This window comes from Trifolium pratense, linkage group LG1 (assembly GCF_020283565.1).
Source record: "Trifolium pratense cultivar HEN17-A07 linkage group LG1, ARS_RC_1.1, whole genome shotgun sequence".
In the NCBI taxonomy this organism is placed as follows: Eukaryota; Viridiplantae; Streptophyta; class Magnoliopsida; order Fabales; family Fabaceae; genus Trifolium; species Trifolium pratense.
In genome coordinates, this window is record NC_060059.1 from 37,917,509 (window position 1) to 37,987,924 (window position 70,416).

The 70,416-nt window shown below is 33.7% G+C and overlaps 9 protein-coding genes and 1 long non-coding RNA gene across 12 annotated transcripts in view; 5 read left to right on the forward strand and 5 right to left on the reverse strand.

Moving 5' to 3' along the window:
- Positions 1-1,222: 1,222 nt before the first annotated feature.
- Positions 1,223-5,902, forward strand: LOC123893767 (probable ADP-ribosylation factor GTPase-activating protein AGD14). The gene is made up of 13 exons (XM_045943569.1): positions 1,223-1,352; positions 1,585-1,646; positions 1,752-1,839; positions 1,931-1,992; positions 2,120-2,216; positions 2,401-2,778; positions 3,324-3,950; positions 4,134-4,289; positions 4,370-4,483; positions 4,569-4,661; positions 4,970-5,102; positions 5,191-5,233; positions 5,764-5,902. The coding sequence occupies exons 1-13, from the start codon at positions 1,254-1,256 to the stop codon at positions 5,900-5,902; spliced, it is 2,091 nt and encodes a 696-aa protein (XP_045799525.1). The 5' UTR covers positions 1,223-1,253.
- Positions 5,903-7,461: 1,559 nt separating this feature from the next.
- On the reverse strand, positions 7,462-9,446 carry LOC123914762 (molybdate transporter 1-like). Its single transcript, XM_045965937.1, has 2 exons — positions 9,141-9,446; positions 7,462-8,969 (listed from the first exon to the last, which is right to left on the reverse strand). Exons 1-2 carry the CDS (start codon positions 9,379-9,381, stop codon positions 7,843-7,845), a joined length of 1,368 nt encoding a protein of 455 aa, XP_045821893.1. The 5' UTR covers positions 9,382-9,446; the 3' UTR covers positions 7,462-7,842.
- A 2,677-nt stretch (positions 9,447-12,123) lies between these two features.
- Positions 12,124-19,637, reverse strand: LOC123914745 (putative wall-associated receptor kinase-like 16). Its single transcript, XM_045965922.1, has 3 exons — positions 18,350-19,637; positions 13,855-14,019; positions 12,124-13,684 (listed from the first exon to the last, which is right to left on the reverse strand). Exons 1-3 carry the CDS (start codon positions 19,203-19,205, stop codon positions 12,468-12,470), a joined length of 2,238 nt encoding a protein of 745 aa, XP_045821878.1. The 5' UTR covers positions 19,206-19,637; the 3' UTR covers positions 12,124-12,467.
- A 1,308-nt stretch (positions 19,638-20,945) lies between these two features.
- On the forward strand, positions 20,946-25,622 carry LOC123914855. 3 transcript variants are annotated; one of them, XR_006811856.1, is made up of 4 exons: positions 21,108-22,373; positions 22,555-24,271; positions 24,538-24,695; positions 25,145-25,622. It is a non-coding gene; the product is annotated as an uncharacterized LOC123914855 (long non-coding RNA). The 3 variants fall into 3 exon arrangements; XR_006811858.1 differs by having other exon boundaries at positions 20,946-22,373; positions 22,555-24,695; XR_006811857.1 differs by lacking the exon at positions 24,538-24,695.
- A 318-nt stretch (positions 25,623-25,940) lies between these two features.
- On the reverse strand, positions 25,941-29,023 carry LOC123914848. Its single transcript, XM_045966017.1, has 12 exons — positions 28,689-29,023; positions 28,491-28,559; positions 28,068-28,370; positions 27,859-27,990; positions 27,683-27,780; positions 27,505-27,589; positions 27,345-27,431; positions 27,113-27,199; positions 26,881-27,018; positions 26,666-26,796; positions 26,456-26,528; positions 25,941-26,368 (listed from the first exon to the last, which is right to left on the reverse strand). The coding sequence occupies exons 1-12, from the start codon at positions 28,755-28,757 to the stop codon at positions 26,243-26,245; spliced, it is 1,398 nt and encodes a 465-aa protein (XP_045821973.1). The 5' UTR covers positions 28,758-29,023; the 3' UTR covers positions 25,941-26,242.
- A 4,443-nt stretch (positions 29,024-33,466) lies between these two features.
- Positions 33,467-41,570, forward strand: LOC123914863 (pentatricopeptide repeat-containing protein At5g11310, mitochondrial-like). Its single transcript, XM_045966027.1, has 3 exons — positions 33,467-34,084; positions 34,951-36,901; positions 40,842-41,570. Exons 1-2 carry the CDS (start codon positions 33,574-33,576, stop codon positions 35,958-35,960), a joined length of 1,521 nt encoding a protein of 506 aa, XP_045821983.1. The 5' UTR covers positions 33,467-33,573; the 3' UTR covers positions 35,961-36,901; positions 40,842-41,570.
- Positions 38,498-40,390, reverse strand: LOC123893785. Its single transcript, XM_045943585.1, has 2 exons — positions 39,851-40,390; positions 38,498-39,718 (listed from the first exon to the last, which is right to left on the reverse strand). Exons 1-2 carry the CDS (start codon positions 40,388-40,390, stop codon positions 38,498-38,500), a joined length of 1,761 nt encoding a protein of 586 aa, XP_045799541.1.
- Positions 41,571-42,175: 605 nt separating the features above from the next.
- LOC123914869 (pentatricopeptide repeat-containing protein At5g11310, mitochondrial) lies at positions 42,176-45,763 on the forward strand. The gene is made up of 2 exons (XM_045966033.1): positions 42,176-42,876; positions 43,805-45,763. Exons 1-2 carry the CDS (start codon positions 42,258-42,260, stop codon positions 45,004-45,006), a joined length of 1,821 nt encoding a protein of 606 aa, XP_045821989.1. The 5' UTR covers positions 42,176-42,257; the 3' UTR covers positions 45,007-45,763.
- Positions 45,764-61,511: 15,748 nt separating this feature from the next.
- LOC123914875 (gibberellin 3-beta-dioxygenase 1-like) lies at positions 61,512-64,193 on the forward strand. Its single transcript, XM_045966041.1, has 2 exons — positions 61,512-62,092; positions 63,553-64,193. The coding sequence occupies exons 1-2, from the start codon at positions 61,590-61,592 to the stop codon at positions 64,118-64,120; spliced, it is 1,071 nt and encodes a 356-aa protein (XP_045821997.1). The 5' UTR covers positions 61,512-61,589; the 3' UTR covers positions 64,121-64,193.
- Positions 64,194-68,778: 4,585 nt separating this feature from the next.
- Positions 68,779-70,416, reverse strand: part of LOC123914885 (probable 2-oxoglutarate-dependent dioxygenase AOP1) — a 3,242-nt gene continuing 1,604 nt past the window's right edge. Inside the window, exons 2-3 of the mRNA XM_045966049.1 lie at positions 69,808-70,138; positions 68,779-69,360 (exon numbers count right to left, since the gene is read on the reverse strand). Of these exons, the coding sequence (XP_045822005.1) occupies positions 69,118-69,360; positions 69,808-70,138 (574 nt within the window). The 3' untranslated portion in view covers positions 68,779-69,117. The remainder of the gene's footprint in view (positions 69,361-69,807; positions 70,139-70,416) is intronic.

The following is a 70,416-nucleotide window of genomic DNA, read 5'->3' on the forward strand; positions in this document are numbered from 1 at the left end:
AGAAGGTAAAAATATCGCTAAAAACAAAAATGGGATGTTTTCGTCCTTGCAAATTTTTCAGTTTAGTTATGCTCACATAGACTACTAGTATTTCTTATTAAGACTTTGGGATATTACAAGATATGAACCACTTGGTTTTTTTTAGGCTAATTTGAAAGGAAATAAAATTAAGTAGTTAGATTGAGAAGTAGAGAAGAAATTGCAGTTTAATAGGATTAATCATAAGGAATATTAAATTAGAATCATGGCATAAGACAACTCAAACAAGGGTTTTAGTCCTCAAAAATATAAAAAATTTAAATGTCTCTCTTAAGTCATAAGTTTCATAGCAAGTAAAAGGCCTCCCAAAAAGAAAAAATAGTATCTTCTACGATATAAAATAATGCGAGACATTGTATTATATGAATAATGAAAATATATTTGTGACTTTGTATTAAAAAAAAGTCTTTTTGTATTGTTTTTGTTCGACACTTTCACTCCTTTTCTGAATAAGCAAAAAAATTCGATTTAAAGTTCATTTTAGGTTCTTTTAGAGTTGGATTGACCGAATGTATGTATGCAATTGATTTTGTATGAATGAAATATAATAAGAATTGTAATAAGAATTTATTTATCTTCTAGACTTTGATTATTATAACAAAAATAACAAAACAGAACTCATGTGACGTGTTAGAGGAGTTGTATAAAGACAATAAAGTAGTTGAATGACCAAAAGAGGTAAAGAAAAGTTTGTGATACCGTTTTTACCGGCAAATTATCCTCTTTGACTCAAAAAACAACTAAATTTTCTTAGTGGACAAATCTTTGTCACAAATTTTGTCAAACCTCTTTGATTCTGTTCTACCATTGCTATCAATTTTCATTTCCATCATTGTCAACAACAATCACATAATGCTTCTCTTTGCACATCATTATCATCATGCATCATCAACATTAACATCATATTAATTATGATTATGATATGATCCATCATATTGAACAAGGTTCTTTAATTTTTCTAATGTTTTTTCTTCTTCAAATTTTATTTAATTTGGTATACTTAAAAAAATATTGGTCATTTTTTTTATTTTCTTCTTGAGATGGTTTTACAAATTGATTAATAATAATAGTAACAAAATATATGTTGTAATGCTAAAGGGTGTTACATGATATGATGATTTTCAATGTTTTGTTTACATTAAAAATGATTAAATTGTAAAATTGGTGATGAAGGTTGCATGTTGATAGAGCAATAAATTTGAGCAAAATTGAAGATGGGACTTTCAAAGAAAGAAGAAGAAAGAGTTGAAAGAATAATTCGAGGTTTATTAAAACTTCCCGAAAATCGAAGATGCATCAATTGCAATGCTTTGGTATTAAATTCATTCCTTAGCAATTCTACTATTCTTATTTTTAAAACTTGTTACATACTTGGAGGTATGTTTTCAATGCCGAACTTAGAACATGTTTAGATTGACAGTGAGATTGACAGAATTATATGATTTTAGAAGAAACTACAACGTGATTTTGTTAAGTTCATTGTCAATCCAAACATTTTCTTATGACATTATATCTGACAAAGCATTGATTGTTTCTATGAATTAGGGACCACAATATGTTTGTACAACTTTCTCAACATTTGTCTGCACAAATTGCAGTGGACTACAGTAAGTACATAAATTCTTTAGGTTTATTTTCTTTTCCATACAATTATGTGATGTTCAAATAAGACTGTTCTTGATTTTTACTTACTAAGTTATATGAAATTACAGTCGAGAGTTCACACATCGAGTAAAATCTGTGTCGATGGCAAAATTTACACCCGAAGAAGTCACAGCTATTCAAGCTGGTGGCAATGAGGTGTGCATGATAATTTATTTTTTAATCTCTCTAAGTTACCAAGCTTCTAGATTTTAATTTGGTAATAAATGTCTAACTTCAATTTATGCAGAGAGCAAAGCAGATTTATTTTAAAGGGTGGGATCCTCTACGACATTCTTATCCCGATTCTAGGTGACTTTTCATCTTTAAATTGCAGTTGCGTCACAATCTTTGCGACACAACCACAATTGTGATTGCGAACCTTTTCAAAAACCTCGGTCCATATAACATATCATCTAATACAAATATTTTCTTCCAGTAATATGCATAGACTCAGAGAATTTATCAAGAATGTCTACGTGGAAAGAAAATATGCCGGCGAAAGAAGTCAAGAAAATCTTCCCAGGATTAAATTGGTAACTTTTATATACTTTTTGAGACATACTATCTTATTTGTTTATTTATTTTAGATTTTTGGGTTACATTAAACCGACTAATTTGAGGATCAAAACTCTTTCGGTGCCTGTTTTCTTCATTCACAAGATTCGGACCTGATACTTTATTTTTAATGAGTTCCCTTTGATATTTCTTTGAATACAGAATGACAAAGAGGAGTCTAATGAGAAGCCGAAGAGTAGTTCATTTCGATTAGAGTTCATAAGTCCGAAGTCAAGTCCTGCTCAAAGAAGTTCCAGTGCAAGAAGCGATGACGCGAGTGTTAGATATCTATATGATGAAAGCAGAAGTCCTAAATATGTACAAAAATGCACAAGGAATGGAGGATACAGCAGAAGTCCTATAAAGTTTGAGGTTGTTGATGACAGGTTTCGAGACGAAGAATATAGAAACCGCAGACAATCAAATCTTGAATCAAAGCTAAGACAACTTTCATTTGATGGTAAGAATGTGGACAGATTGCAAACTCCGGTTCAACCATCTTCGGGTGAAATGACGATGCAGAATGATTTATCTTTACAAGTAAGCGAACCTTGTCAATAAAGAAAAATGAAAAATGGCGCTTCTAGTCTCTGCAATACGAGTGTTTTCTCGTTTTAGTCCTTTGAATTTTTTTATTAGATTATGTACCTATAATATGCACTTCAAGATTCTCACTGTTTTAGTCCCTGAAGTCATCTTCAGACGATGTGGCAAACAAAAAGTCACGTGGCATACTGACACGACATGCCACGTGACACAGAGTTGTCATGTCAGCAGTATCACACCAGCATGCCACATCACTTTCTACTTAGCCCATCATGCTTAACATTGAAACACCCTTAGTTTTGTGATGCATGTCTTTTAGAAACAATGTTGGAATTTGATGAAGTTATTTATAACTATGTTACACTTCATATTGAATAAGTGTCCGGTGTCAGACACGTGTCCGACACATGTGGTTACATTCAATTATTCTATATTATCAAATTATTACTAGTGTTGATGTGTTAGTGTCAGTGTTGTGTCTGATGTCCGTGCTTCATACAGATTTTAACTATATCTTTGATATATTTGAATTGTAAAAGGTTACAACTTCTGGTGGAGAAGGTTCTGTCGAGGAAAAACTATCTGAACAAAAAAGTAATAAATCTCAAGCTTATGATAATGCTATTGTACCAGTAGAAGCAACGCCGAGTATGACACAGGAAAGTGAAAATAATTGGGCCTCATTTGACACTTCTACAAAGGAAAATGTTCCTAAAACTTCAAACACCAACACCATGAAATCTCCTACAACAGAACCAACACCTGAGGCAAAAATTTCAAGTCCTTTAGACCTTTTACTTTTTGAATTGTCAGGCTCTTTTGCTCCAACCAGTGGCGAAAATGTTTTGACAACTTCAACAGTAGAAAAGGCCTCTACATTGGATTTTCCATCTACTTCAACGGAGGAGACAAATTCATCAACTTCTCAGCTGGCACAACCTTCTAATGAAGCTACTCCATCACAATCTGAGTTACTTGAGACACAAGACTCCATTGAAGATTCACATGTACATAAAGCACAAACAGAAGATTCAATTGAAGTTTCACATGCACATAAACCACAAACCGAAGATTCCATTGAATTTTCACATGCACACAAACCACCAACCGTGCAATCAACACAACCAACAGAATCACCAAATAAATATGTACCTTCAAGTAATGAGGTGAGACATATAACATGACAATTTTTTATACGAAGTACTAAAATCTCAATATTACTTAAAATTTATTCGGAAAATTCTTGTGCAAATCTTTGTTCCAACTGTTTATCCAAATAGCCTTAATTTGGTTCCTTCTTATCTTCTTAGATGGTTACTCATATTGTTCTCTAATTTGATTACACGCAGCCGTCATTTTATCCTAATACACACGAATCATCACATACTTTCGATGAACTTCCTTCTCAAACTGCCTCGAATCCTACTCAAGACACCGGACCTGATGTTAGTTCCCAGCCTAGTATAGTAAAAACCAAGTCTAGTGGAAGAATGGAACTTCCAGAGGTAATAGCTGCATCAAATTTTCACAACATTCTTTATTTTGAAGACACAAGAACCTTAATGCCTAAATAAATTCTCTGCAGGATCTTTTTACTACAAAGTACTTTTCTGGTCCTCCACCACATCCAGGTTGGCAGAATCTTCAATCTCATGTCATGGGATATGGCATGCAACAGCAATATTATCCTAATGCAGTGGTATATTATATGCTTTTTTTGTATTTTTTTCTTGGTGCTTTTGATATTAATGCTGATTAAATGGTATATAATGTTTCTTTTACAGCTTCCTCATCCTCACTCAGCACTTCCCATTGCACCAAAATCTATGAACCCTTTTGAAGTAACTGAAGGGAGAGGTCTATCTCATGCATCATCAGTATGTTTCTGTTTCAAACATTTTGTATAGCATCATACATATTAATACTACCTCCGTATCTATTTATAAGTCCCTCTAACACTTTTCGCATACGTTGAGAAAAGTTGGTCGTGCAATTAATGTGTACAGACACAGTTTATGTATTATTAAATTGCCTTTGTCATGTCTTGCATAGCTTGAAGTAAAAGTTTTCATCATAACCTCTCTCTGTAGTATTATCATACTTGTGTTCATTTATTTTACATCTTTAAATGAAGCTGATAAATAGTTTTAACCTTCAAAACTTTGTTGTATTTTTCTATTTATAGGTTCCTAGTTTGGTATCAATGTATGGTGTGGTACCAGCTACATCACAAAGAACAGGATTAATACATACTTCAAGTCTTGGTTCTTTAGATACAATGATGCCTCAGTCCACAAGTTATGCATCCCCAATTCCTGGTATTGTTGTCATTGTTATCTTCCATTTACTATGAAGAGTTTTTCTTTATTTGCTTTTTCAAGGCTATTCATAATTCAATCATTTCAGGTCTGTGCTTTGATCAAGTTAATAATGAAGATCAGTATCATAGGTAAATTCTATTCTTGGCATTATATTGGATTATTTCTAAATAATTACTATATTATAATCTAGGCTAAATTTTACTTTTTGCCCCCTAACTTTCTCAAACTTACGATTTTGCCCCTTAACTTTTCATAATAGCACTTTTGGCCCCCTAACTTTCACAAACTTGTGATTTTGGCCCCATGACCAAGTCAACGCACGCATGGCAAGTGACCCACATGCCATGTTAGCATGTCTTGCCACGTGGACAACGACTCACATGTCATATGCTGGCCATCCTTTTGCAAAAGGGGCTAAAGTTAGGGGGCCAAAACCGTAAGTTTGTGAAAGTTAGATGACCAAAAGTGCTATTATGAAAGTTAAGGGCCCAAAATTGCAAATTTATGAACGTTAGGGGGCCAAAAGTGAAATTTAACCTATAATCTATAAATTAAAACATGTAAATAGCTATCAAATACTATGCATCTGTCTACATATGTTTTGTTGAAAATATTAATCTTATTTTAATTGTATTAATTGCTTTCTAATATTTTGTAGATCAAAAATAGTAAACACCTACAATAGTGACATAACTGGTTTTGGATCTCTAGACACCATTCAACAACCATATGGGACATATGGAACACAAGGAATTCCAAATTCCTTTTCCAATACAAGAAGAAATCCATTTGATTAGGTTAAACAATTTAGCATACTACCATAATCTTCTTTCTTATGTCAACACATGAAAAATGGACAATCACTATGATCCATGCCAAAGTTGAGTTAGTTCCTTGTCTCATGTAAATGTGAAAGCATATGGCATGGACATGTTACATGCAAAAAATGTTAAAATGATTCAACCATAGAAATGCAAGCCTAGTTGGCCCTTCATTGTATTATAATTGTAACTTTGTCTAAATTATTTTACTCTTGGTTGCATAGTAATGTAATTAAAATGTTTTCTCTTATCTCATCATGGTTAAAAATCTACTGTATTGCTTTTTATATAGGCAAAATAATGGTAGTGGTTAGTTTATAGGGATCAAACCTGCATAAATATCTTTCTTAATTCTCCTTTAACTTTTTCAACTTCTTGCCCTTTGGATAACAAATAGAGGGTAAGCTTTTGAATTAAATACATCTAATGTTTGGCCATTAATCTAGCATGAAGATTAATCAGAGGAGAAAACCATGTGATACTCCTATAGTCCTATAAGTGATTGGTAATAGAACATGTATTTCTAAATGCTTCTTTTTTATGGGTTAAACATTTTTTAGGATTCTTCCTTTTTATCCTATTGAAGTGGATGAACAGAATTCTATAGTAATCTAGCTGAGTGGAAGATAATCTATCCGTATAATAATTTTAAAACAATTATTATGATTCTTCCAAACCATATTCCATATATGAATTATCAAATTTTTTTTATGTATATATTCTAATTCTTCTTCATATCACCACCACATGCTCATCTTAGATGATTATATTTATATGGTTCTAAATTGTGGTCAGCAACCATAACTTAAATGATTGTAAATTCCCGATAGCCGCCCACATCACAATCACTATTAAGTCGCAGCCACATTTGTATACATTTTTTCTTCACAATATGAAATATCACTATATAATTTTGATCTGGAGTGGATCTAAGTCGACGACTTGAGAGAGGGTAATGTGGCCAAGGAGGATGGCTGCCTCATGAAGGTGGTGGCGTGCATGCAAACATTTTGACGATCAAGTTAGTAATTTGCTTATATTGGGGGAGCTTTAGGGTCTCTCGAATGAAAACTCAAATTGGGCAGCTGCCCTAAGAGACGGCTGTTGACAAAGTCATGATGTGATCATTATCATATGGTCCTGATTGAGTTCTTGGATTCGACTGGCTGTGCCTCTAAGGCATCTACGTGACATAATCTATAGTGATCCGTTCTCTTAGTGGGCTGGATTTGGCCAAGTGCAATATTTCAATTGAAGTGGTGAAAGCAAAAATAATTTTTTTCTTGATCCAGTGGTTTTGGAGACCGCTGCGCAGTGCAGGGGCCATAGCGAACCCCTACACAATTTAGAGCATAGAAACAATTTATGACAAGAGACAGAACAAGAAAATAACACTATTGATAATGATTATTCTTTTTGGTTTTGTTAGGAACTTTCAAAAGTTGGAATGGCATAACATAATGCCCCCTTTATGTATTAAGTTGCAAACCTTTTGGAAATGCTACAACTATTTGAGAATCCAATTAGTCTTCAAATTTTATTCCAAAAAGGTGATCACATTAGCACATAAATGAACATATAGATTCTGTATATAAAGCAAGTAAGTCACTTCTTTTATACACTTATTACTTATTTAAGCATCACATACACAACAATGTATGCATGGCCCAGGAACAAAAGCCAGGAACATTTGAAGAAATTCCTACTACTTTAGACAGAACTAAGTCCCCATCAAATACTAGCAAAGGGAACAAAATTGATATTCAAAACATTTCAAAAGATATTACGGTTTGAAATTGCAGTAGCGGTCGTAATTGCATTGTGATTCTTAATATTTCAAAAAATCACCGACAAATTAACGCAGCACACCATTTCGGTCGCAATTGCGGCTGCAACAACAATTGTGGACCTATATTTTATGGTTTATCTTTTGTCCAATTCCTTAGCTTAAGTAGCAAATACACAATCATTCCAACCAAAAATCCAAGTGCTGCACTTGATCCTACCAATGAAACAGCAGTACAAAGAAGCATCACAAATGAGTCTTCTTTAGAATTCATATCCCTACAACACATAGCTAATTCAATACCAGCAAACAAAAGCAAGACACCTAAAATCCCAACAGGAAACATCTTCAAAATGTGTGCCAAAGAAGTACCTACCACCAATCCCAATACCAATTTTGCAACACCAAGAAGTGCCACACACCCTCCACTTCTTCCACCAAATTTATACTGTCCTGCTAATCCACCAGCACCATGGCAACATGGCATTGCACCAAACCAACAACCAACCAAATTCATCAAACCAACTGTCACTGAAATTGAAGTGACTGAAATACCCTTTTCAGGAAACAAATCCTTTGACAATTTACAAACAGCTATCACAGAGTTCAAGATTGTTAAAGGTAGTTGAGGAATTGTACCTTTCACAAAACCTTTTTTCCATGCATGTTTAGTAAATTTCATTACTTCTATTGAAGATGGTCCAAATTTCATTTCATGAATCACATTAGGCTTTTTTATGAATGCCAAAATAACACCTAAAACAAAGATTATAAAAGCTGATGGAAGTGAAAAAATAAATTTTTTCACTCTACTAGTCCTCCTTTTTTCACCACTTTCTTCACCATTGCAACACCTATGATTTTCACTCTCACCAGCACCATTCACAATGACAATAAAACATACACAAACAATGGCTAAAACCAACCCATCTAACCCAAACCAAGGCCTTTGACTCAAAGCTTTAGACTTTGGCAAATCTTGCATTTTCCTCACATATTTAACAGCAGTTAAAGCAAATGATAAACCTTGTGCTAGTTGAATTCCCCTCACAACAGATAAAGGAATAAACTTGTACACCATCTGCATCAACCCCGTAGCACCCAATAAAAACATCGCGCCACTGGTCAAGATTCCGGCGGCCATGATCTCTGGCACACCGAAGGTGGTGTCCGATAAGGCCTCAGCGGCGATGGACTTCATGGGCTGGACTGGCATAGGGACCCCATAAATGACACCGGTGAGAATATTGTATACACCTATCAAATCAAACATCCCACATAAAAGTGTCAGTGTCATATTCAGTATCTGTGTTAGTCGGTTAGTTGTAACTAACTCTATATAGTGAAAACAAAATTGTTACTTAGGAGATATACAATTAAATAATTTGTGCAACACATCATATTAATTAATTTCAAAGTCATATGTACCTGTGAAGATTAATGTGGTGCCAAGGTTGAGGTTCCTTGATAGAGTTAAGGAAAGAATTATGGGTATGTAGGTGCCAAGATCACCCATGGCACCATTTAGTTCAGCCCATTTTGAATGTAAAACCAAGTTGGTTTTCAATTTCTGGAAGATCAAATTGGCTGAGAAATTTTTGGTTTGTTTGGTTATGGTGGTTTCAGAGTTTGATATGGGAATTGAATCAGGAAGGTTTTGGTTTGCCATGGAAAATTTGTTTTTGGTTGGTTTAGGACTCACTATGTGAAGTGTGCTAGCTCCAAGATTTTATAGCTATAGCAACGGTATTAGTTTAACCAAAAAAAGCAAAATTACTTTTTATATTCTCCACTTTCCAATGCTTTTATTCCTTCATGATTCTACATTTCTACTTCTCTCTCAACTTCATTGAGTTGTATTAAATAAAGATAGAGGGTGTAGGATTTTGCATTAAAAATTGGTATAAATTCATTTTTTTTATGATGTACACTGCGCATATTCTAAATGAGACACAAAATAGAGGAGTAATGTTTTTCTTTGATTACTGACACTAAGACCAAACTAAAACTTAAATAAAGTTGAAATGAAGAGATTTTTGTTTGACTTTGAAAATATATTTAATTCAGATTTCAGAATGAACTGAATTCCATGCACACAATATAAATTCACTTTACTATTGTAAATGAAATCACCATTTAGACATTATTAGAAGGGTTGAAGTTCGAACCCTGAATTCTCCAATTTTCTTTTTAAACTTAAAAGTATGTGAGTTTAGTCACTAGACTATTTACAAAAAAAAAAGAAAAAAGATGAACTCATCAGTAGGGTAAAGAGTTGATTGATATAGGATGGTTTCCTCTGCAGAGGGTGGATGCAACTAAACACCAATAGACATTTTCAAATATTGTTTCACGAACCACATCATGAGATAGAACAAGTTTGGAAAAGGTTAACCTGTGTAGTAAAAGGGCAAATGTTAACGAAGTAAAGGTGGAAATAATATATTGAAACTTTGCATTCAACTATTTAAACATGAAATATTTTGTATTATTGAATGTAAACTATATTTAGATATTTTAACATGTGTCCTTCATGACACAACAAGTCTTAGCTGATGATATCATGACTCATGAGTATTTATTTTTTTCCCTTGCTTAATTTCATACTTCCTTCGGTCTTATTTATAAGCAAAAATTACTTTTTAGATTTATTAAACAACTTATGTATCTAGCCTATATTTAAGCTAAATACATCAGTTATTCAATAAATTTACAAAATAATTTTTACTTATAAATAAGATTGGAGGAGTAATCTTTTCTCGTCTTAAACTTCAACCGTTGTATTTAAAAAAAAAGAAAATTAATTAAATACTGATCGGGGTTCGAACCCCAACTTTCTCACTTGAGTATGTGAGTTTACAATAGTTTAACATTTTCGTCTATGTAAAAAAAAAAAACTTTTGGGATATTCATAATCTTATAGTAAACCCTACGAAATCAATTATTAATTTGGCGGTTTATTGTGAAATGTATATTATTTGAATTTCCCTTCCACCTTGCAACATATCGATAATTCTTTTCGCACTCTTTTGAGAAACCATTTTCGAGCTTTCCAATGAGAATCGTTTTCTGCGTTCGTATTCCATTTTTTCACTCTTCTTCTAACTTTCACAATATCTTCGGAATTCTGAATGCATACAACAACCCTAAGCTAATGATTTCTTATACTTCATTCTACATTCTCAATTCCGAATTTCATTATCCATCAAATTTTGTACATTGTGATCTACCAATTCATTCAAATTTTTCATTTGAAAATTTCTAGGTTTTGCAATCTCAGGATCTGGACCAGTGCATCCATTCCAAATGCATAGGCTCGGATTTCTAGGTAAATATATGATCGATTTTGCATATATATGAAATTTGTCTTTTTATTTTAATTAGATTATTAGGGTTTGCTTAGGAGATGAAATGATAGGGATTTGTTCTGCATTGTATATTGATGATTGATTGTGTTTGGAAAATTTGGTTCTGTTTTGCTAAGTGATTAATGCATTGAATTTGATATCGCAATTCGCAACATTATAACAGAATTAGAGTTTTTTAATTTCAATATTTTCTTATAAAATGTCATTTAGCTCTGTATTATTCTTAAGGACCTTTAATTACATGCAATTTGTATAGTAGCAATTAGCTTATGGTATCTGAGATTTAACATATGGTTTTTAAATTTTTTTATGTGTCTTAGGATATAAATGATTGGAATTTTTCTTTCTATTCTTATCTGTCGTTATACTGGTTTATCTCACTTTTGTTGTGCTCGTTCCTTTTTCTTCCGTATGCAATTTCAGTAAATTATGAAAGTAATTTCACTGCGATTAGTAGTATACTGTAGTAATTATAACTTATGATTGATGAATTTTTGGGTCCTTTGTCCTTTCTAACAAGATGACATAATTATTACTCTGCAGATTATTGGCTTCTGGGAAGGCCTTGCAGGTGAATATCCTTCTATTATATATGTCCCTCTGAACTTCACTCTTGGTGGAAAGGTACAAATTATGCATTCTCAGTCTCTTATGTTGATTTGTCTTCTTGGTTGCTGCTTAATTAGAAATTTTGAAGCATATTTTAGAGGTTTTATTATGTCTTTCTGTCTGAATTTCACTCCATAGTTTGCTACATGGGATGTATAGTCACTTACCATATTTTTCCACAATTTAGATGATTTTGAGCTTTGAGATGTTTATATGCAAACATGTTTTTCATTTACTCTGGTTGTTCCTTGGTTTCCTCGTAGATAAAAATCATCATGCTGTTTGGTATTTAAAAATCTGTCTGCATTTGCTACTAGTTTAAGTAGAGCATCTCCAATTACAAAATGTTAAGGATCTCATTTTAGTTTAAGTAGAGCAGACTCTCTTTGAATTTCACATAGTATATTCAATGATTCAATGATTCTTGCAAGCAATTAAAACTACAGAATATAAAAGAGTCTAATATACAATACCAATAATTACATTTTTAATACTATTCCATAATTTTGACAATCTTATTATACAACACTTCCATCTCTGTCTCTACTTTATAAAAATCATTAAAAGTTGGATTACATACACACAACACATTATATAAAAGAAAATTACAATAGACGACGACAACAACAACAACAACAACCACTACCACCAAGCCATACCATTAAGTGGGATCAGCTGCATGGATCAAACGACGCCATAATGTTCTTTTATAAAATAAAATATGCATGAAAAAACTTCGAATACAACGAAATGGAACTGCATTTTTTTCATCTAGCAGTCATCTTCCATCATCCAAGACAATCAGTTCCTGATCTTTCAAGCTGTCATATCCAATATCTCCATGTTTGCTGCTATCACCAGTTTCATAAATGCTAGATGACGATTCATGAAGCAAGTACTGATTCTCCTCTACATTTAAGTCATCATTGATCCAAGAGTGCTTATCCATCAATCTCATTCCCTCCAATTCCATAGCCACTTCCTTCATGCTAGGTCTTTCTTCCCCTCTAAGTCTCAAACACTTTGCCGCAAGAACAGCTACCTCCTTGATCTCTTGTTTGTTTTCTTCATTCAACATACCATCTTCAATAATTTCAAACACATTATCCTTTTTCAAGCAGGACAGAAAATGCATAGCAAGACTTCTTCTCTCTTCTGGCCTACCAAAACTAAAAGGTGTCTCCCCTGTTAGCAGCTCCACAAGAACTACCCCAAAGCTATATACATCACTTTTTTCAGTCAATTGGCTTGTTTGCATATACTCTGGGTCTAAGTATCCAATAGTTCCTTGCACCATTGTGGCTACTTCAGTTTGATCAAGTGGAACCAATCTTGAAGCTCCAAAATCAGATACTTTGGCAGTGTTGGTTCCATCTAAGAGAATGTTATCACTCTTGACATCTCTATGGATAATGGGTATTGAGGCAGATGAATGCAGATATGACAGAGCTCCAGCTACCTCTGCTGCTATCTTAAGACGAGTTTTCCATGATTCATTATTCACCTTATTACCTTGTCTGTGTATAAAACCAGAAAGGGTACCATTGGTAACAAATTCGTAAACCAACAAAGGAACTTCTGTCTCTAAACAACAGCCCAAGAGTTTGACCACATTCCTATGATTTATTTGAGAGAGAACAACCACCTCATTGATGAATTGATCGATTTGGCTTCTATCTATTATTTTTGATTTTTTGATAGCCACGATTCTTTTATTATCTAGAAATCCTTTGAAAACAGTACCAAAACCACCTTTGCCAATGATTAAACTCTCGTCGAAGTTTTTGGTGGCCCTGTTTAGCTGATCTTGTGTGAATATTTGAGCACTTTGAGTTGTTTGAGAGGAGGAGTCTTCTCTTGTGGAGAGTTTTTGTTTCAAAATTAAACCACCATTCTGCTCAAAGAATTTCTCTCTCATTTTGATGGATTTCCTATTGTGGTATATGATGTACGAGAATGTCCCCAGAAAAAGAAGAATAAATGTTGCTCCTACTCCTGCATTCAAAATATATCATGCTTGTTATTTTATGAATAGTTCTTGAACTAATTAATTAATATTAATAGCATAGTGAATGAACATGCATGTAAGGATTGTAGTAAGAGTTGAAATATTGAAAAGAAAAATGAATATAAACAAAACCAATAGAGCATGCTTAGTTGCTTACCGAGGACAGTAGGTAATACTATTGAATTTTTGCACCCTCCTGCCATTGTTCCATCTCCGGAATACCACTTTGGACAGAAACATGTGTGATTCCCATCAATGTTCTTACAGTTTGCTTTAGTTTTGCATCTGTGTTTGTTTGTTTCACTTTCACATTCGTTAATGTCTGTAAGCCCATATGATAAGTAAGTAACCATATTTTGTAGCAATAATATTACTACCAAAGTAAATATAGTTTTGATGTTATACCCCCATTATTAACAAATATACCCTCATATATTTATGTTTTCCCTTTACACTATTCATTTTTTTTCTCTTTAACTCACTTCCTTCTTTTGATATTCTTAACAGTAAATACTAAATAGGTCTATTTACATAAAATTGTCAAATCATGCATAATAACTGGTTGTTTACTGTGCACCTTGCTTAATAAATTCACTTAATGCGAGACTTAAGCTTAGAGTCAACAATATACAATTTCTGTCATAAATATTTTCTTCCGTTTCTATTCTATATGTAAGACCCTCTTGGCCTCTGCACTAGAATTAAGAAAAAATTACCATTATCTTATCTTGACGAAGTTATCTTTCAATTATTAAGAGACATGATTGGTTAGTCTTTAAATTCTTCATTTAATTAGAGGTATTTTTGTGAAAACGTCGTTAATGTATCTTGTAATGAAAATGATCTTATAAGATGATTTTTTTTTAACAAAGGGGTCTTACACTCTTACATTTATGAACAGAGATAGTAGTTAATACTCCCACTAGTCCTGTATGTTAAAAAGTCTCTCATCGGATATGAGATGTCCTTGACAAGTGTTTATAAGCAAGTGGCAGTCCTCATCTTACAAGCCGGTTTTGTGAGAATGAGTTAGGCCCATACTTAATTATAGGCCTGAGCATCGGTCAGGTTCGGGCCGAAAATCGTCTAACCGAGAAAAACCGTAACTTCTTAATTTGAACCCAATTCCGACCGTCTACATCATCGTTTTGTTAGAGTGTCGGGTCATACGGGTGACGGGTATAACATGTCGGTTTTAATAGGTTAGATTAAAACTTTGTTGTTATATCCAAAACTTCATTTATAAAAAAATTAATATTGTTCAAATAGTTCAATATTTCATAAACAATATATGCAACAAAGGATACAACAAAAAAAAAGGTACAGATGCAGTTACTTTGTTTCAAATTTGTAGATCCAACGACAATAATAGATAGTAGATGAGAAGTAGCAATTATTATAAATCTAGAATATTATCTTTCACATCTCTTTTATCAACATATTACAAACTTAAGTTTGTAAAATATAACATTGTTCCCCTCTATCAAAGATAGATAAAAGCAACAAAGCATTGAGTATAAGATATTAAGAGAGAAGAGGTGCTCGAAACCGGGGGAAAAAAATTCATTGCATTTTAGTAATTGTTCGGTCGGTTTCGGTTACGAAGAGATGAATTTTTAGAGAACCACACCCGCCCGTATACAACTGTTCATGACCGATTTGTGCACAATTGTTAACCCGAGACCCGACCCGCACCCGACCGAGTGATTCCATATGTTGGCAGTTATATCGATTTCGAATCGTGTTGCGGATCCGTGCTAAGCCCTACTTAATTAGTACCATATCATATCAATTTTTTACAAATACTTATTTCTTGTCCTAGTTACCTTACCACAATACTCAACCATGGAGATTGTTGAACCATTAAATCTTAAACAGAATTTAAATAGAATTTGTTACCAATAATAATGGATTGTTACGAGTGAAACGATATGTATATTTTTTTGTATAACAATAAATTTATTTGAAAGAGTGCAAAAAAAAGAATGTATTGGTGAATTAAGATGAGAGTATAATAGGAAGATAACATGCAAAAATCTACTTTCTTAATTTTGTGTTATCATTTTAACTGGACACTTATAAAAAAACAGAGGGAGTAAGAGTAATATATTAAAATCGATCTTTCAAAAAAAATAATATTAAAATCGAATACCACCAAAATTACTAATTTATCCTTAGTACTTTTAGGCATGTTGCAAGTTTTATATCCTTCATTGTAATTTCACTAAGAAAAATAATAAAAAATATATATAGAAAAAATATAAGATAAATACAAAAAAAAGGAGAAAGAATATAAGATAAATACAAAAAAAAATGATATGCTTAGAAATAGAAACAAAACAGAACAATTTATACTCATAAAAATAGTAACAAAACACATTAATACGATCAACTAAACAATCTCATTAAAAAAATATAAAAAATACTATAGAAAGAATATAAGATAAATACAATGATACACATAAAAATAGCAACAAAAGAGATAAATACGATCAAATGAACAATTTCATTAATTTTTTTTTTTAAAAAAACTATAAAAAAAATATAAGATAAATACAATAAAAAGATTATATGCTTAAAATCTATTCTGTACTATATATAAAGAGAATACATGAGTTTTGGTGTGGACTTTTCATAATACCACCAATACCCTTGATTCTTTTTAGTAGCAACAAAAAATTTTTATTAACAAAATCACAATAACATGAGACACTTGTTTTTTAGCAGCAAAAATCTTTTATTAACAAACTCACCTTATAAAACTTTTTTTTTACATAAGTTAGACACAGGCAGGTGCGGAACGCGCATGCTTGACCCGCTTGTTAAGAATAAAATAGATCATAGAAATAAGAATAAAATAGTCAATTTTATAAAAAAATAAATAAAAAAGAGAGAATAAAATTGTCAATAAAAAAATAAGATGAATATGCATAAAAATAAGAATATAGAAATAGAAACATAAAGAATATTTTTCATAAAAAAAAATAATATACTATTAACTATTAATAATAATAATAATAATAATAATAATAATAAAATAATTATACAATAAAGATAATTACTATCAAACTTACTAAATTATCCTAAATATTCTTAATTAAATTTTTTATTTTTTTATTATAAAATATACACGGACCATTATTTATTTGTGACGGATACATAAAAAATTGGATAACTTATCATTCATAATTATAATCAAATTTATTCGTTTAACAGGTTTTACAAAAATAGCACAATAGTCTCACTTATATTTTAACAATATTATCTAACAAATTTTTAATATTTTATTCTAAATAATTTTCTACCATAATATAATGACAAACTTAAACATCGAATAAATGTCGATGACTCGTGTGAATGCACGGGTCCTTAAACTAGTTTAGGTTTAAATATATTTACTTGGTTATAAATACCAAGATAGTATCATACTATTTTATTAAGTAATTAATTATTTTTAGAATATATTTAAACTATTTATATTTAAACTATTTATGTTTCTTATTGTTTTCTCCTATTCTTTTACCTAAATACCACAAATTCAACTGTGTCAATTAAAAAGTAACCAAAATTTGTGTAAATATGGGTAAAGTTACTTTGATAATAATTGTTTTTTTTTTTTTTTGGCAATCATATTATATAAAAGAGAAATGATATATGGACACGCATATTTTGGACAACATTGGACAACAATAATAAAATATATTATTTTCACATGACAACAGGTCAATTTTGTAATTTTCTTATGTTGGTAAGGGTAACTTGATAATTTCAATCACAAAATCTTCTCTCTCTTTACAACCCATCGTCTTCCTCTTTTTCTTCATAACGCAGAATCGTCTTCTTTTCTTCACCCATGGCTGCCTTTTCCTCTTTCTCTACATAAGCCGCCACTCACCAACTCCCTCTATATGGCCGCCGCTCTCAGCAACCCAGGACAAAAAACAACAGAAGATTGAATAACAGTTAACACCCTTATAGCACAAATTGAATCAATTCCATTTCAACAAATTTCAAAAAATGGATCTAACATCCTTATAGCAAGTGTTTAATTAAAATGCAATTAAAAATTGATTGATAAATGTAATTAAGCTTTATGCAAGTGTATCAATTTAAATGGAGTGAAAAATTCTCTTTGTTTGATTTCAAATCAGTGAGAACGGCGACGAAATGGCGAGGTTCGGTCATCACAGTGAGTTGGTGTGTGGAGAAGATGGAGGAAGGACGTCACCGATGTGACAGACGAGAGCGACAACAAGAGGAAGAGACTGTGAGTTGAAGATGAAATGACAGAGAAACAAGATGAAGAAACGGTGTTTTTCTCCTTATTTCCTTTGTTTAACCTTTTAATCTTAGCCGCTACTTTTCTCCTTGCCACTTGTGACTCATCTGTGCAATGAACAGATATAAATGGAGCGGGTGGAAAAGGAGCATAGCTCCACTCTAACGTTGTCATGTGAAAATAATATATTTTATTATTGTTGTCCAATGTTGTCCAAAATATGTGTGTCCATATATCATTCCTCTATATAAAATAAGTAAGATAAATAAATGATAAGACCTTAAAATGTAAAACTGGCAATTGAAAAGGAGCAAAAAATTTGTTTAAATATGGGTAAAGTAACACTGAATAGAAAGATGAATAAAAAGGTGACCTGTGCAGCCAATGGGATCGTAGGGATTTCCGTCATAACCTGGATTGCAGCTGCATAGGTAACCAAAAGCTGTGTCGTTGTCATGACAATGGCTATTGTTCTTGCATGCATAGTTGACTCCATTATTCCTGGAAGAAGCTGTACTGCAGTTTTCGTCAAAGTCACCAACAGTCCAGTCAAGAACCATAGGTAATTGCTTGAAAGGTAAACCTTCTGATAAATGAGTGGTGGAAAAAGTATAGTTGCCATTCTTGACAATAAATGAATAGCTACAAACATCCGATGTATTTTTGTTGAAATTAGAAGCTTCTATACTTATATTCAACATTCGAGGAGGAATATCAACTTGGCAGCACCCTATACCCGAACATGTTCCGTTATCAATCAATCTCCGATCGCCAAAAGATCTTGTTAAGCACCCTGTTGAATAGGTATTGTTATCTTTGTAACTGTTAAGGTAACCGTAACTGTCATTACCAATAGTTAGGAACTTGTTTTCTTTGCTTGAAATGGTATATGAACGACCACGGAGCCTGGATTTATATTGATTATCGACACTGCAATAGTAAGAGACGTTAAGTAACACGTCCATTTGAGCTGTGGAGGTGCTTATGTTTAACACTGGCACGTTACCAACGTATATTTTGGATTCATTGCAAGAGAGCCGAATGAATCTACGATGCAAGAAACATTCCGATGAAGCGTTGTTGTTGACGTCTATGGCAAATGGATATGGAATTTCTACTTTTCCACAAGTGTGACGGCAGGTATTTGGTTCTGAATCAGCTGCAACTATTCCTACCATCATGGTTAATGCAGTAACCATTAACACATGTTTCACCTTCATCACTTTCATTCACAAACAAGAGAGAGAACTGGGCTTTAGAAAGTGAAAATTAATTAATGGTGATAATACTACTTGCTTGGACTGCCTGGCCTGTGGAATCAGTGTTTCCTTTATTTATAATACTTTAAATCTAATTGATTTTTCTTATGGATCGGGCTAGCATATTAGTAATATACTGTATATTTCAGTGTAATATTGTCTTTCATATTTTGAATGAGTCAAACCACAGTAATATTACAAGTGGACTCTATTTTTCTTATAACTTTGTTTTTTGGTAGATAGACAATGACAAAACCATAATAAACTCATACACACACTAATGGATGAGTCACAGTTCAAACCCAGGTTATGACGTCCGACCTAACAATTTCGGTATTTTTGTCATTTGAGCTAGGACATACGGACGTTTTCCTTATAACTTATGTTGACTAGGCTCATCTTACGCCTAAGTCTTCTTCTAGTTTAAAAATAAATGCATTTTTCAGGGGGCCACAATAAATGCATCAAGGATTACTGGTTGTGGATACAAATCTCATTCGTTTCGTCTCATCATAAAGTTCCATTGTCCACATCTTTACGTGTAGACAGTGTTAAAAGTATAGTCTCCAATGCCAATAGACCTACAAATCAACTCAAGACAATAATTGAGAGACCGAAGTATGACAAAGTCTATCTTGATGAGGTGAACTACAGCCTCATCTTAATATGTTATCAACTCTAAATTATGTTTAATTAGTTAACACGTATTAATAATCAATTGCTATACATTTGATTTAAAATATCCTTATTGTATTTTTTAGTCTTTATTCAAAATTATATTATATTATGGATTTTCTGTCCCAAATTATAAATCAATTTATAAAAAATGTTATAAATAAAACATCAGTGTTTTTTCTTCCCTACCATTTACTATTTATATTTATTTCTTCTACCAATTTTATTAATTTCTCTTTTCCATAAGAAATTAGTTGTATTTTTTAATTTGTTTATAATTGACAAAGTGACTTAAAACCACATTCTTCCCGACTCGCCAGTTTTGATGAAGAAAAACACAACTTATTTTGCCTTCAAATAGGTAAATTCAAATCAAGTGCAGATTCAATGGTAGCGTCGTCAATGTTGCAGATCCAGAGGCATGACTATTTAAAACATTTGAACTTTGTCATATCAATTGTAGACTTAACCATAAGGTCGTTTTTATGCTATTAATTCGGGTGTTGTGAGCTTCTTCGCAAAATTATCATTTTAAATTTTTAGTGAATTTGAATATGTAATAATTTTGATTGATGTACTCTACTAGTTTAAATGAATGAATATCGTTATTTTTATTAGTAAAAAAAAAAAAAGGTAAATTGAAACAAGAAAAGTAGTATTATTTTTCTCGTTCAAATAGTAAATCCAGACATGATCAGCAGTTCTTTAAGAACTTGGCGGATGTAAAAAAGAAGCTCTCAAGAAACTTCATGTGGCTTCAAATGCAAACATTTATTTATTGGTGAATTATGTAAATAGACAAATGTTTGATAAAGATTAGTAAAAAAAAAAAGGTTTGATATAGACATATTAGATAGGTAGCAGACCATCAAGCCCTGTCATACCAAAATTATTGAAGCATTATCTTCAATCTTTACTTAAAAAGGTTATAATGTGGACAACATAGTCTTGTGTAAATGATGTGGTGCTAATCATAATGTTTTATTATGTATGATTCAATGATTTGTATTTAATGGAACCAGGAATAAAAGTTGTAAGTTTAACCACAGTTTATTTTGTAGACTGAGAGTTTATAAAATCAACCCACTCCTTGCTTTAATTTCAAACTATGTATAGGTTTGAAGGAAAACACTGGGTTTGTAAAAATTTCCATATTTTGGATATAAATATAATGGTGGCTTCTAACACGAGGGAGCTATCAAATCCCTCACCGGTGAGGCACTTAAAAAATACCTTTAGATCAAATGGATGGTTATGATCTTTTAAAAAAAAGAAGAGAACACCTATAGATATTTACATTCAATTTTACCCTTAATATTATTCCTGATTTCGTATAACATGTTTCGTATAAGTTTTCTTTCATCACAACAAAAACAATTCTTCATCAAATCACATAAAGCATATGCAATCATAGCCATCTCCCTTAAGAAAACCCTAATTTCAACACTCTGACCCTCTTCTTCATCTTCCACCAATTCGGCAGTAATAATAGTTTTATTTACGGTAAAGCCAGCGATAGATTGTTGCTTCAGAGTTGAGATTATATTTCGAATACTTGATTTCGTGCCGTACACACACAAGCGAAGTGTGGAGTGAAGCGTAGTGTAAGTAATGAATGCCAGCGAACCTTGAATTTCCACCTCTGTTACAAGAAGAAGAAGAGCAGGCAGTACCAATTCAACCAACAGCAGTCAGTCACCGAACGAGAAAGATCTGTCTGTAAAAAGAGCAGAAATCCCAATCCCAAGGAAGGAAGGGAAGAAGAAGAAAGAGAGTAAAAAGGCGCTTTCACGATCTGTGACTGACTGACCCTCAGTAATGATAATGCTTGCTTGCTTATGTTCAAATTAATCTATCAGCGTGGGAGTGGGAAGGGAAGGGAAGGTTCAAAATATATAAAGTAGCCAATATAAATCAAAAACGGATTTGTAAACATGAAAGCTACTGTTACCATATCAGTATTATTATTTCATTTTACATTATCTATTACTAATATATTAAAATCGATTTTTGTTACTTCATGTATGAATATGATGATTTAAATTCCTTGTCAGTTTATAATAATGGATTGTGTGAATATTTTCAGTGATGGTATACGCCTTCTTATGGGTTTGTTAGTAAGGGCATAGATATGAAATTTGTTGATGATGAGGCATAGAATATGGGCGGTGTAGCTATGAGATGATGATGTGTTGGTTGGTTAGGCTTTAATATGGGTGTAGCTATATGAAGTTTATACTATGTTTTATGGTTTATCTAGACTCTCAAGTTCTTCTGAGTAGTCAAGATGCAAGTAGCAATTGTACTTTTCAAAGTTTAGAATTAGCTTCAAGAGCAGATGCAAAGAGCTATAAGTAATATTGGGAATGGAAGTCAGAAAGGGATGAAGAAAAGTTGAAAGACAGAACCAGATTGAGTATATGAGTGGTTTGTATGATCCTTCATTTTTCTGGAATGATCAAGGTAATCCTTTATTTTTATATAGGTTCATACAGTATTTCTTAAGGTCATGCTCACTGACTATAATGGTATTCAGCCGGATTCAACCGAGAAAAAGTGAATACATAATTTTACTTTGGAGCAAGTTCTTGCTCATAAAGATAAGTGTAGCAAATTTACTAATTATTTGTGTCATTACTTGCAGCCTCCAAAATTTCAATTCTATGATTCAAAGACACCTTTCTTCACTTCCCCGAGATTCTTACCACCCACCAGAGTAGAAAAATGCAAGGTATTCCCCGAGATTCTTACCACCCACCAAAGTAGAAAAATGCAAGGTATTGAATCTTTTTCATCTTCTATTTGGTATACGCCTTCTTATGGATTTTGCTATCTAGGATACCATGATGATGGGTGCTGATTAGTGATTACTATCAAACTGAGACTGAAATTGCATCTCTGCTGGCAGAAGCAAATGTCCTAGTTGGTGTTGGATTAGTGCTGCTTTGTTTCAATAGGAGCTAGCTGGGTGTCGATTGTTGAATTCATTAGTGAAGCTGTCTGTGTATTGTTGTGCTTCTGCTATGCTGGTTCTGTTTTGTGTTATAGAGGTCCAGCTTCATGATTTATATTTTGTTAGAGTAGGTGGTTGCATTATGGTTGTATTGATTTAGTACAGGGGCTGTACCAGTATTTTTGTTCCATTGTTGAAAGGGAGGAGTGTATTGTATCATACTGTTGTTTTCTGAACCAGCACTTTTTGTGCTTAGTTCACTTATTAATCTATTTTTGCTTTTCCAAAAAAAAAAAAATCATCCTAAATCCAACTATCCAAGTGACTATTTTTTGTTTTGTTATAAATCATTAAATGTAATGATGATGAAGTTAATTTAGTAGGAGATTTGGGAGCATAATTCAGTACTTCTAACACTGTTTCAGAGGTAGTTTTTGGCTTCATTTCCTTTTTATAATATTTGTTTGGTTTGTATTTCAAATCTGAACCAGCTTGTTTGATACAAAAACTGGATTTCTTATAGTGAATTGGTTTTGAACTGATTTTGATTTGAACCAGTCTCAAATTTGGTTTTTGTTTTGCCACCGTAAACATCAAAATGAGACATTAATATCAGATCTGGAATTCTCTTATCATCCTCTTCCTACGTATCCGAATGAAATCACAAATCGATTGCGATGCTTTAAATGCGACGGCGTCTGGTGGTCACGGTAGCAAATGGGTCTCGGAGAAGAACCTTAGTGGTGAAAGTTTACCGGTGAAGTTATTAAGGTCATATTTTTCTGTTGTTTCTTTCTTTCTCTCCTCTTTTATGTTGTTTCTGATTATTTCGTTCTTTTTTCAAATTGCAATAACTGGAACCCAAATTAAAAGCTTCACTTTCAGGTATCAACATAAGGATATCATATTTTTTGTATTTTCTGTCTACAAAAATTATTCTGATACTTGGATCTGTCATGAATGTTGAAATTTATATTTGTGCATCCTTAGTTTTCATCTATCTATACGAACTGTTGAAAATTGTTAGAATATGATCAATGATTTGTCTCTGTTTGATATGATGTATTATTCTTATACTTGGATCTGTCATGAATCTTTGATATCTAAAGTTAGAAAGAGATATATTGAGTTACTTGTTAAGATAATCTAGAGTAGATGTATAATTTGTCTCTGTTTGATATGATTTTAAATAACTGAAAAGTTATATGGGTGAAAAGAGAAAAGTGGAGATAAAATGTTAGAGATGCCATACTAATACTTTCAGCTCTTCCTGGTTCAAGAATAGATTCAAGTGATTTTTAGAAGATGCTAACAGAACTATGAGATGTGCAAAGGCTACTTCAACAAAGCTTTGATTCAGATGAGGAAGAGAAACAAGTTTAAATGAGACACTTGCATTTTATCATAGGTAAATGTATTTTAGTGACATTATTTATTGATGTATGTTTTAGTGAAGAATGTTGCTTTGAATTGGATTTTCTTGTTGATCCCTTTGTTGCTGTTATATGGTGGTTTTTGGTAAGTTATGCAGGCTAGTTTTGAGCATGCTAGTAGTGTTCTTGAGTATCTTTAAATACTTCAATTAATACATAATATATATTATGGCTTTGTTTAAATATCATGTCTTTACCACTTTCGTCAAGTGCAACTTAGATGCAGCACTCTCCTCGACAGAAAACAAGGCTGGACTGGGAGCGTGCATAAGGGTCGATAAAGGACAGTTTGTAGCAGCTATGACAGCAAGCATCAACGCAAAGTTTTCGGCAGCGGAAGCAGAAGCATGGTGTTTGCAGCAAAGTCTTCAATGGATATCAACACTTGGCTACACTAAGGTGTTGTTTGAAATGGATTGCAAGATGGTTGTTGATGATGTGCACAATAATCCTAATAACTCTATGGTTTACTCATCAATAAGTGTACATGCAGGGTTGAAAGATGATTTATAAACAATGACCAAGTTGGTTTTTGAAAAAATTTAGAGAATTTTATAGAAATTCAACAAGTTGTTAGTTTTGGTTTCTTCTATTGGATTTAATTATGAGACATTTCTGTCAAATTCTTAAGGTATAGCTAAAAACATAATAGAAACTTTCTAACTATTTTGATGATTTGCCAATCAGTTAGCTGAATAAAGAAACATCGACATAGGGAAATTGGATTGAAGAATAACCTCTAAGTTTTGCTCTTGGATTGTTCTAAATTTTTGTATCATGTTTCAGTCTCTCTGTCTGCAAATGATATACAGAGGATCACATTAAATCTGTTTGTTTAAAATTTTCAGGTCTGGAAGAATTATGTATGTGAGGTATCTGAATCGGGTATTTGCACTACAGTTGGTAGGGTGACCCCAGAAATTTACGCGCAATTCGCAGCCGCAGCTAAGGAAAGCTATGCATTGGAACATTATGCTCCACTCTTACTTAGCCTTCAGAATTGCAATTTTGTCAGGGATGCATTCACTGGAATAACTTCAAGTCACTGTCCTCCATTAAAGCATTAGTGAAGTGTCTGTGAAGCTATCCTTAAAAGAAAAAATAAAGAGCAGATTTAACAAGAACCAGAATAGCACAAATTTAGTATTGCCAAATGCAATTAGTGAAGTATAGATTGTAAAATAGAATATTTGTTGATAAAGAAGCAAGCTACTATTGTTTTTACTGTACTCTATATACTAAAGGAATAAGCAAAGGTGGAGCGAAGCTGCCGCCTGAGTTAGAAGTTAATAGAAAACCTAGTGTACTACTTAGTTTGTTCATATACATATATATAATACTTGTCATTTTCTTGTTTACATTTCCAGCAAAAATAGATAAATGAATAATGTGTTCTCCACATTTTTTACACCAAGGTATAAGAAACAAAAACTATGGGGGAAGAGATGAGTACAAGAGCGAATGCTGTGAAAAAATAATGCCAAAACAAGGGAGTATAACAATATACAGATTCATGTTCACAACTGTAAGAGGCATCTAAGTGTGAGCTTGGATTCACTGCTGATTTCATAAAATCGCGGATATACAGAGAATTGTTGATATTAAAAACTTGTATGTAACTCAACTCTTTAATCATAAAGCAAGTATGATCAACGATTTTATGCACCATAAGTGCTAATAAGCAAAAGTAAAATGATACATCCAAGATTGCTAAACATCAAACAACACCTTTGCATGAAACAATGACATTGTTAAAAACTTCACTAAATAAACTCAAAGTTTAAACCATGTTGAAAAAAGAAAAGAGTGCGGTGTAAAACAACAATAAGCAAAACTAACCAAAGTAATCGAAAAACAAAAAAACATAGGAAAAATGGAAAACAGATTAACCCATTGTAGACATGCCTACAATGTCCTAGCAAAAACTAATTGAAACTTTTGGATTTCTAGGCATTATTGATATTATTATGCCAAGCCTTTCTAGCCTTTTCCACCAGGATGTCTTTGTGTTCATTATGATCACCCAACAACAAATCCATTGCCGCCTTCATTCTAACAACATCTTCTTTCAGCTGTTACAATTAATTGATAATATTAGTGTTGATAGAAAGACTTAATATTACATAAATAATTTACCATTTTAAGTTAAAGATACCCACCATGACATGAATGTTTGGTGTAAAGGACGAACCCATTGCTAACCACTGTAAGACCCACACCGCAGAGTGCTGACTGTTTATTCAAAATGTACAAATATCACATTCACATGTGTTTGGAAGGTGAATATATATATATATATATATATATATATATATGTGTGTGTGGAAATCGAATATACATCTATTAAAATAAATTAAATATTTTGTTACCAAAATCCTTCAGAAACAAGTCCTACAGGGTCAGCCATATCCCAATTGTCTTTGTCCACTTCACGTAGAAACTCTGGTGGATAGTAATTTGCTTGCGCCATAGTTTGTACCATTTCGGTGATAACTTGCCACTACAAAATTCAAGTGGTAAAATCAAATAAGGTAATTAATAGATTAACAAAAAGTTCAAATACAAACTTTCACAAGTACTTTACCACTTTCTTAATGACCCCCTGTCTAGTTATAGTAGTTCTTGTTTCAAACCCCGGGTCAAGATGATACAATACTTGGTCGTCAACAGCAGCAACCATCAAAAACCAATTTCCAACACAATCGTCAATTGGAATATAAATCTAACAACATTATAGTATGCCACGTTAGACAAATCAAATGGATTCATAATATGTTTATCGTAAATTTAACACGCAGTGAAATCACAAGCCATACATGTTTAAGATTCTCGAAATGGGGCATCCAGTTCTTCCCATACTTTTCTATGAGCTCTTCAATGGTCACACCACCATATACATCTACCTATGAATATAAAAGAATTATGTAAAAAACTAATTTGTCTTTTTTTTTTTTTAATAGAAAAGTATACAGCCTACATAATTAGAAAATATTTTATATTGATAATCATACAGTAGTATAATTGTTATCATAATTAACAAATACATACGGCAAATGAAGGGGGGAGTGACCAAATAGTCTGTGATGCAGCATTCCTCTCCATCCAGTTCATCTTAAAGGACATCATGTGAATTATCTACAATCATTTAACATAATTATTACATGGCTGTAAATAATTATTTAACTTGTGACTTAGTAAGTGAAATTACCTCTCTATCAATTACTCTTCCAGGACACAAAGTCTGAAATTCCCTTCGCGAGCCTTTGAGGGTTTCAACCTTGAACAATTCCTCACTGAATGCATGAAAAATCAATTTTAAAGATACATACGTTGTCATTATTTGTCACCATGAAATTTGAAAACAATTACTGCTTAATAATCAACACCTGGGATCATTCTTATCATGGAAAACATAACATGAAACATATTCTTCCACTAGTTGAAGTTTCATTTCTTTTGTGGTTACGAAGTTGGTCTGAACAAGCTGTTAACAAGTAATCGATTACATAAGCAGTGTGAGAAAACAAAATATAGATAATATAGTTGACTGATATATGTTCACCTTAGACATTATCTTATTCTCATTAATCTCTAATTTAGGAACCTTTAAATGTCTCCCTATTGGTGAAGTTGAGAAAGACAATCTCTTTGACATTGTTGTATCGTTCCTCGTTGGAGATATCTTTTTCTTCGTCTATGACAAGTTAGTAATGTTCAGTTACTACAAAAATAATCAGTTCAACATAGAATCATTACAAACTGATTTTGTACCTTGCTTCCCTGTGAGCAGCTGGACTGAATGCTAGATTTTTTCATCTGGACTTTATAGTCATCATCATTGTCTGAATCTAGCAAGATGTAATTTGATGAAGATTTGGATTGGTTGTATGGAGACTTAGCCACACTTTTTTGTTCTGGGACCGAAGCTTTGTTTCTTTTGGCTACTGTAGGGACTTGACTCAAATTGGGTACGCTGGTTTTTGGTGCCTTTTGCAACATGGTTTCTATTAGGACCATTTTGCCTAACATGATGCTGACCATGTTTTTCATCTCATTCATTTGAGATGAATGAACCTGTCATGATTTGTTGTAATCAGTAACATAACATATAAGGATGGCCACTTTAAAGAACTTGTTTTTTTGAAAGATAAATAACTTGGAGATAAGTGAAAAAATACAAAGATTTGGGTAAACCTGCAGAATAGCCAATGCATCATCGACAGTTGATTTTAAATCTTTCATTGTATCAGGTACATCATAAGACTGTGGTTGAATATGGATAAACATGAACAAATCAGTTCAGTGCCGGACAAAGGAACCAAAACAATGAAAATAAGGACAAAATCTCAAATTGATAAGTAAGAATGGGATCAAAATAATATAGAAGCTTACCTCTTCTCTTGCAGCAGCTCTTTGATGTTTGATGGGCAAGTTACCCTTACCATTGTCTTTGATAGTCATTCTACCACCAGATATATTTGTGAACACAGAGGAGGAGAAGAGCAGAAGAGTTTTGTTTTTTCAACGAGAAGCAACTTGAATATATACAACTATTTTGCGGTTTACAAAACAAACGATCATCACCCTGCTTTAGAGAAATAATCGCACCACTTCCCCACTATCTCTATGATTTGTGATATACTTAAAAAGTGCACGATTTCAGTTTTCTCTGTTTTGACTTGGTCTTTTTTTTCCCTCTTCTTTTAGTTATCACTTACACTATGTTTGGATGCCCAAAGAGATAGTGAAGAGGGAAATAGTGAAGAGAGAAATAAAAGAGAGGAGAGATAGAAGAGAAATTGGATAGAAATTGTATATGGTTTGGATGAATAGAAAAGTGAGAAGAGAGAAATTAATAAAAATGGGAAAATAACAAATTTACCCTTTTTACAAGAAAATAAACTAGTTAAATGAGGGTATTGTTGTAAAATTATTTATTTCACTTCTTGACACACAAATCTCTCCTAATATGGAGAGATTTGTTTTTGGCAGTTACTAACTATTACATTTCTCTCTTTCCTGATTTATCTCCTCATCCAAACTATAGAAATAGCCTATTTCTTTGCTATCTCTCTCTTTCTTATTTCTCTCTTTTGTAAATCAACCTAAACAAACGCAGTGTTAGGTTTGGATTACCGTAAAAAAAATATCACTTAGCTTGAATTACCGTAAAAAAAAATCACTTAGGTTGAATTGGATTTTGTTTTTTGTTACATAGGTCGAGTTGGAATGATACAAATGGTGTATTGGTAATACAAATAAGCTAGCTTATAGTTTATTATGGTACTTGTCGTTTATGAAAAGAAAGAAAAAAATGTTTCAAATTTATGTTATATTACTCAACTTATGAGGGTGTATTGGATTGAGATTTCAAAGGATTTTAAAAGACTTTTTTGTGGAAAAAGAATCTTGTGGTATTCAATCAAGACTTTTATAAAATATAAATAAATCTTGTGGTATTCAATTAAGAAAATTAAGATTTTTTTTTCAGGGCAACGAAATCAGTGGGTATTCAATTGAGATTTCTTATGACTTTTAAAAAGTCTCTAGGTATTCAAAAGTCTACCGATTTTGATGGATTTTTTTGTGAGATGGATTTTGAGAGACTTTTTTGTTGAGAATATAAATACTTTTGTCATTCAACAATCTCACTCAAACCCTCAAGACTTTTCTTTTCTTCTATAGACTTTTTTCTGCCGACAAAATTGGAGTTCACCTTCTTTCTTTTACAACCTCCTATACTTTTCAATCGTCTTGTTGAATGGCTATTATATATCATTCCAGTTTAAAATCCTTCATCGTATACATCCATAAGCAAGAATAAACAACCAAACTATATATGGTTCATTTCAATCTATGCCTGTGAAAAATTTCTGTAACATTATTTGCAACTTTTTGCAACCAAAAGGATAATTTGATACGAATTTGTCATAAAAAAGAAAAGTCTTCGTTATTTTTTTTCATTGTATATTGATTCGTTGATTTTGGTATATTGCAATTTCTGATAATTCGATACAACCAATTTCATCATAGTTGCTTTTTTTTTATGATTCATAGTTTTTTTTTTTCCTTTTTTGTTTTATTTGATTCATTGATTTTTTTTAAGGAATAATTCATTTTCATTGATTATTAATTATTGATTGATTCATTATTTAGAAGAAATTTGTATCGAATTTATTGAGTCATTAAAATCTTAAAAGTCTATATAGTACCTCAAAATCTCAAAAGTCTGTGTTATAAAATCTCACGAATTCTTGTGTTAGGAATCTTGATTGTAAAAGTCTTTCAAAAAAGTCTCACAAAATCAATACAATCTCACAAAGTCTTTTAAAATCCTCAAAATTTTTTTTGTCAAAATAGTCTTTTGAAATCTCAAATTCTCAATCCAATACACCCCCCTTAATCTCCAAGAAGGTAATTCGTATCCATATATTTTCTCACATAATCTCTCAAACAACAATATCTTCCTATATCCTCATCAAACAAACAAACAAAACTCTAACAAATATTCTCATTCTAATCCAATAAGGTTTTTGTGTGATCCGCGTTTTCTATTTTGTCTTATGTTATAGTGAGTTTGTTAATAAAAGATTTTTACAGTTAAAAAATGTCTTATATCATGGAGAGTTTGTTAATAAAATATTGTTGCTATTATGAAAAGTTAACACCAATTTTTTTTATCCTCTTTATATATAGGTATAGATTTCCACCTCGTATCTCAGTATTTTATATCTACTTTTAATATAATAAAATTAATTACTACCAAAGTTACTACCAAAGTGCCAAATTATCTCCTTATCAGATGGATCAAATTTAACACCTTTTGGTAAGCCCGGCCACTCTTTTGCAAGCTTACAACATAAAAACAAAATTAAATGTCAAATTTTTTTATAACAATTAACTGCTATGCATACATAGATAGGATATATAGATAAAAAAGAATGAAGTTTCAATATTTGTAACAGACGACATTGTTGCTTTTAAAACCCCAGCAATGTACCATGACAGGTCCAACAAATTGTGCAGATATTGTAGTTAGTAACTATAACCCACGAGTTCATGTTACAAGTATCTAATTTGGTCTACAAATACCATCAGGCACAATATGAGAATGACAAAGTATGAAAGAGATTGCATATGTAATTAATTCATGGGTTCCTCTTCACCAGAAGTTTAGTAACATTATTATATCGGTTACTCAACAGGTGTGAAACATTGAAAGTACCAATATACCCACAACAAATAAAAAATAATTTAGACAATTAGATTTTTTGAGAGTTTTCCCCCAAAATTGCAATAGCAGCCATCAAACCGCTGTGATACCGGGATTGCGCCACTTTTCAGCCGCTATTGCCTCAACCCTCAATGGCACTTCGCGGGACTATAGCACGATTTTGACTAGATAGCTTAACCCCATTCCTGTCTAAAGACAATGTGCCTTATTTCTGTTGACAAACTCCCTAAATAACCCATTAACTATCAAGTACAAAACTAGAGACAAGGAATGTTGAAAGTGAATATAATGTACAATATGAATTAACCTAATATAAGACGCAACTTCCATCGCATAACAATGTATCTAAAATATTATCAGGAAAAGTAGCAATTTTCCTTTTAGAAAATACACATACATTACTATTGTCAACCAACCATGATGGCCTGCATATACACAAGAGCAGGCTGCTGCTGATAAAACACCTAAACTAACAACTTGCACAAAAACACAAACATTCAAACATATAACATGAAACATCGCAAAGACAAACTAATCCAACTTAGAAATCTAACATGATCACAAAAAAGCTATCAATTTTCACAAGATACTAGGTAACCTCAATATTGTAACAAAACAGTTTCATCTTGTACTACGATGTTTGAAATGGAAAATCAACTGAAAACTGAGCATGATAATCAAATCAAAGATATTGTAAGTAAACGAAGGTTACATACCCAGCCATAGATGAAGTCAAAAGATTCAAAAACCTATTTTTTAGGTTTTTGTTTCGTTCTGTCTGTCTTTCTCAGAAACCTGCTAAATAGTGCAAGTAAGAAATAAACAAAGCACTTTTGTTTATTTTTGAATTAACACAGAAAAGAGAATATAATAATTTCATATTTTGGAATTGGCGGTGCCTAATGATCTATGGAGACAAGACGAGTCAATTTTGGAATGGGTGGAAGATGAAGAAGAGAGCCAGAGTTTTGAAATTAGGGTTTTGTTAAGGAAGATGGCTATGATTGCAGATGCTTTTGTGATTTGATGAAGACTTGTTTTTGTTGTGGATTGCACATGGATGAAAAAGAAACTTATACGAAACATGTTATACGAAATTAAGAATAATATTGAGGGTAAAATTGAATGTAGATATCTATAGGTGTTTTCCTTTTTTTTTAAAAAGATCTTAACCATCCATTTAATCTAACGGTATTTTTTAAGTGCCTCACCGGTGAGGGATTTGATAGCTCCCTCATGTTAGAAGCCACCTATGAATATATATATTTTTCTTCAATTATATATTAATTAAACATATTTTTTTTATATCATTTTGAATTTATAAGTTAGTTCAACCGTTAATTTTATTAAATACTACAAATTCAATCATATAGTTTATTTGCAATAAGCTAAAAACTAGCTTATAAGTTACACGTTATAAGCCCATCTTCTATAAGTTAGTTTATCAGCTATCCGCTATTTTTTACCAAACAAAAACTTAGTAAGTGAAATACCAAATACCCCTGAAATTGCACAATTCGTCAAATATCTCCTGAAATTTTCGAAATGTAAATAGGCCTAAATTTGTAAAATGTCTATCAAATAACCTCTGCTCCGTTTACTTCGTCTGTTGTGATAAGATGATCGTTAATTGTATACGTGACACCTACCAACGTGATGCCACATCTAAGGGTGTTTGTGGTGCGGGTTGGTTCGGTTTTGAGCATAAAAGTCATCCAAACTGTGAGACAAAAATGCTTGTGGTCCGGATTGGTTTAGTTTGTTTTTAAAAAGTTATTCAAACCAAACCAAACCGTACGGTTAAGAATTAAAATGATCCGTCCAATTCAAACTAAATGCCATTTTTTACGATTTTCAATTTAAATCGGTTAGGATTTCTAATTTTACCCAATAGGGCATGATTGACTAAAACTGGTTATAGAGATATGGACAATTCAGGTGGTTTAATCAGTTACTTTCTCACTTCAACTGTGTTCCGTTCCTTTCAGTCTTTCACCAAAAAGAAACTGTTTCGTTCCTTTTCACAGTCACCGCTGCAACCAAATGCATCTTCAGAAGCCTCATCGCATACTATTCTCCCTTCGTCCATTTCTATCATCTACCCTCAAACCAAACCCTAACCCTAATCCCATTCCTTCATCTCCATTCTCTTCTTCTTCAATCCCAACACCAAACTCCAATTTCTCCCCCAACGATTTCTCCCTCATTTCCAATCTCTTCACCAACCCATCCATCTCACCCGGTTCATCTCTCCACACCCAACTCACCCTTACCGGAATCAAACCAACTTCCCCTCTTCTCTGTGCCGTCTTCGATGACTTTGCCTCCTCGCCGAAACTACTTCACTCGCTTTATCTCTGGGCTGAGAATCAACCCGGGTTTAAACCCGATTCGACTCTTTTTAGTTCGGTCATCAAATCTCTTACGAATAATAGGGAGTTTCATTCTGCTTGGAGTATTGTTCTTAATCAAATTGATAGAGACCATGGAGATGACGAGAAGTTGGTTAATATTGGTACATTTGCTATCATGTTTCAACGTTATGCTCGCGCAGGTAGTAGAAATGATTTCTGTTAGGTTTTTATTTTTATTTGGATTAGGGTTTAGAGTTTTTTTTATAAGCAATGTTAGTTGTTAGTATTACAATGTTATGTTAGTTTTTTCTCCTTTTGGCAGGACTTGAACCCTGGATCTCCCGCTCCTTAACCCTTAACTCAACTAGTTTAACCAGTTGAGCTACCCATCCCACCCCATTAGGGTTTAGAGTTTGATTCAACTTGAGGCGTTTTGTTAACTTGATTATAGGCCTCATAAGTGTTTTTGTAAGCTATTGTGGAGAGTATGAAAATAACGTTAGAAACACTTATCGACATATCAAAAACTATTTTCATGGAATGAGATGAAAACAGCCTATGAACATGTCATATGTTGTTTTCATAAGTTCTTTCAAACAATCTCACAAGTGCTTGTGGCAATAGATAAGCTCAAATAAGTCAATCAAGACAGAGTCAGTCGTAGAAGTGCGTATGCTAGTACATGATTCAAATAAGTCAATCCAATAGTCCCATTCTGAAATTGAGTTTATAGAATGATTTTAGCTGAAAATATTTAAAGATGATTTTGGTACAAGTTTGGATTTGTTGATGAAAATTAATTATTGACATTGGTATGTAAATATTGCTGACGAATTTAATGAACATCAAATTATGAGAATAATTTTGTTTTTGACTTCAAAAACAACAAAACAATCATCGTTTTACTTTTGAAGTTGGGTGACAAAACCATGCAATTTAGGTTTTCAAACTGTTCAATAATCTATTTGAATTTGGTTAATCGCAAATGATAGTGTACTTTTGCCAATTATTCTATTACTTTATGTAGTGAGGAACCAATTTTTTAATAAATGTATAAATTTTGTAGGTATGCCCAAGGAAGCTATTAGGACATTTGAGTTTGTAAAAGATAAGAAGTCAATTATGAATTCGGTCTCAGAAATGCGTTTTTTTGAGAAATTGGTTTCTGCACTTTGCAGTGATGGATATTGTACGGAAGCTTCAGAGTATTTCCTTAGGACAAAGGAGACAGACCCGGGTTGGGTTCCTTCGGTTCGGGTTTATAACGTAATGTTAAATGGATGGTTTCGTGCGAGAAAATTCAAACATGCTGAGAGGCTTTGGGAAGAGATGAAGAATGAGAATGTGAGACCTTCTGCTGTGACATATGATACTCTTGTGAAACTATACTGTCAGATGGGTTGTGTTGAAAAGGCGCTTAAGATGATTGGTGAAATGACCAAAGAGGGAATTGAACCAAATACAACTGTATATAACCCCATAATTGATGCATTGGCAGGAGCTGGGAGATTTGAAGAGGCTTTGGGTATGATGGAGCGTTTTCATGTTTTGCAAATTGGTCCTGATCTCTCTACTTACAATTCTCTGGTGAAGGGTTTTTGCAAGGCAAGAGATCTTGAAGGTGTTAAGAAAATTCTTAAAAACATGATTGAATCTGGACATGACCCGGATCGTCTAACATACCATCTTGTGTTAAAGATGTTATGTTTAGAGGAGAAGTTAGAGTTGGCAGTTCAGGTTAGCAAGCAAATGAGGCATAAAGGACATGGCATGAATTTGGCTACGAGTACAATGTTAACTCATTTGCTATGCAAAATGAATAAGTTGGAAGACGCTTTTGCAGAATTTGAGGACATGATAAGAAGAGGTTTAATTCCTCAATATCTTACATTTCAAAAATTGAATGTTGAGTTAATGAAACAAGGTATGACTGAGATGGCTCAAAAACTTTGCCAATTGATGTCTTCTGTTCCCCATTCTACCAACTTGCCAAGTACTTATGGTGAAGTTAGAGATGATGCAAATGCACGTAAGAAACCTATAAATCAGAAAGCCAAAGCATGTTCTGATTGCTGAAGGACTCTGATAGATATTTGGCAAGTGTGCCAAAATTGTCGAGTAATAAAATCTTTGTATCCACAAAGATGGTGATTAACTAGAAAACTTATCAATTACAATTGTACTTAGTAATAAAATAGGGGGTTTGCATAAGATTTTGGTTTGAAAATTAGAAGGTAAATTAGATTAAAATTAACAATGATTAGAAATTGATTAAAAATTTCGAATCCCCTCTTTTCACTACTTAATAATAAAGACTTGGTGTTTGGAATGGTCGCAATCTCTCAATAGGCGGAAGAGTCACTGTCATCAATTTGGTAATCTCTAGTTTACCTCTATTTTCTCGTTTTTCAAGGCACCAGTGTGTGTGTTAAAGGAGTTGGTTAGTATTCAAAGATCTTTCTTGTGGGGAGGTGGTTTGGATAGCAAGAAATTGTGTTGCGATAGTTGGGAAAGAATATGTCAACCAAAGGATAATGAAGGTTTGGGAATTAGAAACTTAAGAGTTATTTAATTCTTCTCTTTTGAGTAAATGGAAGTGGAGGTGTTTGAATGAGTCACTAGCTCCTTGGAATCAACTTTTGAAATTTCATTATTGCTCTTTCGCCGCCAATGTTTTGTGTGGGGAAGGTTCAGCGGGACTCAAACATGCGTCAATTTGGTGGCGCGATATTTGCAAGGTTGGCAATGCAATAGAAGGGGACTGTTTTGGTATTAATGTTAATAATATTGTTGGAGATGACAAAGAACTTGGCTTTTGGAAAGAAAAATGGTTATGTTCGGGACCTTTACGCGAACTGTTCCCATCATTGTTTATTCTTTCAACACAACAAGACGCTTGCATCACGGATATGGGTTTATGGGTAAACAATACATGGATATGGAATCTGTCATGGACAGCAGTGCTGCCAGCAGTTGATTATGCAGCAGAGGGTGAGTTGCTGCTGTTGCTGGAAGATGTGTGATAGGATCAATATTGTATTGCTAACACAAATCACAAAATAGCAGACAAATAGGGAAAACTGGTATATTTATTTTTAGTAATATAAATAGCTAAAGTTCATATGGGATTCAGCCAACTATTACAGAGATGAAAGAAAAGGAAAAAAACGATAAAGACTGTAAAAGGTAGGTAAGGCAATTCGAGAAGCCTTGGATCTCCCAGAGTAGTAACAATACTGACAAAATATCTGAATGATTATTCCCCATCGTAAACTCCATAATTATAGTATCTAAATTCTATTTTCTCTCTCTGCCACCTGGCATAGTCATCCAAAAACCACTGAGTTTGTTGCTATCATTTAGGAGTGATTCCCTCCTCCTTTCTTATTGTGCTTACGTGTATAAACTATGTCATACTTATCAATACCCCCTCCTTCAAAACTCTCCTTGACCTCAAGGAGAAATCCGGGAAACTCTTTCCTCATTTTCTCAACTGATTCCCATGAATTCTCAAATTCTGGTAGCCCTTGCCATTTCACTAATACTTCCACTTCACCCTGCTCATTCCTCCTAGTATCCATTGCTTCTTCTGGCCCTGGCTCTAACTGCCACTGCTCATTCATACAAGCAGGTAGAGGTTGAGATTCTACATTAGGAGAGATAGCTTTCTTTAATAAAGAAGCATGAAAAACTGGATGTACCCTACTGTCATCAGGTAACTTCAGTTTATAAGCCACAACACCTATCTTCTGTTCTATCTCATAAGGCCCATAATATCTCGGGCTTAGTTTCTGATTAAATCTATTAGCCAACTTCTTTAACTTGTAAGGTTGGATCTTCAAATACACCATATCTCCTACTTGATACTCCACCTCTCTTCTATGTTTGTTGGCTTGTGCCCTCATCTGGTCTTGTGCCTTCAATAACTGTTCTTGCATTTCTCTCAACATAACATTCCTTTCTGCTGTAAGCTTGTTAACTTCCTCCATTGAAGAAAGACTCACATCACCTCTTATTAACACTGGTGGTACTCTCCCATACAAAGCCTCAAAGGGAGTGGATTTCAGAGATGCATGATAATTCGTATTATACCAATATTCTGCACACGCTAACCATCTAGGCCACTGCTTGGGTTGTCTACCAGTCAAGCATCTTAAATATGTTTCTAGACATCTATTCACTACCTCTGTTTGCCCATCTGACTGAGGGTGATAAGCACTGCTATACTTCAATCTTGTACCTGCCTGTTTGAAAACTTCTGCCCAAAATGAACTGAGGAAAACCTTGTCTCTGTCTGAGACAATAGAGCTGGGGAATCCATGAAGTCTCACTATTTCTTTGATAAATAGCTCTGCAATATCCTTAGCTGTGTAAGGATGCTTCACTGGCAAAAAATGAGCATATTTGGTTAGCCTATCTACCACTACCATTATGGTGTCAACCCCTTGTACCTTAGGTAGCCCACCTATGAAGTCCATAGATATGTCAGTCCAAACCTGTTTAGGTACCGGTAAAGGTTGAATCAAACCCCCATGACTCAGAGTTTGATACTTATTTCTCTGGCACACCTCACAAGCATCCACATATTCCTTAATATTCTTTCTCATACCCTCCTAATACACCACACTAGCAATTTTTTTGTAAGTCCTGAGATAGCCAGTGCAAAATCTCCACCCTTCATCTTTCTTTTTCACTAGCAAAACTGGACTGGAGAATGGGCTGGTACTGTGCCTTATGATACCAGCGTGCATCATTTCTTTGACAATCTTCTCTATCTCATTCTTTTGATAATACGGGTACCTATATGGCCTCAGATTAGGAATGTTGGCATCTGGCTTGAGCAGTATAGCATGATCATGCTCTCTAATTGGTGGTAATCCAGAGGGCATGTTAAAAACTGTAGCAAATTCATTAATCACCTTCCCCCATTCAGACCTATCTCCACCTTCTACTACTTCTGTTGCATCACCACTGATCGTGTGTATATAAAATCCCATCCCCTCATCAGGCAAAGCTTTAATCATTGTCTTCCAAGTTGCTTGACTGTTGCACATAGTTGGATCTCCTTGGATGGTGTATTTTTTTCCATCTAATTCACACTTCAGACAAAGATTGCTAAAATTAGCTTCTATGTTGCCCAAGCTTGCTAACCAGTCCATACCAAGCACCATTTCTGAACCACTCAGTTCCATAATGAAAAAATGTTGTTTAAATTCAACCCCTTGAATGTTGAATTGTAAACCTTCACACACACCATTGTTTCTCACCTTCTCCCCGTTCCCCACTTCGATGACATAGGTGGGTGTATCAACTACTGGCAATTTCAATTCTTTCACTAATCCAGATGTTATGAAATTACTAGTGGCATCTGAATCAATCAAGGTCCTCACTTGTCTTTCCCCTACTCTCACCCACACCTTGAAGGACTTGTTGGAAGTGAACCCTTCTCTGCTGTGTAATGACAACTGTAGGTTTTTTAACTCCCTTACTGGCTCTTCCTCTCCACTCTCCTCCTCTGCTATCAACTCCTTCTCTTCCTCACTACTCCAATCACATAGCCTCAAACTCATATGTTTGAACTTGCAAGTGTGATCTCTGCCCCATTTATCTCCACACTTGAAACACAGTCCTTTCTTATGCCTATCTTCCAACTCTGCCGAACTCAACCACTTGCCTTTGAAATTATCTCCACCTACAGCCCCCCTCTTATCACTATCTCTCTTGGCTCCTCCAAAATCACCAGGGTCTCTAAACTTTACTGCACCGCCTCTATCCTTCCATTCCCCCTTCTCCTTTCCTCCAGCTCCTCGTTTCATCAAAGCATCATTCTTTTCCTCCAACAACAGGGCACGATCCATAATTTCTGCTAAGTCTCGACAATCATAGAGCTTCAACTCAGCTTGAATTTCTTCTTTTAACCCATTTAAAAATATGCTATCCAACATTACTCTCTCTTCTCTTCTTACTGGAGCTACCAACGTTTCAAATTGCTCTCTAAACTCCATAACTGTCCCCTTTTGTTTCAGATTCAACAATGGACCAAGTGGGTTTTGAAGAATTCCTGGTTGGAATCTTCTAATCAGCGAGAGTTTAAACTCATCCCAAGTCCTTGATGCAGTTTGTTCTTCCCACCACACAAACCAATTTATGGCCTTATCCTCTAAGGCGATCACAGCTGCATCTAACTTATCACGAACGCGTACTTCATTCAAACGAAAATACCGTTCAATACGAACCAACCACCCATAAGCATCATCCCCTTTGAATATCGGGATCTCTAGCTTACGTCGGTGTCCCTGGTACCTGGGAAAACGAGGACGCGATTCTCCCGATACCATGCTACCGTCACTTCTATTGCCCTCCTCTGTAGGTGACGGTCTCCGACGTGTCCTTCCTTGCCTTTGTCGAGGTCGACTTCGCTCACGTAGTAACAATCGAATCTCATCCAAAGTATTTTCGACGTTACCCATCCTCTGTTCTAACGCATCAGCTCTCGCAGCTTCCATTATTGATGATAAAGATCAACAACAACCAAAGCTCTTGATACCAAATTGATAGGATCAATATTGTATTGCTAACACAAATCACAAAATAGCAGACAAATAGGGAAAACTGGTATATTTATTTTTAGTAATATAAATAGCTGAAGTTCATATGGGATTCAACCAACTATTACAGAGATGAAAGAAAAGGAAAAAAACGATAAAGACTGTAAAAGGTAGGTAAGGCAATTCGAGAAGCCTTGGATCTCCCAGAGCAGTAACAATACTGACAAAATATCTGAATGATTATTCCCCATCGTAAACTCCATAATTATAGTATCTAAATTCTATTTTCTCTCTCTGCCACTTGGCATAGTCATCCAAAAACCACTGAGTTTGTTGCTATCATTTAGGAGTGATTCCCTCCTCCTTTCTTATTGTGCTTACGTGTATAAACTATGTCATACTTATCAATGTGAAGTCGTGTAGGGTGAAGCCGGACAGACACCGCTGGATACCTCACGCAGCTGGTCTTTTTTTCGGTTCATTGGTGCTACTTGTTTTTGCAGAACAAGTTTGTGTTGGATGTCATTGATACAAACACGGAAAGGGCGTTGAAGATGCTTTGGTTGAATGATGTTCCGTCGAAAGTTAGCTTTTTTGGTTGGAGATTGTTGTTACAAAAACTACCGACACGTGAAGCTTTACATGACAAAGGGATTCTTACTAATTCTCATGACAGGTGCTATGTTTTATGTTTTATGGAGGAAGAAGATATCCAACATGTCTTTTTTAATTGTCAGTTTTCTATGCAAATTTGGAATCATATATATTGTTGGTTGGTTATCAATTTTATTCAGTTTGAAGCAGGATGACACCACTTTATTTTGTTTGGTAAAATAGCAAAAGGAAAATATCAGAAGTTCCGTCATCTTATATGCTTAGCTACAACATGGAGCATTTGACGATTGCGTAATAATATTGTGTTTAGAGGAGCTTGCGCTAGTGTGTCTTCCTTGATGGATCAAATTGTTTACATTTCTTAGTTGGTTTTGGTTCATAGGTTGGTTAGGGAGAAATATTACTGACTGGTGTAATAATTTCTTATGCTAGTCTTAAAATTCATTTATGGATGTGTCAAAAAAAAAATCATTTATGGAAATTCTTAAAATCCAGAAGATTGGAATTATGCACAGTATTTAAATGACGGAACCTGTCGAATTCTAGCATCTGTGTTTGTGTTAGCATTCCACTTTTCGCATTTCTAAGATACAACTCCAACACATTATTGGGGATTTCTGAAGCTTCTTTATCAACCACAACAACTAAATTTTTAGAAATGAATTTTTAGAAAATTTGGAGATTTTGATTTTTGAGTTTCAAAAAAATTGAGAAGAACATAAAACAAAGATTGATGCTACTCTGGGATGAAGATTCTTCATACATTTTTCAAATTTTTTTTTTTTTTTAAAAAAAGGATGTATATGGGCACATTATAAAATATAAATAACTTAAACATAAAAAAACAAAAAATATACGAAGTTTTCCGTGGTGCTAATGATTAATCTTCGCTCAAAAAATCTGTGCAGCAATCGTTTGGATTGACTTATTCCCCCGTCAGTCCATATGTAGAAACATTTGTCGGAGAGATCAATCGTTTGTATTGACTTATTCCACTGCCGGTGCATATGGTTAGTTTATGCCGATATGTATATCTTTGATTTTAAAAAAAAAAATAGTCAAGCCAAACCGGTTCAATGTGAATTCTGTTTTTTTTTTTAACTGAATTCTTGAGTCAGTAATCAAATTTACTTGAACTATCAAATTTCTCAGTTCAACTGTGTTACCCAAAGAAACTGTGTTCGTTCCCTTTCACATCTCTGCAACCAAAATGCATTCTCAGAAGCCTCATCGCATTTTATTCTCCCTTCGTCCATTGCTATCATCAACCTTCAAACCAAACCCTAACCCTAATCCCATTCCTTCGTCTCCATTCTCATCCTCTTCTTCCTCATGGCTTTCTCAACCCGGAAACCCACTCATCCACTGGCCATCACTCCCACCCACCCAAACCAAACCCGGTTCAACCCCAACCCTAAACCCCAACCCAAACTCCCCCACACCAAACCCCAATTTCTCCCCCAACGATTTCTCTCTCATTTCCAATCTCTTCACCAACTCATCCATCTCTCCCGGTTCATCTCTCCATACTGAACTTACCCTCACCGAAATCAAACCAACTTCCCCTCTCATCCGCGCCGTCTTCGATCACTTTGGCTCCTCTCCGAAACTACTTCACTCGCTTTATCTCTGGGCTGAGAATCAACCCGGGTTCAAACCGGATTCAGCTCTGTTTGATTCAGTCATCAACGTACTTGCGAAAATGAGGGAGTTTCATTCTGCTTGGAGTCTTGTTCTTGATCGAATTGATAGAGATGATGGAGAACAAGAAGAGAATTTGGTTTCTGTTGGTACTTTTGCTATCATGATTCGACGCTATGCTCGTGCAGGTAGTAGAAATGTTTGCTAAATTAGGTTTTCAATTTACGAATTTTGATTGCTCAAATTGAAGATTTTTTATTTGGATTAGAGTTTAGAGTTTGCATACTTGAGGTGTTTTGATAACTTGATTATATAGGCCTTGATAAATGCTTGTGTAAGTTATTTCTGTAACAAAAGATAAAATATAGTTTTCATATAAACTATAAGCTGTTTTTGTAAGCTATTGTGGAGAGTTTATGGAAATAAGGTGACAAATGCTTATGGACATATCAAACACTGTGTTCATAAGCTCTTCCAAATAGGTTGTGTTTGGCTGAACAACTTAATATGCAAACTACAACATAAGGGCTTATCACAGTTATTGTACACACTATAAGCTGTTTTAATAAGTTATTCTAGAGAGCTTATGGAAAGAGTTGAAAACAGCTTATGAACATGTCATAAGTTGTTTTCATAAGTTCTCACAACCAGTCTCACAAGTGCTTATTGCAGTGGATAAAGTCAAATAAGTCAATCCAAACAAACTCAGTCTTAGAAGTGTGTATGCCAGTAGACAATCATGATTCAAATATAATTCAATCAAATAATGAGTTTATACAATGATTTTAGTTTGAAAATATTTGAAGTCGATTTTGGTACAGGTAATGTTTGGATTTGTTGATGAAAATTAATTATTAACATTGGTGTGTAAATATTGCTGACTTGTTTATTTAACATTAAATTATGAGAATACTTTTATTTTTGATCCCAAAAACAACAAAACAAATCATCATTTTACTTTTGAAGTTGGGCGACACAACCATGCAATTTAGGTTTTTGAAAGTGTTCAATAATCTATTTGAAATTGGTTAATCACAAGTGTTAGTGTAGTTTTTCCATTATTCTCTTACTTTATGTAGTGAGGAACTAACTTTTTATTTATGTATAAATTTGTAGATATGCACAAGGCTGCTATTAGGACATTTGAGTTTGCAAAAGATAAGAAGACAATTTTGAATTCGGCATCGGAAATGAGTTTGTTTGAGATATTGATTGATGCACTTTGCAAAGAAGGGTTTTGTAGGGAAGCTTCAGAGTATTTTCTTAGGAGAAAGGAGACGGATCTGGGCTGGGTTCCTTCGGTTCGGGTTTATAACATAATGTTAAATGGATGGTTTCGAGCGAGGAAACTCAAACATGCTGAGAGACTTTGGGAAGAGATGAAGGAGGAGAATGTGAGACCTAGTGTTGTGACATATGGTACCCTCGTGGAAGGATACTGTCGGATGCGCCGTGTTGAAAAGGCGCTTGAGATGATTGGTGAAATGACCAAAGATGGAATTGAACCAAATGCAATTGTATATAACCCCATAATTGATGCATTGGCAGAAGCTGGGAGATTTAAAGAGGCTTTGGGTATGATGGAGCGTTTTCATGTTTTGAAAATAGGTCCTACTCTTTCAACTTATAATTCTCTAGTGAAGGGTTTTTGTAAGGCAGGAGATCTTGAAGGTGCAAGTAAAATTCTTAAAAAGATGATAAGTAGAGGGTTCCTTCCAATCCCCACTACTTATAATTACTTTTTTAGGTACTTTTCAAGATGTGGAAAAGTTGAGGAAGGGATGAACTTGTATACCAAGATGATTGAATCTGGTCATGATCCAGATCGTCTAACTTACCATCTTGTGTTGAAGATGTTATGTGAAGAGGAGAAGTTAGAGTTGGCAGTTCAAGTTAGCAAGGAAATGAGGCACAAAGGACATGACATGGACTTGGCTACGAGTACCATGTTAACTCATTTACTATGCAAAATGCATAAGTTGGAAGAGGCTTTTGCAGAATTTGAGGACATGATAAGAAGAGGTTTAATTCCTCAATATCTTACATTTCAAAAATTGAATGTTGAGTTAAAGAAACAAGGTATGACTGAAATGGCTCAAAAACTTTGCCAATTGATGTCGTCTGTTCCCCATTCTACCAACTTGCCAAATACATATGGTGAAGTCAGAGATGATGCACATGCACGTAGAAAATCTATAATTCAAAAAGCCAAAGCAGTTTCTGATTTGCTGAAGGACCCCAAAGAACTTGATAAGTTTAGAAGTTCATCAGAAAATGCTGTCTCAAGTGCATCTGCGAAAACGATAGAGGGTAGATAGAGGATACTGAGAAAACGATAGGTATAAGATGAACATCTGCGATGTCACTACCAGTAGGGAGGCAGTTGTTTTTGGACTGTTTGAAAGACATGGTAATCAGTTCACATTTCGCTGTGAAGAATCAGAGGGATCTATACAAATATGTCTGCTGTTCTTTATGCTATTGCTATTAGCAGGCAACACAGCAGTAGTCACTGAACTGATTCACTGTCGTCTAATCCACTCTAGCATATGCAAGCTAAATTTTGGATATTTATCAATGGAGATGGCAGTTACTGAAGTGAAATTCATCAGTTTCAGTCAGTCGCCTTATAGAGGCTGTGACTTTATTAGTCTTTGTTTTCAGTTGGAGCCATGCCTAATCCAGAAGATGTGACTGAAGATCAATATCTCGAGGGAATTTTTCTTTTTGCTGATAAATTTTCTAATCTAACCTGATGTCTCTCAGGTACTAATCTATGAATCACAATTACTCCATTTGAGAGAGAGTACCGGTACATATTCAGTACTGGGATGCGTATGGTACGCGTAAGGCACTGACCAAATCGGTACCATTTTTTTATTTTTTTTATTTTTTAATTTTTATACTGGATGCGCGCAGCAGGGTACTCGCGGGGTACACCAAACACACAAAATGCATTTTTTTTTCTTCGGTTTTTTATCAAGAAAGAGTGAAACTTGTAATGAAGGAACAACAAAAATGTAGGATATTGGTGGAGATGAATGAGATCTATTTGATAGAGCTGATATTTTTGAACTTGCCTGTCTTTCTCTCGATGAACCTGCACTAGAGGCTACACTTTTTCAGCAATTTACTTTTTAATTTTGATGTTTTTTTAGTTGTCATTTGAACAATTTAAATCAAGGTTGTCAGAATATAATTTTACGTCAACTTATTATAGTTAAGTGGAATCGAATCGTAGATTCAACTCGTAAACTAACTTGTAGAATTTACCTCATATTAAAATAAACATATATAATATATATTTTCTTTCACTCTCATCAGTTAAGTATGACTACATGCATGTATTTTAATAACAAATAGCGCAACAACTATATTCCATCAAGATATATAGTTTGTAAAGAAATAATATCCCTCATTCTTTTTTCACGTATTAAATATGCCTCTTTGAATCATGCATGTCATGTGAAATTGAATATTATATATGATTAAAATACAAAATGGTTATATATTTTAACCCCTCTTGTTTTATTTTATTTTTACGAAACCCCAATTATATTATGTATTTTTTTGTTGTTGATAATTATGTATCTTTTTTTGACAATATTTATGTATATATTATTTATCAAATAACTTATTATATTTAAATATCCACAAATATATTTAAATGTCCACAAATCTTAGTTCAACCGACAGAAATGTCAAAATTATTAGGTCGGATGCCATTTCGTCTATCTACCGAAAAAAATTATTATATTTAAATAATTGCATAAAATTTTGCTATATTATTTTATCAAACTATAATTACTTATTTGTTTTGTTTCTCACTTGTTTTCATCTATTTTTTTTTCCGCACACATATATAAAAATAAGAGACATTTTTGGAATACACGAGTACTAAAAATTCTCTTTTTATGATCATTGAATAAGATAATCAATTATTCAACCATGAACTTTTGCTTATAAAAAAGAATATACTATCATAAAAAATAATTGTAAAAATTAAGTGTCTTTTAGATATGATATTGTATTTGTTGCTAATATGGTGAAAACAAATCTTTTACTAGTAAAAGGAAGTTTTAACACTCTTGATTTGAATGTATTTTAACTTCAACTTCTATAATCATATTAAAAACATTGTACAAAAATATCTGTACTTTAGTTTTTTTTTTAAAAATGGCGTATTTCATACCAATATCGGATACTCAATAAACACTTCCAATGACTTTGTGTTTAGATCGCAAAGGACAGCAGAATTCCATAAAAATTTAGATAACGAATCAAACTGAAGAGGTTGTTTAGATGAAATTTGTCGTTATAGTTTATCTAGCATTACTAATGAAGTATAGTTTTAGATTTTATTTTGTATTTGTTCCTACACAATGAGTTGTTTCTGTTGAGTGGTGTAGCTTAATCAATAAAATGACTTGGTATAATAGGTAAACATCCAGTTATTTTTATTTATTTTTAAATTAAAAATTCTACGGATTGAAAGTGACTTTGTCGACAGGAAATGGGAAACAGATTTCCTGTTGTGCATTTTGACACAGTTTTCACGCTATATCGCATCAGGACCGTCCGATCTGTAATGTACGGTTGTGAACTTGTGATCATTTTTAGAGAATTTGTCACAGAATCAATATGTACTGTGTGATTGATAATGAATGGTCCAAATTGAAAACAGTGTGAAAACCGTGTGATATGCTACTGTAGTAAATCTTGATCCCCAGGAAATGCCAATTTGCAACCATTGTAGTGTTTAGGTAGACTTTCTGTTTAGTTTTCTTGGAATTATGTATTTTATTTTATGAAAAATAAAATTACCTTTGTTAATGCCTTTGCTAATGTAAATTTTATTTCTTTTAACTTTTTTTAATGTGTTCGAAAATATGTTAACACACGACCCTATAAAAAAGGCAAATGCGAACTAGTGTCTCCGGGTAGAGCTGTCAAAATGGGCTAGTCTGAATGGGCCGGCCCGCTAAGTTCGATTTTTTTTTCCGGACTTGGGCCTTGAAAATCATAGCCCGGATTATTTCCGGACATTTTAGTCTCGCCCGATAAAGCCCGATTAAAATATGGGCTAGCACGAATGGGCCACGTACGGCCCGCAAGTCCGAATAAATTATAATAAAAAAAATTAAAATTAAAAATAAATATAAATAATTTATTTTGAATGATTTGAACTTAGTTTGTATTATGAGAGTTTCTTTTGCCGCCCTACGAGTTTCTCAAATATCATCTAGTACTTAAGTAGCGAACGATGTTTTTTATTCAAATTTCTCATTTTTACTACTTAAGTAGCGGGTGAGTAAAAATAAGGCACCTGAGAAACTCGTAGGTAGCGGATGAGTAAAAATAGGGTGCGCGAGAAACTCGTACGTAGCGGATGAGTAAAAATAGGGCGCGCGAGAAAGTCGTAAGTAGCAGATCGATGAGTAAAAATAGGGCGCGCGAGAAACTCATAAGTAGCGGATGAGTAAAAATAAGGCGCACGAGAAAGTCGTAGGTAGCGGATGAGTAAAAATACGACCGCGAGAAACTCGTAATTAGCGGATGAGTAAAAATATGGTGTGAGAAACTCGTAGTTAGCGGATGAGTAAAAATATGGCACACGAGAAACTCGTAGGTAGCAGATGAGTTTAAATAGGACGTGCGAGAAACTTTAGATAGCGGATGAGTAAAAATAAGGCGCGCGAGAATTATTATATATATATATATATATATATATATATATATATATATATATATAAGTAGCGGATGAGTTAAAATAGAACGCACGAGAATTATTGATCCTATTTATAATGTTGAGTTTGAGCACTAAAAGTAAAATAAAAAATTTAAAAATAAACCGGGCCGGCCCGAAAGCCCGACAACCCGTACCGGGCCAGGCTCAGACACTAATTTTGGTAGCCCGCTTTTTATCTGGGCTTTTTAGCCCGGCCAGACGAAGCCCGAAGCCCGACCGGGCCTGCCCGAAATGGGTCTGACCGTCTGTTTTGACAGCTCTATCTCCGGGGCACTCTTTAAGACCTTAAATAGTTAGTTTTGATAGAATTTTTATGAGAATACGTAAAGTCAACCAATTGGAAATTGTATTGTTTCACTTTTTGAATAAATTATTTCTTTAAATGAAATGCTTAAATAGTGCCCCGGATGCACTATTTAGCAAGACTCCTAAAAAAAATGAATTAGCTTTAATTAAATTTTTGTTTTTGTTTTTTTATAAGCAATTTTTATTTTTTTTAAACAGCCAATTTTATAAGCAAAAATTGAATTATAAGGAGTACAAGGGGTACTCAACAACCCTTACGATTCAAGCACAATCACCTTAGATACATTGAAAAACAAGCTAAAGGATTGTTACACCAATTTGACAACACCAAATCAACATTGTTTCCTATACGACCTATAAACCAATACCACGAAAAATAAATGATTTGTTCCGTTAAAGAGTTAATATCTAAGCAAGCTTCTCTAAATAATATATTGTTACACGCTCGCTAACCATATAATATGATGTTCTTGCATTTTCTTCCTGTTACTAGTTTCCCAAATATAGAAAAGTGTTTAGTTGAATAATGTTCGGTTGATGAATGTTTTTGGAGCATTTATTTATGTAATTTAATTAATGAAATGTAAATAATTAATTTTTTTAACTGGTTTTGCATTATCAAGTTGTGTGTATTTGATTAAAAAAAGAGTTGTGTGTTATATTTAAAATATGTTAAATTACAATTTTTAAGTATAAAAATCTAAGTGATCGACTTTAAAATAGACAGACTAATCTTGTTAGTGAATAAATCTATGATTGACAGACTTTAAAATATATATCAAGGGACATTATTGAATTGGTCCAAGATGACAAATCTTTTCATTGGTCCAAACTAAAATTAACCTCATTCATCAATCTATGATAGCAAAATTGTGTCCCAACCTGGCATGTTGGCTGCAATCCTTGCGAACAAATATTTATTTCTTTTAAGAGCATATACATTTATATAGTTCCACACCAAAGTTTGTAATGTTTTCCATTTTTGTGTTAGAGGTTTTGCAAGTCATCATTCTATTACATTGTCTGTGCTGTGTGGTTCTTGTGTTACCAGTATATGCCCACATGTCAAGTCCAACAAAATTGGGACATAATTATGATCTAAAAGATTGTGATCATGGTATGACTAGAATTGCTTACTTCTCAATGATGTTGGTTATCACTATGGTCTGAAGATGTTTAACCTTGTCCATATGCAAAAGTTTAAATTGCAAAAATCTTGAAAGAATAAACCGTTGTGCCAATACTTTTTATTAACAATGATGTGAATTCGGACCGAAAACCACATCAATAAAACATTTGATGTCTGAGACAAATGAATTGAAGCAACCAAATCAAAATGAATGAGAATAAGCAATAAATCAACAAAAGCTAGAACTACCAAAAACGATAAAAGACACGAATAAATTGTTTACTCAGTTCAGTTATAACAACCTACTTTGGGGTAGAAAGTCACTCTCCGTTCCACTATCAATAAAAAGCTTGATTACAAAGATTCAATACAAGAGTTGCAAGAATTTAGCCTTGTTCCTGAATTCTACCCTTTTCCTGAATCACTCCCCGTGACCAAGATATTCGATCAATAAGTGTTTACAAGGTGATGAATCAATCCCCAACCCTAGAGTATTCCCAAGAAAAGTTCTCTAATAAACCCTAGTCTTTTGTTGGCTTTAGAAACCCTAACATCACCTTACAAATAACAGAAAACGTGACACATATATATTACTGCGTGTTTTTTCGCCCGGGGCGCAGAAACAAAAAGTCAGACCTGTTATGCAGAAATTTCCGCCTGGGGCGCCATTTGCTTCGCCCGGTGTGTGAAAACAATAACAAAACCAATTTTCTGCTTCAATTTCAAGACAAATTCCAACATTATAATATTATTAAATGGGACAGGATCAATTGAAACCGGTGTCAAACTAAAACTTCGGCACCAAATTTTAATTCTTAATTTTGGTTAATCTAAAGGTCGAGGTTGATTGATAGAAAATGTCACGTGAGCGACCATCCTCTCTATACCATTCACTAAATCCCTAATACTCCTTCGCTTTTTGTCTTCAACCGCGATAGAGCTGAACTAAGACAAGAAACCCGCGATTGCAAAATGGCATTGAATTGAATAAGTGAAAATAACCGAACCAAATTGGTCACAAAATGAGTCATTCAATCCAAAATTTTGGAGTGCGAGCTGGTCCAAACCATGCAAAAGGTTTGGACCACTTTACAATATATCCTAATATCGAACCATTGTATGCAACTATGATACTATGTTTACAATAGAGATTCATTCATCACATATAAAAAGAAAGAAGAGAGGAAGAAGGAGAAAGTGACAAAAGTAGTTTCTATAAAAATGACAAAAGTTATGAATACGATATAAGGTACACTATTCTTAGTCCTATTATAATAAAATGACATTAACACATTATTATCTAACATCTACATCATGAACATAAAACATATGATACGACACAAACGCATTTCTAAGATGCAATCTTGAAAGAGACAGATAGTACCGACTACTACCGACTAGCATGTTGTATGCCATTGTTAATATTTTATGCTGTGAATAATACCTCTGCTGCTGCTCTTCAATCAACTTCATTTTTTGTCTGCACATAATGCTTCAATTTGACTGCTTCCCCTTAACTTTTAATAATGTCATCGTTCTTCAAATATTCTCTTTTACACATTTGTTTTTACACAATATTCTGTTTGCATATTTCTTTAGCCGAATATCTTTGCGCGTAACGTAATTATAGAGACTAATCATTCGAATAAATAGGATTTCAATGGACATTATTTCATTTTCACGATTAGATTTGAATCCAACATTTTTATTTTTTGAAACTCGATATCTGGCCCAAAGACCAACTAAGACCAACTAATCTGAAAAAACAATTCCACCACTCACCCGCATGGGGCATTTAAATTTTGAATATTATGATTAGCGCTCCTTCAAAATTGGAAGCTAAATTGAAATTTTCAAGTGAGAAAAGTAAAGTGTATAATTTATATTTTATAAGAAATCAGATAAGAAAATTGGTATCCACCTTGAGTGTAATTTTCCGCTGCATTTTCCCGAGAAAATCCAATTTTCTCAATTTTCTGTTTCTTCTCGTTCCATTGCTCTTCTTAGTCTTTGTTGAAGATTTGTTTCTGATTCTGTTTCTGAGTATTTCATCTTCATTAAAGTTCTTGATTCAGTTTCGTTTATGTCCAATTTGAGTCTTCCCATCAATTTCATTCACTGAAATTGGCTTCATGATCGATTTTTCTTCATCCGATCTGAGCTTAACTCAGATAAGAAATCATACAAAATTGTTCTCATGAGCTTAACTCAGTTGATGATGACATTAATTTATATATATATGTAGGAGTTGTAATTCGAACACTAACCGACATCCACAAATTCATTTTAAAAGTGAAATTTTTAGCCGTTAGACTACTAATAAAAATCATATCAGGCTACTTGTAAAGTCTAACTTTTTTATAGTCAAAATAAATGATTTTCATTCATTCAAATTGATATGGTACATTGATGTAACACAAATTCAAAGTCGCTAAAAACAAAAAAGATAAATTTGCGAACAAACTCACATTATCCATATTAATAGCATAAAACGACAAATTACATAAGTCTACAACTTTAAATATGACTATATTGAAGTGTCTGGAATGTCAATGCCTTCAGATATGTAGCATTGATAATACCAAAGTCGACATTGATTGAATCTGCACTAGATTATCGAACTAATCTTTCAACTTGAAATAAATAAACATCGCACAAAGACGAGACAACACAATACACCATACAAAAACAGAACAACAAAATACATCATACAAAGACTAAAAATCAAAACAAATAAATATGTGAACTTTTTTAAAAAAAAAAAAAAACTAATAAATGTGAAAATCACATTTTTTATTATAACGAGAAAGAAATAATGATTTGGAGAGTTCATTTCTGGTCGAAATTAACCTTGAATCACCCTCTTTAATGGTGACAGACTACAGCTAGAAGCCTAGAAGAGAAGAAGAAAAGAGGAGAGTCGAGTTTGCCTCTACGTGTCGACTATGCCTTATAAAGTCTAACTTAATATGCACCTTTTCCTCCACGAATCTTATGAAACACTTTAAAAGGTCAAATTTAAAAGCTTACTATCAAAATTAATCCATTTTAATGGGACTATCTCTCAATATGAATTTGAATTATTTTGTACTCATCATGTTCTACTTGAACTTCATTCATTCCTGTATTTTCCGTCAAATCATTCATCATTCAAATGTCAACTTTTTGTTTTTAATAATGGAGGCCTTACATTAACTAGAAGAAAAAAAATTGAGAGGTGGAATCCCCAACATCATACATTAAAAGAGAATTTAAATGAGGAGAAACATTCTCCAAAATATTAACAATAAAAGAAGAAGAAAAATTAGTAACATATGAACAGATTCCTGGGTGGATGAGACCTCTTTGCGGGAGCGGTTTGAGCGGCTGTTTGACCTGGCAGAAAACAAATCGGCGACTGTGGCCGAGATGTTTATGCAGGGTTGGGAGGCTGGAGGGGAGGCATATAAGGGAATGAATAAAGTTGTATATTGCAATACTTTTGAGAGTTTACAAGAGGTGTATATATACACAAGTATAGTAACCTAATTGGAGTAAATTAAGGAACAAATATCTCCAACAATTAAGGTGATTGACTCTATAGACTTTATACAAATCCTAAAATAATAATGATAATAATTAAATACTAATTATGCTTGATATCCCCCCGCAAGTTGGGCGACCTGGAAGAAAGATGCAACTTGGATAGTAGAAACTCGAACCGGGGGCGAAGCAGAGGCTTGGTGAGAATGTCAGCAAGCTGGTCGTTGGTAGAGACGAAGGAAACACGAAAACGGCCACGTTGAACGTTTTCACGGACAAAGTCATAAGCTAAGGCTATGTGCTTCATTCTGGAGTGGAAGACAGGATTAGCACTCAGATGTGTAGCACCAAGATTGTCGCAGTAGATGACAGGACCAGCTGTAGGAGTGTGACCAAGTTCAGTGAACAAAGAGAGTACCCAAAGGAGTTCACTGGCCGTGTCGGCCAAGGCTTTATATTCAGCTTCAGTGGATGATCGAGCAACCGAGCGTTGCTTGCGGGAACTCCAAGAGATGGGGGTGTCGCCAAGATAGAGCAGGTAACCAGTGGTAGAGATGTAATCATCTTTGTCACCCGCCCAGTCCGCATCTGAGTACGCATGAAAGTTCAGGGGAGCAGTCGCGGAGATGAAAATACCTTTGTCGCAAGAGCCGGCCAGATAGCGAAGTAGGCGCTTGAGAGCCATCTGGATTTCTCTTGATGCGAAAGACCCACTTACAACCAACCAAATTTTGAGCAGAGGAACGACCAACGAGTTCCCAGGTGTTGTTGCGATGTAGGGCATCAAATTCAGCCAACATGGCGGAACGCCAGTCCGGATCACGAAGGGCTTGGGTAATAGTACTAGGTTCCATCGGGGATGAGGGACGGACATGGAGGTTGAGTTTGTGGATGGGTTTGACGATGTTGTTTTTGGACCGGATGATGATCCCACCGCCATGGGGTTTAGTGGTCGTTGTGGGGGGAGAGGTCGTTTGTGGTTGTGGGAGCAATGTTGGCTGTAAGGAGGAAGGGGGGTCATTACTGGTCGTTTCATTGCTCGTTGTATTTGAGGACGAGGATTGGGATGTGGTCGGGGAGGAAATGCCAGACGGGGAGGGAGGCTCAACAAGTGAGGTATCCGGGGATGTGGGATTGGTGCTCGCAGTAGGTGGAGCGATGGTCGGCAAGACGGGCAGTTGGAGTGGGCCACTCTGTGAGGTCGTGGACGTGATCGGTTGGGCCACCAGTGAACGGAAGGGGAATTCAGTTTCGACGAACTTGACATGGCGAGAGGTGTAAATCCGTCCAGTTGAAGGATCGAGGCATAGATATGCATGTTGATCAGCTGAGTAACCTACAAAAACACACATAGTAGACTTTGGAGCAAGTTTATGGTTAGCATAAGGTTTAATCCAGGGAAAACACAAACATCCAAAACATTTTAATTTATGATAATCCGGACTAATGCGGATGAGTTTAGAGTAAGGTGATTGGTGCCCGAGGATTGGGGTAGGGAGACGGTTAATGAGGTAGGCTGCAGTGGTCATGGCGTGAGGCCAGTAGGTGAGGGGAAGGCCAGCGTGGTGAAGGAGGGAGAGACCGGTTTCGGCAATGTGCCGATTCCGCCGTTCAGAGATGCCATTGTGTTCGGGTGTATGAGGGGGAGTGGTGTGGTGACTTATGCCATGAGTACTTAGAAAGGAACGAAGACCAATGTATTCGCCACCATTGTCAGTGTATAGGACTTTTATTTTGTGTTGGTAGAAGTTTTCAACTAGTGTTTTAAATTTGGGAAAAATAGATTGCACATCAGATTTTAGTTTCATGGGATATAGCCATATATAGCGAGTATAATGATCAACAAACAAACAATAGTAACGAAGACCATCAATAGATAAAACAGGGGAAGTCCATACATCAGAAAAAATTATTTCTAATGGATAAGTAGATGTAAGAGTAGATTCATGAAAAGGAAGTTTATGACTTTTATTAATTTGGCATGAATTACAATCTGATTGCGGAAATTTATTTGAACCTAAAGAAAAATGATGTTGAATAAATTTAAAGATGGAAGTTGAAGGGTGTCCAAGCTTGTGATGCCATGAAGCAGAGGATTCCACTTGGACGGTGTGGGCGGAAGGTGAGGTCGTGGGCAACAGATAAAGTCCATTCACACATGAGCCTTTATGGGTTGTTTGGCGTGTCTGCAAGTCCATGACATAAAAAGAGTTTGGTAAGAAAACAACGGCAGAGTTAGTTTGTTTGGTGAGTTGAGAAACAGAAATGATTTGTTGTTTCATGGAGGGAACATAAAGAGCATTAGACAAGGATAAATCATTAATTAAAAGTGTTCCAGAGTGAGAGATGTTTAAACCTGAACCATTCCCCATGAATAGGGAGTCGGGGCCAGTGTATGGATGGTGAAGTGCCAGATTTGTAAGGTCGTTGGTCACATGATGTGTTGCTCCACTGTCGAGCAGAAAACCAGGCGAGGATGTGCCAGCAGTAGCGGTGTGGGCCTGGGCCTGGCCAATGGTGCTCAGAGAAGAACGAGGAGGTGCGGGGACGCTGGGGTGTTGGGTCCGAAAGAGTTGGCAGTCAGCGAGGACGTGTCCCTTGGTGTTGCACCATTGACATCGACCAAGGAATGGTTTGCGATCACCTGGGCGTTGGTTGGTCAGTGCAGGTGCCTGACTTGGTCGAGGCTTGTTGTTGGTCGACCTTGCCTGAGCGTGCAGCGTAGTAACAGGAGCAGGTGATTGGCGTTGAGCAGCAGCAAGAGAGAGTTCCTGGATGAGAAGCTTTTCGAGGAGATCATCAAAGGTGATTGGAGTGTCCCTTGCGTTGACCCCATCAATGACTGCTCGGTAACCGTCATCAAGGCCGCGCAAGACATGGTCGGTCATGTCCTCGACGGAGACAGCAGATCCGAGAGAGACGAGGAGATCAGCAGTTTGCTTCAGAGAGTGCATGTAGGTCGTGATGGATTGAGTACCTTTCGAGGCCATCCGAAGACGTTCCTTGAGTTGTTTAAGGTGACTGCGGGAGGCTTTGGCATAGGTGTTCTTGAGAAGCTCCCAGAGGTCGTGCGAGGTCTTCGTCTGGGACACCAAGGAGGCCACCTCGTCGGAAAGAGTGGTGAGGATGGCACCATAGATGAGGCGATCCTGGCGACACCATGTTTGAAAAGCAGGGTTTGATGATGTTACCGGAGGCGTTGCGGTGGTGGTGATCGTTGCTGTCGGCGCAGGGAACGATCCATCAGTGTATTTGAGTAGATCAAAACCATCAAGGAAGGCTTCTACCTGGAGTTTCCAATTGAGGTAATTGGTAGGGAGAAGCTTGGTGACACCGCTGAGGGTGATACACGCAAAGGGTTTGGAGGGTTCATAGGGGTTAGCTATGGAGCGAGAGCCATCAGAAGCCATGGGAGGCAAAGTGTTACGGCAAACGGAGAAAAAACGGCGTTTTCTGGTTTAACAGGGTAGGGCTGGAACGTTACCAACTGATACCATATAAGGGAATGAATAAAGTTGTATATTGCATTACTTTTGAGAGTTTACAAGAGGTGTATATATACACAAGTATAGTAACCTAATTGGAGTAAATTAAGGAACAAATATCTCCAACAATTAAGGTGATTGACTCTATAGACTTTATACAAATCCTAAAATAATAATGATAATAATTAAATACTAAGAAGAAAAATTAGTAACATATGAACAGATTCCTGGGTGGATGAGACCTCTTTGCGGGAGCGGTTTGAGCGGCTGTTTGACCTGGCAGAAAACAAATCGGCGACTGTGGCCGAGATGTTTATGCAGGGTTGGGAGGCTGGAGGGGAGGCATGGGTGTGGCGGCGTCGGTTGTGGGCTTGGGAGGAGAAGATCCTGGGTGAGTGTGAGTCTTTACTTCTTACCATCTCTCTGCAGGATCATGTTTCAGATAGGTGGCAGTGGCAGTCTGACTTGGACGATGTTTCAGATAGGTGACAGTGACAGTCTGACTTGGACGATGTTTATACTGTTCGTGATGCATATCAGCTTTTGACGACACATGATGCAGTGACTTTGGATGCTGCGTCAGGTCTCATTTGGCATCGACAAGTTCCTTTAAAGGTTTCCATTTCGCCAGGTCTCATTTGTTCAAAAAAAAAACATATGAACACATTTATTAGTTCCCCTCGACAAAAAACATATAGAACTGGTTCAATCCGTCATTTTTTACCTATGAGCACATTTAAAAACCACATTGAGCTAACATACAAGCATATTTAAAAATAATGCCGCCTTTTTATAAGCCGCACACATTAAAGCTTTGGTAACATATACCAACATTATACGAATTAGTCTAAGAGAGTTGCTTTTAAGAGAATTAACTTTACAATTTAAAAAAATTATAACAACGAAATTTATTGTCCGTTTGTTTTTCGTCATATATATGTAATTATCTTATATTTAATTTAAGTGAAATTGAATTCAAAAAATTTAATTCCAAAGATTGAGTCTTGCAAAAAAAATAAAAAATTTGTAGGCTAAAGATAGTCAACTAGATATTTCATCGAACATCATCAGTGACTTGAACCAATAACATAATTACTTTTAAAAGTAATTATACAAAAAAGGACAGCTTTTAAGAAAAAAAATACAACAAATGAAATGTTTTTTTTTTTTTTCAGTTATGATGTCATGAGACATACAAAATGGATTATGACACACTTTTTCATACACAAGAAAAATTAGAAATCAATCTCCTAATTTTTTTACTAATAACCACCTATTCAAATTAAAGAGATTAATTTTTTTACCACTTAAACTAGAGATAAGTGTTTGTTTGTTAGGATTGATCAGGATTGTTTTGTTTTATCACGATGTATTTTTTTTACCTGGGTCACGTTTAATGTCCCTTCAATCTTATATCTCTTTGTTTTATTTAATATCTATTTTCCTTGACAAAAAAAACTAGTTTATTATCGATATAACAAATAAAATATTATTATATAAAATACACAACCTTAAAAGCATTTCCACCCCCACTTTGTAACTTTTAACCCCATGTATGTCATGGAAAATGGGAACCATCCTTATTTTGTGGCAAAAGGATTTAGTGGCACAGAAGTTTTCCGTATGCTTTGTTGGTAGTGGCAGCCTTCATTAATTAATATACTGTATACTATTTCCTCCGACCCAAATTATAAAAGAAAAAAATCTTTTTTTTTTGTCCCAAATTATAAGAGAAAAAAATTATTTTCAAGAATGTTTTTTTTCTTATTTTCATAAAATTAAATGCAAATTGCATTTAATTTCTTCTGTCTCTCATTTTTTCAATAAACAACAACCAATAAAAATTGTTTTTACATCTTCCTATGCAACTTATTCCAAGGAAAACCCACAAAAACATACTTCAAATTATCATGTTTTACTTTTTCTTAATAAGTGTGATTTTTTTATTTTCCCTTATAATTTGGGACGGATGGAGTATATATATAAATATAAATATCTAGATGGGGCACTTATATAATTTGCTAGATTTTCTCAATCAATGAGATCTCAAATTCAATTACTTTTTTCCTCGGCAAAGATCAACTTATAGGGAGACAAATCCATATGCAAAACTTGACTCATACTAATTTAGTACTACTACAATCTTGTACTAGCATCATTGTGTTAAGACCAAAACAATATATTGTCTAGCTAGTTACAAGGTTTTAGTACCTTTTTGACAAAAGTTAAGGGTTTTGTTTTAAAGTGTCGTTGATTAATGAAAACACACCCACCTTTCATATGATATATGGATATGGATATATCTGATTCTAAAATGACACATTATGGTCCCTTTTTGTAAACAAACATCAAGCAAGTCAATGATCCAATACATTTATCATTTGATCATACATTAATTTTCAAGTTATGTAATTCGTGCAATTTCCCTTTTATTAATAGAATTTTATAGACTTTAGTCAAGAAAAAAAAATTATAGGCGAAGTGTATCTTAAGGGTTCTTTAAGTTTAAAGTAAGTTTGTAGCATATGGCTTCTTTAATTTTAGTTTTTTGAATTTTAAATTCATCTTTTAACTTTGTAACAGAATATTATACTGTTACTCTTTTAATAATGACCATTCGTTAAAAAAAATACTCGTATAGCGGTTTATCGGGTGATATGATATTGAACGCTGGATTTGAATCATCTTTAATTTTCCCTCGTGTTTTTTCTCTCTTTTCTTAATCCAAGGGTTGATTTTCTCTCTTTTGTATTCTTTGTAATTTACCAACCATTGGATTAAAAAAAAAAAGAAGAGAAAACATGAGCAAAAATTTGAGAAGATCCAAATCCTTGAATGCTCACATGGCCATTACAAAAATGCTTACATGACCATTAATTAGATGAGAGAATCTATATTTATCTTGAAGGTTGTGAACAAAGTTTCGTAAAATGATGACCTTTGATTGAGCTTGGTAGATGCTTTTTAAAGGTAAGATACTTGCAGATGTTGGTATTGTCCAAACGGTCAATTGTTGCCCGTACAAATAGCAATTGTTGAAGGGTAACGACCTCATAAGCATTTGATCAATTGGTCAAATATTGCCACACGAACATTAATGGTGTAATCAGTACAAATTAATTAAAGGACCAATTTGATACTTAGAAAAATTATAAGAACTATTTGAAACTTTAAAAACTAAAATGACCAATCTACTACAAACATTAAACTTAAAAGAATCTAAGATGCATTTGACCAATTAATAGTACTCCCTTTGGGAAATACAACCCAATTTACAGATAACTCACCATTGACCACACAAATCATACTGTGTCCATCTAGCAATGTAGAGAAACAAAACACACAATTGAATTGTGACTCCATGATGGAATCAAATGGCGATTCGTGATTTACCTCAGATATCTCTTAACTGGGCATCACTCATAGTCTTTGACATGTCACCTATATTATAAAGGGGTTTACACCTAGGTAAAATGTACATTTTTTCATTAAGTCAAATCTTTAGTCACTCCTTAAATATTCACTAATTTAAGTGTTGGAGTTCATGCAGATACACACTCTCCAATAATGAACATTCGTCGTTCTCCGCCACGTATAAGAGTTTTGATTGTTGTCTTCTGATCCATTCCAGATCATTGACACTGTTTGTGGGAATCAAGTGTCTAAGTGACACACGATGGCTGGCCAACTCTTTAATTATGTGGCCTCAATTGGAGGATTATTGTTTTAATACACTTATAAAGTCTCATTGTTTGAAAATTAAAGTCAATTGTAATTTGTAACTCATACAAACAACAATGTACTACACTCTTTAATCTAACGAGTCATCTTTTAACAAAAGATAAAACTGTAAGTACTTATGCAGATAATCTAAAACCAACAATACATCAGAAAAATGATGCGGCAAATTTGTGATAGAAACAAATAGTACAACTTACTCAACTGTTTTTTTCAATGATATAACTTACTCAAATGTTACATTTATTTATTTATGCAATAATAATTCTTTTAACTTGTAAAATTTCGAACGGCTATAAATTCTCTGACCTATCACGTAGATCAAACCAATCAATATTCATTACTCAATTTTCCAATCTACTACAAGACAAAGCGTGTCCTATTTTTGACCACAAAAAGCTAAAGGTCTACACAAAAGAGATCCCTCCATCAAATTTTCTTTTGGTTTTTTCCTTCTTTGTCCTTTGTTGATCAATGAGTGAAACATGCATTATCATGGAATAAAGAAAAAGTTCCATATGTTTTTCTAAATAATAAATAAATTAAATCTTTGGGATACCACAATCTTTCAGAATTGTTTGTTCCTTCTTTTGTCGTACTCGACCATGCATATTTGTCTTAAACACAAAATCCGACACTACTAAATCCAATTGCCAACCTTAGCCCATGTGTATCATTTTAACCTAATCTCATATACTTCATTTTCTTCATATTCTCACACTATATTGTATGAATTTTTAATTCATCATATGCTTTGACCGCAGTCAATCACAATCATCCGACGATTAAAAAGTTTGATTTTTATCATATCTGATTTTAAAATTATACAAATGATGATTTATAATTGATTGACTGTGTAAAACGTCGTAAACTGGGTATACTAAACTTATTCTATATATACTTAGATATAATCAATTAAGCCATAGCCAACTCTCTCTAGCTATAGCTTAATTAATATTTCACCTTAGAAAAATGGCTACTCTTTCTGAAGCCTATAGAGATCACCCTCTTCACCTCAAACATATTATCCCCTTAGACTTTTCTTCATTTAGAACTTTACCTGATTCTCATGCATGGACTCAATCTAATGATGATGATGGTAATGATCATTTCACATCCAATGGAAGTTATAATGATGAAGATGGATCATGCATACCAATCATTGATCTCAATGATCCAAATGCAATGGAACATATAGGTCTTGCTTGTGAGAAATGGGGTGCCTTCCAATTGAAGAATCATGGCATACCTTTAAATTTAATTGAAGAAGTTGAAGGAGAGGCAAAGAGACTCTTTTCTCTTCCTTCCAAGGAGAAACTTAAGGCTCTTAGATCGGCCGGTGGCGCCACCGGATACGGCGCAGCTCGAATATCACCATTCTTCCCCAAATACATGTGGCATGAAGGATTTACAATTATGGGGTCCCCTTCCAATGATGCCAAAAAAATCTGGCCTAATGACTACAAACGATTTTGGTAAGTACATATGTTATAATATCATGCATTTTCATGCAAACGTGGACAATCATAACATAAACATGTAGAAGCATGCATTAGTGATAAAAACACATAAGTTTTAAGTTTCAAGGAAACAATGGAAGCCATATTAAATTTACAATATAGGACTGGCCTTAAGTCTTTACATAGAAATAGAGTCCCTTTTGATTTCAATATTAAACAATTTGATTTTTTGGACAACTTATATACTAAAACAATGCTTTATAATCAAGTGAATTTAGGTTATTATAACGTGCTTCCATTTTTTTTTTTTTTTTTAATGTGCTTCCATTTTGAGAGAACCTGAATTTAAATTTTCTCTAAAATAATTATTGGTCAAATTTTTTTTACCCTTTAACCGAAGTCTTGATTATTTGGGTCATCCATTTTTAAAGAATTGTTGGTCAATTTTTTTTACCCTTCAAACCGAACTCTTGATTATCTGGATCTTCCCCCTAAGACAAAATAAAAAATTCAATGTTTTATAGTATTTAGTTCTTTATCTCACACATAAAATAATACATGAAAAGAACATATTCCGTCCCAAAATATAAGCAAAAATTGGTCAACAAAAATGAATGTATTTGGTCGAAATCTTTAATCAAATACATCACATTTTTTTGACTCATTTTTGCTTATATTTTGGGATGGAGGGATTACATGTTAGTTTTGTCTTCATTAGTAGGTATATACTCCATCCATATGTGATTAATTTTTCAGCCATCACATGATCATTATATATAAAATAATTTGTAAAAGCCAAGGCTAGCTAGTGATTTTGATTAGCTTCAAAGTTGTAGAGAAAGATATCTTTTGAATATTATTATATTACATTGCTTTCGGTCTGAGGTTGTACAACATCTAATTAGCTACCTAATCAATAACAAACTCATAAGAAAAACACTGTTACAAATTAAAACCTTAATTTCTACAAATTAATAACACTACAAGGGTACTCGATCTAACCCTTAAAACATGCGAGATTTCCAACATCTCATAGTAAAAAACATCTAGCCACATTTTATGAAGGATGGCAGAGCTCAATTTGCGAGGGAATGAGAGGGTTGAACCATTGAACCTTTTTTTTTATTTAAAACAATCGAAATCAGTAATTAGTTGTTAATGTTAGTATTTTTCTCCATTGAAACTTAACTCATTCTTTTACATCTTAACATCTTAACATCTTAACCCGTTTGCTGAAATGAGTTGAACTATTCATCCATCCAAATGTATCTTTTTTTTTTACCACCAATATCTGATCTACTAGACCGACTAATCTGGTTCGGGAGTCACTTATGACATCAAGTGGTTTAATTTCAGCTCCCTCCCTACAAAGTCCAGCGTGAATCACCACTGAACCAACTAACGATTGATTACCTATTTTTAATTTTTCTTTTATCTTTACACACTAAACAACAAAACTATGTTTTTTTGTGTAGTGACATAATGGAGAGCTACCAAAAGCAAATGAAGACATTAGCAGAGAAACTAACAAACATAATATTCAACATATTAGGAATTTCCAAAGAACAAAACAAATGGGTTGGTTCAAACAACCATTGTGGAGCAATTCAACTAAATTTCTACCCATGTTGTCCAGACCCAAAAAAAGCAATGGGCTTGGCCCCACATACAGACACATCACTTTTCACAATTCTTCATCAAAGTCAAACAAGTGGACTTCAAATATTCAAAGAAGGTGTAGGGTATGTTCCTGTGGACCCTCAACCAAATACACTTGTTGTTAACACTGGTGACATTCTTCATATATTGTCAAATTCAAGGTTTAGATGTTCTCTTCATCGTGTTGTTGTGAATGAAATTAAGGATAGATATTCTATGGCTTATTTTTATGGACCCCCAATTGATTATTTGGTTAATCCTATTGTTGGTGATAATTCTTTGCCACATTTTCGTGCTTTGACTGTTAAGGATTATATTGGGATTAAAGCTAAGAATTTAGGGGGTGCTTTGTCTTTGATTAGTACATGTACATTAATTACTTGATCATCATGACTAATGTGTATCTTTCTTTGATGATTTTTGTAAGGAAAATATATAGTTGCGAATTTCTATTTTAGTAACTTTGTCTCATTTTAATTTTATTTTCCCTTCCTATGATTTATTTATTTTTCCTTCTTATTTGTTGTTGAGAGTGATCGATCACATTAGATATATGGTGTGAAAACGTATTTGTAAAGGTTACATGATCTAAAAATATATTTGTAAGTGATAGATATATTGTAAATGATAGATATATTTGTAGTATTTAGAAGCACAAAAATTACCTCAATATACAAAATAAATAGATAAGGGGTCCCCTTAACGAGAAGACCAACTTTAAAAATGTCATTCACACAACAAATGATTCTATAGGACCTCCAACATTCCTCATTATATACTTCCAAAATTTCACTATAAAGCAACCAACATTCTTCAAATCTTTGTTGCATTAAGAATATTTCATTTTTCTTTGGCTTCCTAGAAACAAGATGCAACTAATTAAAGAGAAGGACAATATAGACTCGTGGAGTTTTTTCTTGTTCAAAAAATTGTAAGTTAAGTGTCACATTGCTTAAAAAAGTGAAGCTTGAATACTTTATAGGTGAGAGAACTCATAAACTTTTAGGTAAAAGTGTCGTGTCTAACTCACTTATATGATTGTTATTAAGCTCAATGTAGATGATTCCCCTGACCGCCCTCTCCGCCCTCTCCTGACCCAACATTTTTTAGAGAGAGACTAATATATTGACTCATTGCTCATTATCTTGCTCATTTAGTGGAGTTTTTTAGCTACAACTTATCCCATGTATAATAGTTATTTTAAAAAATTTATATGGTGCAATTTTTCTGGTGTATAATAGTTATCTAATTTTTTTTATCCGTGACAATTTGTTCTTTGTATAATTGTTCAATCTCATTAATAACCACCTATCTCTTAATTCTTTATAAGACTATTATTGCATTGTACATAACTTTTACAATCTTTCATTTTACTGTGAGATGGGAAAGAAAATGAAATCAATAGCCTTTTCTCTGAATTTATATAAAAAAAAATTCATTTTTATATATATTATGTGTAGTTCAACAAATATTATTATTATTATTATTATTATTTTATATAGGTAGATGTTGTGTGTTGATGTTGTGTGTGAATGGCTTTCGAAGGTACGAGATTTTTTGACCGCTTTCAAATCTGTCGAGATTTGCTGGATTCTTTTTTGAGTCCGTGTTGGTTCCCAAATTTGTTGAGATTTGCAAGTCTCTTTTTATCTATTTGGCCTATTTCACATCGGCGTTGACTACTCTTGGAGGCGGGTTGTGAGCCGATACTTGTCTACCTAGGTCTTCATGCTGCGTTTGACCAATCAATTTTGGCTCGCAGAACTGCTTCTTGGACTTCGATGGACCGATCACTTTTGATTCGAGATCGGGAGTTAGAGTCTAGTAGCATCTTCGTAGGTCGTGTTGATGTTTTGTTTGGTGGCCTGAAGACTGCGGAGTGCCCTCTAGCTATGGACCTCGTTTAATTAGGTGGTGTATTGTGGTTCTTTTTGGTGTGCCCAGGCTTGTTTTGTGTGCCTTTAGTTTTAGTGTTTTTTGGTGTTTCAGGAGGCTTGTTTGTAACTCCTTGTTTTTATTTTGTCCATTATGTATCATGTTCTCTCGCTTGACATATTTCATGCTTTGTTTAAGGCTTTCTAATAAAATTTGTTGTTTAAAAAAAATATAGGTAGAGTGAGTATACCATATTACTAACATTTATCCATTTGAATTAATAATCAAATGATGCATGTGGTCAGTATAATGATAAAGATGCAAATTAATAAAATGAATATAAGTGTTAGCAAAAAAATGAATAAATGATTTGAGTGGAATATTGTTTTGAAGCTTCAACTGATGCAGAGCTTTTTTAAAGTTTTCTTTTTCTTTGTGAAAAAGTCTGGTAAAGATCAGAGTAGAGAAATTGTGGCAGTGGGTAGAGAGTAGAGAAATTTATGTGAATGACATATATATATAGTCACTTCATCTTTTTTGATCGGTGCATTTAGACTGAACTTGTCATAGGAAGTACATTTTCTTTGTATCGAAAATCATAAGACAATCCATAAGACAATTCAGGATCATACAAACATATAATTAACTTTTTATAAAAAAGTTCATAAAAATTTAGTTTTAATAGTTATTCTTAAAATTTTATTTTAGGTATTTGATCATTTATTGAAATTTTTTTTGGATATCAAAATTTCGAAAAATCACTTAATTTTGAAGTTATTTCAAATAGATCTTCATAAATGAAATACATCTTTTTGAAAAAAATTGTGATTTTGACTATGTTTTGATATTCAATAATGTGTATTTATGTGATTTTGACTATGTTTTGATCTTCAATAATGTGTGTTTACGTTATAAAATGTCAAAATTAGTGTTTCAATTTAGAAAAAACGAATATAAAAAACTTGTAATATTTTGAAAATCAGTTTTAGAAAATCTATTTTAAAAAATACAAAAAAAAATAAATTTTATTAAAGCTGAACCTATTATCAAATGTGATTAATATGGGATAGACCCAATTATATAAATGCATATACTGGTAGTAGTACATATGATTCATTTTTATTTTTTTTTTGAAATAACTAGTATTATTGAAAAATGGTAATCAAAATACAAAAGAAGTATAATGATCCCAAAAGATACAAGGTAATCAAATACAAGACCTCTAGGCGTGTGTTTGGTTCTGCGGCGGAGATAATTGATTTTGGCAGAATTGATTCTGTAAAATTGATTCTGGCCAAAATTGATTTTAAGCTGAAGTGGTTTATGTTTGGATATATTCATGAAAAAGTGAGTTGAACAAAAAATTTGAGTGTAAAAATCAATTCTAGAATCAGAAGCTACGATTTCTAGCTTCAAGTAGAATCAATTCTGGAGACAGAATCAATTCTACTTTTGAGAAACCAAACAAGTCAGAATCAATTCTACACGTCCAGAATCAATTCTGGATGCTCCAGAATTGAAACCAAACATACACTAGGAAACCCAACTCCAACAAACAAACACCTACGAACCAGGCACTACTACTACATATGGCACCAATATTCATACATTAATCAAATACCTATAAATTCATCTAGTGCATTTTCATTGTGAGTTGGAACAAAGTAGCCAAAGTACTCCTCATAAGTGAATGAACGGTAATGATAGAGAGTTGAAGCTCTATCAAGCTATACTAAGGTAAACTTAGAAAAGTAATAAAGAAAACAAGTAAAATAAACATAAAATAAAATACTTCAATTTCATTCATTCTGTTAAAATATCAGAGAACACTACATATATAAGACTCCTAATGGATCAAACCTTAAATGGGCTTAAAGACCCAATTAACTAACAATTCAATTAAAGTCCAACTAATAATATAAATACTATTAATACTTAAATTATTTAATAAACTACTACTCATAATTATTTAACTAATTACTCCATAATCTTCTATCAGCTAACGTAGAGGATGCAATTTATCCACCAATTCATGTGGCACCTCAATTTTTATCTTTTCATTTGGAATTGCAAATAGTCCAAATGAATAAAGTCTCCCATTACTCCATGCCTATAAATAAATAATCAATTTGCATATATTTTAGTGAATTTAGAAGACAAACTATGAAGCACGTTTACAAGTACATTATGTATTGACATCTATGATGCACGCACTTCTCGGATTAGGCGTGTTTCGGCCAATGTCAGATATCTACACTTATAATTATATTGAATTGTGTCATTTTATCAAATTATTATTGGTGTCAACGTATCTGTATCGTGTCCGGTGTCTGTGTCCTCATTTTTCTCTTGCCTAAGCGCGTAAGTGACATGACGCGAGATCCCGAGTCGCATTATTTTAGCATTGTTTTGCTGCTTCCTTGAGGTGTTCGCTGATTTATTGTGGGTTCTTCGAAAGAAAGACAAGTCGTATTGAGCGCTTTATTTTTCCATAATAGTATCAGACATGTTTTGGTCTTGGTAGGCATACATTCATTTGGTGTATCTTAGCTAATTTTAATTATGGTGTATCTCTTGAATAACTGCCCTGCTGTGATGGTATTGAGTTTTGTGGTCATAGGCTGTTTGTTTAGGTGCTTCAATAGGCTAGTTTGGCTTAATAATTCTAGCTTTGATCTGCTTCTTTTGGTCTTCTCTGTGATAGACTTGCTTGTATTGTTTTATAGCACTTCTTGTGCTTATTTTTTAATTTATTATTTCCTTTGCTTTTTCAAAAAATATTATAAAAACCAACAAAAAAATATTTGTGAAAACCACATGTCGTGTATTTGATTGTTAAATATTAAATCATTTCGTTTATTTTTTAAGAACTGTGACAAAAATTTATGGAGATGACACAATGCCTTAATCTAATGCATGGAAGATTTTAAGCACAAATAGTACTCACAAAATATTAATTATATTAATTCCCTTAAAAGAAACTAACAAGACTTGAAAATACATTCAATAAAAACTGGTGAGTATAAAAGGTCACTTCAAAAAACATTTTCTCAAACATAGCAAGCAAAAATTAGATTCTAAAGTTTAATGCACTTCGAAAAACAGATTCTTAATCAAAATTAAAGGCAAAAAGTAAAATTTGGGGGGTGTGGGAAAAACATGGGAGGGAAGAGAAAAATTCCTTCTACCCACATTGTCCAGACCCAAGAAAAGAAATGGGCCTAGGCCCACATACAGACATATCATTGTTCACAATTCTTCATCAAACTCAATTTTAGAAAGGGAGACTCCTAATTATAAGACTATAACATAATTAAAAATTCTCCACAATTCATTCAAAAGAAATAAAAATAAAAAAATTCTCCACATTTCTCTTAATTATTATCATGTGTGATTTATCTGGAAAAAAAAACCCAATAATTATAATGCATATACTAATAATTCTAATGCATATATTAGTACATATGATTATTATATAGTATAATATATCATCATATATACATCAATCAAACACCTATGAATGCTTCTAGTGCATTTTCTTTGAGAGTTGAAACAAAGTAGTCTAAATAATCCCCATATTTGAATGAACGATAACGTAGAGGATGCATTTTATCATCAACCAATTCATGTGGCACCTCAATTTTCACCTTTTCCTTTGGAATTGTAAATAATCCAAATGAGTATCTTTCTTTGTCTCCACACATAGTCACTCTGTGTGTAGGTGCATGAAGTCTCCCATTGCTCCATGCCTATAAATTAAATAATCAATTTGCATGTCCTAATTAAGCATCTATTTTAGTGAAATTTATATGAAAATCATATAGTCATAATAATATTTTTTTTACAACTACATTATGACTATGTAAAATTAAATTTTTTTCAAGTCATAATTTTAAAATTTTCTTAATCTGTCTGAAAAAATTAAGATGATAATTAATAGTCATAATATTTACAAAATATCAGTCATAATATTTTTAAGTGAAATTAATAGTCATATTATTTTAATTTTACAAAATTATTTATATGAGAAAATCATATAGTCATAATTTATTTTATTTTTTTAAAATTTTTCTTAATCTGTCTAAAAAAAATTAAGATGACAATTATTTTAGAACGGTGTGGGAGTATATAGCAACTAATTCAATAAAAAAAAAAATTAAGAGCAATTGCAATATTACATATATGCATGAAAGTACCTTGAGTGCGTCACCAACAATGACAATAAAGCCTCCTTGAGGTATATCCAATTGAATCCATTTATTTGCTTTAGTAAGAATCTCAAGACCTTGTACTTCATTTTGGCATAAAATGGTTAAAGTATTTTTGTCAGTGTGAGGTACCAATGCAATTTCACAATCTTTGTTGATTTCAGGAACTTTGTACTTCATGAATCTAAAACTACTATGGTACTTCAATTCTTCAATAGTTGAATTATATTGTTTTGGAAGACCATAACCATCTAGAATCATCTTTAGAATGAGGGAATGCAATTCAACCATCTTGGTGTTCATAGCCTTTAGTGTCTCACTATATACAAAAAAACAACAACAAAAATATTGTGAAAATAATTTAAAAATTTACACATATGAACTAGCTTGGCCCACATTGTGAAAATAATTTAAACATTTACTAAATAGATCTCACTAAACTCTATCAATTATATATAGCTCAAACTAGTAAAAATGTCAAAATTGTTAGGTCGAATGTTGTTATTTGACTTCAAATTTTAACTCGCTCACTTATATATGTGTGAGTTTTCAATAACTATTGTTATTTTATCTATTAAAAAAATCTCACAAAAGATT

Excerpts from the sequence above, each read along its gene's own strand:
- LOC123893767 (XM_045943569.1), top strand. The coding sequence starts at position 1,254 with ATGGGACTTTCAAAGAAAGAAGAAGAAAGAGTTGAAAGAATAATTCGA. Across the intron at positions 5,103-5,190 it reads TTATGCATCCCCAATTCCTG|GTCTGTGCTTTGATCAAGTT; the intron begins GTATTGTTGTCA and ends CAATCATTTCAG. Across the intron at positions 5,234-5,763 it reads AATGAAGATCAGTATCATAG|ATCAAAAATAGTAAACACCT; the intron begins GTAAATTCTATT and ends AATATTTTGTAG.
- LOC123914762 (XM_045965937.1), bottom strand. The coding sequence starts at position 9,381 with ATGGCAAACCAAAACCTTCCTGATTCAATTCCCATATCAAACTCTGAA. Across the intron at positions 8,970-9,140 it reads CACCACATTAATCTTCACAG|GTGTATACAATATTCTCACC; the intron begins GTACATATGACT and ends TTGATTTGATAG.
- LOC123914745 (XM_045965922.1), bottom strand. The coding sequence starts at position 19,205 with ATGAAAGTGATGAAGGTGAAACATGTGTTAATGGTTACTGCATTAACC. Across the intron at positions 14,020-18,349 it reads CGATCCCATTGGCTGCACAG|ACATTAACGAATGTGAAAGT; the intron begins GTCACCTTTTTA and ends ATGGGCTTACAG. Across the intron at positions 13,685-13,854 it reads AGTATTACCTACTGTCCTCG|GAGTAGGAGCAACATTTATT; the intron begins GTAAGCAACTAA and ends TTTTGAATGCAG.
- LOC123914848 (XM_045966017.1), bottom strand. The coding sequence starts at position 28,757 with ATGACTATCAAAGACAATGGTAAGGGTAACTTGCCCATCAAACATCAA. Across the intron at positions 28,560-28,688 it reads GAGCTGCTGCAAGAGAAGAG|TCTTATGATGTACCTGATAC; the intron begins GTAAGCTTCTAT and ends ATTCAACCACAG. Across the intron at positions 28,371-28,490 it reads ATGCATTGGCTATTCTGCAG|GTTCATTCATCTCAAATGAA; the intron begins GTTTACCCAAAT and ends AAATCATGACAG.
- LOC123914863 (XM_045966027.1), top strand. The coding sequence starts at position 33,574 with ATGCATCTTCAGAAGCCTCATCGCATACTATTCTCCCTTCGTCCATTT. Across the intron at positions 34,085-34,950 it reads TCAACGTTATGCTCGCGCAG|GTATGCCCAAGGAAGCTATT; the intron begins GTAGTAGAAATG and ends TAAATTTTGTAG.
- LOC123893785 (XM_045943585.1), bottom strand. The coding sequence starts at position 40,390 with ATGGAAGCTGCGAGAGCTGATGCGTTAGAACAGAGGATGGGTAACGTC. Across the intron at positions 39,719-39,850 it reads TTGAAACGTTGGTAGCTCCA|GAAAAGAATGATGCTTTGAT; the intron begins GTAAGAAGAGAA and ends CTGTTGTTGGAG.
- LOC123914869 (XM_045966033.1), top strand. The coding sequence starts at position 42,258 with ATGCATTCTCAGAAGCCTCATCGCATTTTATTCTCCCTTCGTCCATTG. Across the intron at positions 42,877-43,804 it reads TCGACGCTATGCTCGTGCAG|ATATGCACAAGGCTGCTATT; the intron begins GTAGTAGAAATG and ends ATAAATTTGTAG.
- LOC123914875 (XM_045966041.1), top strand. The coding sequence starts at position 61,590 with ATGGCTACTCTTTCTGAAGCCTATAGAGATCACCCTCTTCACCTCAAA. Across the intron at positions 62,093-63,552 it reads AATGACTACAAACGATTTTG|TGACATAATGGAGAGCTACC; the intron begins GTAAGTACATAT and ends TTTTTTGTGTAG.